This window comes from Podarcis gaigeae (assembly GCF_964106915.1).
Source record: "Podarcis gaigeae genome assembly, chromosome: 9".
Lineage (NCBI taxonomy): Eukaryota > Metazoa > Chordata > Lepidosauria > Squamata > Lacertidae > Podarcis > Podarcis gaigeae.
Window position 1 is genome coordinate 17,572,820 of NC_139685.1, and position 72,089 is coordinate 17,644,908.

At 42.7% G+C, this 72,089-nt stretch overlaps 1 long non-coding RNA gene across 1 annotated transcript; it reads right to left on the reverse strand.

The window, feature by feature from the left end:
• Nucleotides 1–39,039: 39,039 nt before the first annotated feature.
• Nucleotides 39,040–47,433, reverse strand: LOC310852179. Its single transcript, XR_014568012.1, has 3 exons — nucleotides 47,253–47,433; nucleotides 40,603–40,679; nucleotides 39,040–39,336 (listed from the first exon to the last, which is right to left on the reverse strand). It is a non-coding gene; the product is annotated as an uncharacterized lncRNA (long non-coding RNA).
• Between the last annotated feature and the right edge of the window lie 24,656 nt (nucleotides 47,434–72,089).

Here is a 72,089-nt window from a genome sequence, read left to right on the forward strand (position 1 = left end):
GTACAAAGGAGATGGCTGGTTACCCGTATTTTTTGCTCTATAACACGCACCTGACCATAACACGCACGTAGTTTTTAGAGGAGGAAAACAAGGGAAAAAATATTCTAAACGAAACAGTGGATGTATGATTTTTGTGGTTCATGCTGTGGCCACAGACATGTGATCTGACAGTGAGTTTGTAGTAACGCAATGCACAAATCCTGAGGATCCATGTGGATCCATGCTTTGTAACTGCTGCCCCAGGCAACAGTGGGTGCCTGATTTTTTTGGTGCAAGATGTAGCCATGGACATGCTATGTGATCTGATGGTGAATTTGGGGTGACCCAGTGCAAAAATCCTGAGGATCCATGTGGATCCGTGCTTTGTAACCACGTTTTAAGTGGGGGGAAGGAAAAGCACTCAAGGAACAAGGAGCACGTGTGGGGTGTGTGGAGAAGGATGCTGCTAATAATGCAGAAGAGGGGTATAAGGGGAGAAGGCTCCTCTCCTCTCCCACTTTGCACCTTTAAAGAAGCAGGCTCTCTGTCCCTCTCTCCTCCCCACTCAGCGGCTCTTCTCCCGCTTTGCTGTTTCAAAGTGAGCCACGGAGGAGGGAAGGAAAGGGAACCATGGATCCTCTGCTCACGACTGCAGCAGATCCCCCCCCCCCCGCCACCCGTAGGCATTCCCTCCATAACACGCACAGACATTTCCCCTTACTTTCTAGGAGGAAAAAAGTGAGTGTTATGGTGCAAAAAATACGGTAATTCCTGGATGGAAACGAGATGTGTCAGTAACAAAACTGTACTCCCTCCCCTCCCTCCATGTGATGTTTTCCTCATTGCTGCCGGGGGGGGGGGGGAGTGGTATCCATTTTTGCAGACACATTGTGTCTCTGAGTTCCTCTGAATCACCAAATTGGTCCCAAAGCTTTTGGAAATGCCCAGTTCAGCTTGAGCTCCTTTGGGGGGGGGGGCATCCATTTCTATTTGGACCTACCTCAAATCCACTAGTGTGGCTTTATTCAGTTAAGGATTAACCCAAACCAAATGTACATCCCTAGTTCCAGCACGTCTCTGCTTGAAATCTACAGAGGATACAGGTTTTGTTATCTTCTGGATCTCAACTGTATCGGATGTTTGGTTGAGAACTTTGGACTAGATAAGAAACACTCCACGCTGTGTGCAAGAACATGACCTGCGGGAAATCACAAGTATCATCTAAAGTGAAAATTCATGGCAACTCTGAGGATTTCTGTTCAGGAGAAACTTCAGGTTAATTCACAGAAATCAAAGAGTTCTCCATTTCTTTTTTGTTTTCAAGTTGTTACTGTAGGACAATTTTAACTTAAACCAGATTTTGAGAGCACAGTCCTGTTCCTGTTTACGTAGATGTCAGTTGCATTCAATTCAATGTAAGCCTGATTAGAATTGCAGCCTAAATAAATGCAGAGCTGTCATATTTGAATATTGGCAGAGTTTCATCTTAAACTCTGAATATGAGGAGATGCAGGAAAGTCATGAAAATAAGGATCCATGGGTATCTGGATAATATAGTCTTTAGGATAATTAAGAGTACATTGGGAACGTTTAAATGGATAAAGATATTAAAACATTACATCAAACAAGATGCTATTTTATTACCTTCATCTCTATGAAGCTATATTTAAACATGATGCTCATTTTGTATTTTCAAAACAGCATGCACACTAGATTAAAATGAGCTTGTAACAGTAATGTTTTGTTTCAGTGCTGTACAGGGATGCCAAGAGGATTTCCTGGTTCCAGTATGAGCTCCCAAAATGCATGCATGTGTGGTGATCACACTGGGTCCCTGGACGTTTCACTGTCTATTGATCCCTGTGCCACCACTTTATTTCTCGCTGCCACCACCCAGGCCCTACCTGGGACAATACTGTCCAGTCAGGGTTAAATTGGAACATAAACTTGTTTATTTATTGCAGTTTAACAAGCGTGTGGTTTCATAAATGGTATCGGTCAATTACAATCATGGGGTACCCATCCAGACCTATAACTTCCGCTACTTGCTCTCACTCACTAAATAATAATAATCAAATGTTAAATGTTAAAAACAACCACCTCTCAGATATTTACTTGTCTTCCTAGCCCCTAACTGTTCCTGACTCAGCTTATTTCGCTACACTAACTCAACCTACCCACAAACTCTATCCCAATTCACACCCACTCAAACCAACCACCAAACAAACTCCTCCCTTTGCCCCTCCCAGAGCTGGTTTTATAGTCCCTCTGACTCCACCCCCTGGGTTCTGATTGGGTAACCTGTTTAACTATTTCACATCCAGCACTCATATGTTAACGTCACAGCATGCACACACAATTTACTGGCTAGTTCTGCTGTTTATGTTCATATGTTAAATTAGCTTAGCTTACCTCACAGGGCTATTGCAAAGATAAAATGAAGGAGGGTAATGTACACTTCCTTGAGCTACTGGGATGTATCATAGAGTGGTAGAATTGTAGAAGGGATCACGAGGGTCATCTGATCCAAGCCCCTGCAATGCAGAAATCTTTTTACCCAAGGTGGGGCATGAACGCATGACCCAGAGATTAAGAGTCTCATGTTCTACCAACTGAGCTATTACACTCCTCTCCCCCATATTAGGGACGCAGGTGGCGCTGTGGGTTAAACCACAGAGCCTAGGACTTGCCGATCAGAAGATCAGTGGTTCGAATCCTTGCAATGGGGTGAGCTCCCATTGCCCGGTCCCTGCTCCTGCCAACCTAGCAGTTCGAAAGCACGTCAAAGTGCAAGCAGATAAATAGGTACCACTCCGGCAGGAAGGTAAATGGCGTTTCCGTGCACTGCTCTGGTTCACCAGAAGCAGCTTAGTCATGCTGGCCACATGACCCGGAAGCTGTACACTGACCCCCTTGGCCAATAAAGTGAGATGAGCACCACAACCCCAGAGTCGGTCACGACTGGACCTAATGGTCAGGGGTCCCTTTACCTTTTACCCCCATTTTACCTTTGCAACAGTAGAGTGTGTGAAAGTGTGTGCATGGTTCTGTGTGCAGGGTGTTCAGTTCACTCTGTAGTACTGGAACCAAGGGATCCTATACAATGTTATAAGTTTGGGCCTGCCAGAATTCCCTAAATTCCTGGATCCAGTAAGTGTTAGACTTTAACCATATTTTGTATTTGCCATTTGGGGAGGGAATTATTTAACATCTATCCACACTTATTGTGTAGGAGTATTTGCAGAAAACATATTCCAATGAATACCTGATCTTAGATGAGCCAACCACAGGACAGAAACATGGGTGGGGTAGAAATAACATATTATTATTATTATTATTATTATTATTATTATTATTATTATTATTTTGGTGAAAAGGAAGGGTATGGAGATTCCAAGGACTTTTGGGAAATAAAACAGAACTGTAAAAAAAAAAAACACTAAATGGGAGGAGAAAACAGAAGCTCTTATGATCCCAGGGATTCCTGTTGCCTTATGCCCAAACAAGTCACTTAGCAACCACTGTTCTGACTTCACTCATTGGATAAAACAGTGGTACATGGCAGCAGCCTGGCTGGTTCATTCCACAGAAATTTCTTAGAAGAATACCTGCACATGTTGCTTCACACCTACCATTCTTGGAGGGCTGTTCCTCTGTATATTTCTGAAGATAAAAAAAGCACCCTGCACATGACTACAACTCCAGTCAGATCAAGCAGCGCAATGAATCTTTTTAGTTAATTCAAATCAGCACATTTTCTGGTTCATTTTGAAATCTCTGATATCTACATATGACCTTTCCATTTTTATTAATACTTTATTGGAATTTTGCATTGCGGCCAGTGGAAGATAAAGTTAATTTACACAGATGTGACAGAAAGTTAGGCAAGCAGCAGTAAACTCCAGTCTATTCACTGAATCTTCATGTAACTTTTACTTGACCTACCAATTTCGTTTTTTAAAGCTGTGTACATTTTGTGTCTCTATTAAAAAGTTACACACACAAACACACACACACAAATGAAATCACTTTATTTCTGTACTTTTAAATTGTTTTTAATATTGTGTTGTGTTTTAATTATTGTAGCCTGCCATGGGACCTTAATGTGAAGGGTGAGTAATAAAGTATTATTATTGAATGCCATCTTCATCATCTGCATTTTATTGTTCAGAAAATCTCAGAGCAGTGTATCAATGAAACACAAGATAATAAAATATGGCAAAAGCATCAAAATTGCAGCATATAAATCTTTTATAAACTGCCTCCAATGTGATACTTTTTCAGATGCACTGTCGGTGAAAAAAGAGTGGCCTCCATTTTTTTTTAAAAAAAAGAGATGGTTGATGTTGGCCAACACTCCTGAAGTGATAGTGTCCTTGATGAACATATTGGGTTGTCTCCAACTCAGAGTAGATCCATGAATAACAATGGACCTAAGTTAGTCATGCCCATTACTTTCAATAGTTCTACTCTGAGAGACTAAAATTGGACACAACCCCCCTTGGTCATGTGTAGGTAGGAAAGCATGGATGGAAGAAAGATGCAAAAAGCATGCATGCTGAAATCTGGTAATTAGTTTGTTGCTGTTTTCAAAAAATGTCATAAATAACTAGAAATTTTGCAAGAGCAGTATCCTAGCCAAAGTGAGTCCATAGAATAATAAAGTTACACAATGAGGGAGATCTGCTGATCCCTAGAAACCACTTGCAGTATTCGCATAGAGGCCAACCTTGCATGTATAAAAATGGTAAAGGATTCCTGGATGGTTAAGTCCAGTCAAAGGCGACTATGGGGTTGCGGTGCTCGTCTCGCTTTCAGGCTGAGGGAGCTGGCGTTGGTCCACAGACAGCTTTCCGGGTCATGTGGCCAGCATGACTAAACCACTTCTGGCACAACGGGACACCATAACAGAAACACAGGCGATGCTGTGGTCTAAACCACTCCCGCAGGCAAGGCCTCTTTCCACCAGCCTTGCCCCACCCTCCGGCCCTAGGAGTCCTTATAAGGGAGCTGCTCCTGGAGGAAGAACTGTGAGGGGAGAGACTCCATCAGGCAAGGCCTCTTTCCACCTGCCTTGCCCCACCCTCTAGTCTCTGCTTCTCAATTTGTATTGTATTATTTTATGTATTGTGGCTTGCCGTTGTTTTATTGATTATAGTTTAGAAATTATTTATTATAACTGTTGAGTGGATTTCTGTTTAACTTTTGTATGTTATTATTATTTAATACTATTCTAATGATGGTTGAATGATACTTTTTGGATATAGGTTACTTATTTTAAAGTTATGTTTTATTATCACATTTTTGTATTGCATTAGATTGTTATAAGATGTATATTTTTTGTTGTTTCAGCTTGTAAACTGCCTTGAGTAGTGTAAGATAGAAAGATGGTATACAAATTAAAAATGATGAATGATGATCATCAGCCTCTTGGGCTTGCTGATCAGAAGGTCAACAGTTCAAATCCATGCGATGAGATGAGCTCCCGTTGCTCTGTCCCAGCTCCTGCCAACCTAGTAGTTCAAAAGCACGCCAGTGCAAGGAGATAAACAGGTACCACTGTGGCGGGAAGCTAAATGGTGTTTCTGTGCAGTCTGGTTTCCCACTTTGAGGAGCACAGAGTAGAGGCTGAATTCAATACAGTGGTTTCATTTTTCAGAGTTGTTTTAAAGCACACAGTTTGAGAATTGTGGCTTGAGAGACTGGGGAAATATTGACACCATTACTTTCCCACAATACAGTTGTGCCTTTTTTTTAGGTACCAGAGCAGATTGGGTTTGCTGCTGTCATTAACGTGAATGAGAAAAGACAAGGCATCATTTATGTGAAGCCACTCAGGGAATAGGCATGAGTCATTAAAATTTTCAGAAATGGTGAGTGTGTTTTTTTCTCTCCCTCCCAATAAAGCAATAACTCTAAACTAATTACAGCAATCTAAGCAGTCCTCTACTCCAATGATATTAACATTCATTGATCCTTTGCATTTAATCTTTATTTGTCTAAATGCAAAATGACATTTATTGCACAAAAATAACAGTAAATTGTGCAAGCCTGGATCTCTGGATAATTAAAGGAGTCAGATGAGATTGGCAGGATATTGAGAGAAAGGATGTCCAGTATGGTGTTGTTGAGCTAGAGGACATCTTGATGAATAACCTTCAGAAGTGCACAGAATTTCTTTTACCTTCTGGGCTGTTCTGTTGTATTTGGCTGAATTTTAAGGCTTGGGGAGAGAATAATATAAGTAATAAAAAGAGCTCTACTGAGTCAGACTAAAGGCAGACTAATCCAGTAGCCTGTTTTCTATGGTAGCCAACCCAGTTTCTCTGGCAGAAACTCTAGAAGCAGGATACAGTTGTCACTGAGCAACTGGTATTCAATATGCCTTCATGGCTTTGAAGTATTCCTTTATATAAAGTTTATATGCCAAAATGACTTCTAAGTGGTTTACAACTATAAAATCAATGCATAATTAAAATGCACAATAATAAATCCATTGCGACATTTAAACATTTTCAGTTAAAAATACAACAAACAATTTAAAAGCATAACAATTAAAACAGTTAAGAAACAGTTAACAAAATTAACTATCTTGTTGAATAGTGTAAAGAGTTCTTTGGGGCTGACAAGGTCAAAAGTCTTTGTCAGATCTACAAAGTCAATGTACAAGGGGCATCCCTAGATTTTACTTATCCCAAATTTCTTGAGAGACTTTGGAAGAGGCAAATGTTTTAAGGGGGTATCATGTGCAGAAAGGCTGAGGGAGTAGCATCATTGTCCAATGATATTCATTGTTGTGTCATCATGTCCACTGAGGTGATTGAAATTTAAGGTAACGTATGCTGGTATATGAGTCAAAAAGCCACAGTTTCAGGTACTGCCATGTGGAAACAAAATCGGAGAGGATTACAGGGGAACCTCGGTTGCCGAACACTTCAGAAGCTGAACAATTTGGAACCCAAGTGCTGATAACCTGGAAGTGAATGCTTCCATTTTTGAACGCGCCTCAGAAGTCTCGCTAAAGGAATTTTCTGACCAGCAATTGCACCTTGGTTGTCGAACGTTTCGGAAGTTGAACAGACTTCCGGAACAGATTACGTTTGACAACCGAGGTTCCGCTGTATTAGCATTATAATCAGGAAAATGAATACAATATTCCCCAAGACTGAATGCACACTAACTGAAGGGTCTTTAAGGCTCTTTGCCAACCACATCCCTTCCTCAGCAGTTGCAAACTATTCACTCTCAAACAGGTTTTCTCCATGCCTGGCATAAGGAAAACAGAGTGACTCCACCAATAATTCCTGCTGGATTGTGTAAGGTTGAGTATAGCAATAATTCAACAAAACAGTAATGCCAGCATCATCTAATGTCCAGCCAGCAAGAAGCACTTACCATAGCCCAAAGTTACAAAGCCAACATAAAAAACAACAACCCTAGAATTTAAACTGCTGTTTTTGATGATTGTTTAAGCATATCCAAAAGGAAGGCATGGGTGAGTGGAGGGAGTGTGGGGGACATGCTCAACAAAACAAATTAGACAAATCTGCTGGAGCTTCACTGCCTTAGGGAGACACAAAACATCGCACAATGCATGGAGCAAAAACAGCACGGAAATCAAACTCATGGCAAACGCAAGCAGCGAGGCACAGAACAGGAAAGCTAACCCCCCAAAAGGATGTGCTGGTCAGGAATGACAAAAGAGAAGAGAAAATGTTGCCCTCAAGCTATGAGCATGCTGCCAGAAGTCATCAGACTTAATCTGCAATAGAGTGGGCTACTGTGAAAAGTAGGGCCAAGCAATGTGGGGGTGTGGTGGGGCAGGGGGGTGTCTATGCTGCCTCTGAAACACTCCTAGGTTGGGATGCTTCAGGAATTGCAAATTATGATAGGAACTGGCCTGATTTGCTGTTCTGCCCCAGATTAATATGTAGCATCACTAAGGCCAGCTCTACCATTAGGCAGAGGGACATGGGTGGCACTGTGGGTTAAACCACAGAGCCTAGGACTTACTGATCAGAAGGTCGGCGGTTCGAATCCCTACGATGATGTGAGCTCCCATTGCTCGGTCCCTGCTCCTGCCAACATAGCAGTTCGAAAGCATGCCAGTGCAAGTAGATAAATAGGTACCGCTCTGGCGGGAAGGTAACCGGCATTTTCGTGTGCTGCTCTGGTTCTCCAGAAGTGACTTAGTCATGCTGGCCACATGACCCGGAACTGTATGCCAGCACCCTCGGCCAATAAAGTGAGATGAGCACCGCAACCCCAGAGTCAGCCACAACTGGACCTAATGGTCAGGGGTCCATTTACCTTTAACATTAGGCAGAATGAGGCAACCACCTTAGACAGCATGGTTGAAGGACAGAGCTGTATTTGCTACACAGCCTCTTTTTCATACAGGAGCTGCTTGAAGGAGGCATACAAGGTGTCATCCAGCTGTCTTAGGGACTCCACTCTAAATTTGTGTAGGGTTTACAGTGGTACCTCAGGTTACATACGCTTCAGGTTACAGACTCTGCTAACCCAGAAGTAGTACTTCAGGTTAAGAACTTTGTTTCAGGATGAGAACAGAAATTGCGCTCCGGGGGCGCGGCAGCAGCAGGAGGCCCCATTAGCTAAAGTGGTGCTTCAGGTTAAGAACAGTTTCAGGTTAAGAACAGACCTCTGGAACAAATTAGGTACGTAACCAGAGGTACCACTGTACTGCTTATTCTTTTCTACTCCTGAAGGTATCTCATAAGGCTACGGAGAATAAAATAATAAAAAGTAGTCATAAAACCAAACAGAAGCCCGGACATTACCTAAAAATACCTACTGGAATAAGAGTTGCTTATACATATCTGGTGGACCTGTGAAAATATAAAAAGCTTCTGGGATATAGTATATGATGAACTTTAAAAAAATGTTTAATTATAAGTTTCTGAAAAATACAGAAGCTTTCCTATTGGGAATAACAGACACAGGTATAGCAAAGGAAGATCGGAAAACATTCCTTTATGCCACAGGCGCGGTGAGGACCTTAATTGCCAGAAATGTGAAAAAAGAATTTGTGCCAGCAAAAAGGGGATGCCAGGATAAATTATTATATTATACTGAACTGACCAGTTTAACAGAGGCAATTAGGGGACAACCCAGTCAAGAATTTCAAAAAGAATAGGGAAAATGCAGAGAATACTTTACCAAACAGTGCCCCAAAATATATACCTGGACAAATATATACCTGGACTTGTTTTGATTAATTTCTACAGGACACTTTGCAGTTTTTAAAAGTCCTAACTAGGAAAAAATATATACAAGAAGTAAATAAGGAGGCCATTTACAGGATGAAGGAAGTCTTCTGTTTTGATGTTTGTTTTCTTCATGTAAGGGAATAGGAGTTTAATTTTGATAATTAAATTATCAATAGTGGTGGGTTTGTTTGTATGTATGAGTTGTTGTGGACTATGTTGTAAATAAATTATTATTATTATTATTTAAAGAGTTGCTTTGTCAGGCACTTGAAGTTCAGCAAGGAGAGTGCTGAAACTAAATTCTCCAAGATCCCTAGTTGGGTTCAGCAACTCCTGGTGGATCACAAGTTTCCCATTCTTGATATAAAGCAAAGAAAAAGGATAACAACAACAATAATTTATTTATTATTTATAACCCGCCCATCTGGCTGGGTTTCCCTAGCCACTCTGGGCGGCTCCCAACACAATTAAAAGCAGACAAAAATCAAACATTAAAAACTTCCCTAAACTGCACTGCCTTCAGAAACGTCTAAAAGTCAGATAGTTGTTTATTTCCTTGGCATCTGATGGGAGGGCATTCCACAGGACAGGCACCACTACCAAGAAGGCCCTCTGCCTGGTTCCCTGTAACCTCACTCCTTGCAATGAGGTAACTGCCAGAAGGCCCTCAAAGTTGGACCTCAGCGTCCAGGCTAAACAATGGGGGTGGAGACGCTCCTTCTGGTATATGGGGCCAAAGCCATTTAATTCAGAACAAACACTTTGAATTGTGATCGGAAACGCACTGGGAGCCAATGTAGGTCTTTCAGGACTGGTGTTATATGGTCTCGGGGCTGCTCCCAGTCACCAGTCTGGCTGCCTCATTCTGGATTAGTTGTAGTTTCCTGGTCACCTTCAAAGGTAGCCCCATGTAGAGTGCACCCTCTTCACTTAGTGTGCATGCTGTGTAGAAGAAGAAGAGTTTGGATTTGATATCCCGCTTTATCACTACCCGAAGGAGTCTCAAAGCGGCTAACATTGTCCTTTCCCTCCCCCCCCCCCACAACAAACACTCTGTGAAATGAATGGGGCTGAGAGACTTCAGAGAAGTGTTACTAGCCCAAGGTCACCCAGCAGCTGCATGTGGAGGAGCGGAGACGTGAACCCGGTTCACCAGATTACGAGACTATAGCTCTTAACCACTACACTACACTGGCTCTCTTAAATTCCCTAAGCATGGGAATTTAAGTGCGTGAGTTTGTTGAGCTCAGCCCAAACCACTATTTCACATGTTTCATAGAAGACTGCTGAGGGGATGTATGTTTGTGATTTGTCCCATACTTGCCCCCCACCCCCATTCAGTGGAACTGAGGGAGGCAAGATAGGGTGTGGCAGAGCAACCTGGCAATGTGGCAGGAACAACTGTGAGAGGTAATCTTGATGCTTGTTTTTCACCCATTCCCAAACTCCCCTGAGCTCCTGTCCAGACACCAAGAATTTTTAAAATCTCCCTGTTCCTTTCTTCCCCCATCATCATTCCACCTGCTTTCAACTTCAGGTGCTAGTCATCTGCCACAAAGTTTCATCAAATTTCAATTTTCTACCCATGTCGGTCTTTCCCGGAAAATGCAAAGTCTGCCCTGGTGGTTCCACTTAATTTATTTCTAAACCTGCTTAAATTAAACGTGACTGGGGACTTTATCCGTTCCTGCATATATGAAGTTGTCAGAGAGATCATAAACACACAGGCTCATTTGAGATATGATGAAGTACAAACAGTCAGGAAGGCATCCAGCTATATGACAGAAAGAGGTCCAGGAAAACTCCAGCTGTTTATGCAAATAGTGATACTGAGAGGCTGGCATCCTATCAAGGACCCAGGGATCAGTGGCATATTTGTATACTGTCGTCAGCATGTAATGGATGTTTACTGCTTCAAAGAGAGAGAGAAATGTGTGCTGTTCTGTAATAATTTACAGGGTTCAGAATACAGGGATGTTCAATAGTGCCTAAACTAGGATTATATAATTGAACTTGCCTGGAACTACTTGCAGTTTTCACTCGCCAGTGTTCGCTTCAAAGAAAGAATTTTATTTGTTCTTTTCAAACAGAGTTGCCACCAGCTTTCTCCTAAAGTGAGATTTGAGGTGAAATTGGTAGACCCTATTTAGGCAAAACAGTTCTAGAATTTCAAGGGGAAACAAAGGAAGTTCACTGACATTAACAAAACATTTCCAGTAAGGTAAAAGGTAAAGGACCCCTGGACAGTTAAGTCCAATCAAAGGCGACTATGGGGTTGCAACACTCATCTCACTTTCAGGCCGAGGGTACTGGTATTTGTCCACAGACAGCTTTCTGGGTCATGTGGCCAGCATGACTAAACCGCTTCTGGCACAACAGAACATCATGACAGAAACCAGAGTGCACAGAAATGCCATTTCCCTTCCCGCCACAGTGGTACCTATTTATCTACTTGCACTGGCGTGCTTTCGAACTGCTAGGTTGGCAGGAGCTGGGACAGAGCAATGGGAGCTCACTCTATCATGGGGATTCGAACCACCAACCTTCTGATCAGCAAACCCAAGAGGCTCAGAGGTTTAGACTACAGTGCCACCAATGTTTTACCTTTATTTCCAGTAGGTCTGCCTGCCTGCCTGCCTGTCTGTCTGTCTCTCTCTCTCATTCTCTCTCTCTCTCTCTCTCTCTCTCACACACACACACACACACACACATACTCCCCTGAAATTGAGGCATATTTTGGTGGGTCCTGTTCAGGCAAATACTTCTGCAATAAATCAAAGGGTAGTTATAGCAATTTTAATTTTAAATACAGTGGTACCTTGGTTTACAACCATAATCCGTTCCGGAGGTCCATTTGTAAACCAAAACACATTGTAACCCAAGGCGCACTTTCGCCAATGAGGCCTCCCAAAAAAATTTGCTCGTAATAAAAAACAATGTTGTAATAATTAAAAAAAAGGTTACAAACACACACTTCTGGGTTTGACGTGTTTGTAATCCAAAACGTATGCGAACCAAGAGATCTGCAAACCAAGGTATCACTTTATAGCAATATTTCAGGAGCTGTGAGTTGGACTCATCTAAGCGATTGCTGCATTTCACCAAAAGTGAAGGTTTTTTATCAGGTGGCACATGTGTAGGGGTTTCACATGTCTCTTCTGTTCACTTCTGGTCCAGAATTAGGAAACGGCACCACTAAGCTGAATTGCCCCCACCTGCCTGCCTTCTTCCATACATTCAGTTCAAGGCTGCCAGATTCCTCTTACTTAGTCTCAGTTTTACCTTTGTAAAGGTAAAGGTGAAGGAAGGTACCCCTGCCCGTACGGGCCAGTCTTGACAGACTCTGGGGTTGTGCGCCCATCTCACTCAAGAGGCCAGGGGCCAGCGCTGTCCGAAGACACTTCCGGGTCACGTGGCCAGCGTGACATCGCTGCTCTGGCGAGCCAGAGCCGCACACGGAAACGCCGTTTACCTTCCCGCTGGTAAGCGGTCCCTATTTATCTACTTGCACCCGGAGGTGCTTTCGAACTGCTAGGTTGGCAGGCGCTGGGACCGAGCAGCGGGAGCGCACCCCGCCGCAGGGATTCGAACCGCCGACCTTTCGATCGGCAAGTCCTAGGCGCTGAGGCTTTAACCCACAGCACCACCTGCGTCCCTCTTTACCTTTGTAGAACTCATCAAAAAAGATGGGGACTAAACTGGAATAAATTGCCTCTGCCTCTCATTGACTATGGTCCCACTGACCTTTGAGCTCCATGCTGTCTGTTCTACCACTACCATGGACTGCACAAATCCTCTTTAGCTTTGATTTCATACATTTTTTTTTCATATCTTGGGCTGTGTTTTCACAGCCTGAGCTGCTGCTGGTGCCTTCTTTGCCTGGTTCATCCTAGATGGGGCATTACTCCTTCTGCCACTCGAAAACCAATCACATAGCCATATAACTGGAAGAATACACCTCAAAGTTGTAAAAGCCAATGCTCTTCAGTGGGCAAAGTGGTGGCTGCGGACCTGGGTGACCTTGATTCAAATTGCAAGTCAGTGGTGGCCTTCATCATGATATAATCTCTCACATTAACTTCTTTGGCAGGGAGTGAGAGCTATCCCATACAGATGTGCAGCTGCTGATCAATATAGCATACTCATAATATATATATATATATATATATATATATATATATATATATATATATATATATGAATTTGAATTATGTATGCTTTAGAATCATCACTCATTTGAGGGCCTCTTCTTGAGTATTGGTGGAGGGGAATGAACACTATCATTGCCATTCATTTCAGCTTTGAAATGCCCAACAAGACAATGACAATAATCCACCAACAGCTTACAAATCAATATGGCTACATATTGATCCAAAACACCCACCCACCCCACTCACAGACAAAAACAAAGATCACCACAGCCAATCACAAACAAACAACCACACTCTAGGCCAACCCCAACCTCTCTCACCACCAAAGGAACACAAGTGAACAGCACAAGCAACGCTGACACCAAACCCTACATACATTAAGCATAATAGATACATCGCCACCCAACCCCAACGCCACCCATCTTCCCCCCCTCCACCCCTTTTTTTACCCTCCCCCTAATGTCTCAACAAATGAAACGGATTTGTAAAAATGTTGCATGGAAAAAGTACGAGAGACATTACACAAACTTCTGTAAAACAAGAAAGATTTTAATAAAAAAACCCAAAAATTTAAATTTAAATGTGGTCACCAGGATCTTCTAATAAAGTCTCCATCCCCGCCCCCCCCCCGTTGAGCTGTGTGCAGTATTATAGTGTTGTGACCAGTGCACATATTTTGTGGCTGTATACCAATTTGATAACCACTGTTCTTGAGCGTCTGAGCAGCTTATCAAAGATTGTAATTTTCCAGTCCTCCTTTTCCTTGTAGAATACTGCAAGCCAGTTAATTTATAAGGTTTGTGCATGAGAGAGGCTAGTGTATGTGGGTGCCTGAACACAGTGAGAATTTTAAGCAAACAGGCTCATTCACTCTTAGAGGTGGACATTAACAAAGCAGCGTTTTTCTAATGCAGAAATCTATAGGCAAGGTAAATCAGAATCTGCATTAAGTAGACTTCTAATCCTGTAAACAAAATGTAAATTAGAGCGGAATTACAATATTTAATTGCAATTTCATTTATGATCATGGAATTATGGTTGTAAAAATATTTTACCCCTAACTTAAACAAAGTGTCACATTCTCTTTATTGAGGCTCACAAACTGTATAACAAGATGACACATTATTATGATCTTTCCTAAGCACCAATAAATATGTACTTAGTAATCAGATTTGTATTTAACAAGTACTTGCTACCCTATTAAATCCAAATTAAACACCGAGTGCATGCAAAGAAAGAAAATGTAAAAGTTCCTAGTGATTGTCAAAAAGTTAGTTTCCCAGAATTAACTTTTTCTTTCTTTCTTGGACTGTTTGTTACACTACATATAACCTCACTCAGCTGTTTAGCATAATATAGAAAGAAGTAGATAAAAACCCAGTGCCTCTTCCCAGTACTCCATTACTGTTGTTGCTTATTACAAAATTGTTGCTTATTAGTATAGGATTACACCATTCACCATAGGTTCCCAGGGCAGGTTACAGCAAGATACAATTCAGTTTTTAAAACAGTTCAAATGAATTCCAGTCACAGAAACAGGGTAGGTCCCCCCCCCAAAAAAAGCAAGTGCCAAAGTCCAGCATAAAAAGGTGTGCCTTTGTCATCGAAAAGCAAACTACATAATGAAATAGCCCAGGGGTCAGCAACCTGCGGCTCCGGAGCCGCATGCGGCTCTTTAACGCCTTTGCCGCGGCTCCGGGGTGGAGGCGAGGGGAGGAGGCGCATTTTCCTTTGTTCCCGTGCAGTCGCTGTCATCTGTGAGGCGGCGGCGGAGAGCAGAAGGCAGCGCCACTCTCCTCGCGAGTTGGGCGCAGGGCAGCGGCAGCAGGAAGGCTCCCCAAGGGCCGAGCGGCACGCGCCCGCCTTCCCCGTGAGCCATTGTTTTTAGTGCGCCTCCTTTCACTCATTGTTGCCCCGCACGGTGAAGCGACCCCGGGTTGGGAGCCGCCAGGATCTCTGGAGCGAGTCCTCTTTCGGGGGTTGTGGGGGCTCCCAGCAGCAGCAGCTCCCGGCGGGAGCTCCTGCAGGGTGCGCAAGGCTTGCAGACACTCGCCCGAAGCACGGGGAGCCCTCCGGAGGGCTCCCCGTGCTTCGGGCAACAGGCTGCCGCCCCAAGCCTCGCGCGCCCGACGGGAGCTCCTGCCGGGCGCGCAAGGCATGCAGACACTCGCCCGAAGCACGGGGAGCCCTCTGGAGGGCTCCCTGTGCTTCGGGCGGCAGGCTGCCGCCCCAAGCCTCGCGCGCCCGACGGGAGCTCCTGCCAGGCGCGCAAGGCTTGCAGACACTCGCCCGAAGCACGGGGAACCCTCCGGAGGGCTCCGCGTGCTTCGGGTGGCAGGCTGCCGCCCCAAGCCTCGCGCGCCCGACGGGAGCTCCTGCCGGGCGCGCAAGGCTTGCGGACACTCGCTGGGGCTGCAGGCTGCTGCCCGCAAGCCTTGTGAGCCTGTGGGAACTCCCGCCGGGCTTGCAAGGCTTGCGGATAGCTTCCTGAAGCCTGGAGAGCGAGAGGGGTCGGTGCGCACCGATGCCTCTCGCTCTCCAGGCTTCAGCGAAAGCCTGCATTCGCACCATAGGACGCACACAGATTTCCCCTTCATTTTTGGAGGGGAAAAGTGCGTCCTATGGAGCGAAAAATACGGTATATAGCATGTCTTTGTTGCTGGCTGATTTGCTGCTATTGCTTTGCAATTTGCAGCTACTGTTTTGAAGGGGAGTGAAGAACACACACTCAAAAAAAGGTAACTTGTTAATATAACGTTTATTTCTATGAGGAGGAGTAATTCTGAGGGGTCAAACAAAAAATAATTAAAAAGTGTCAAAAAAGTTATTTTTATAATGACGAGGATAACATTGGGCTAAGAAACAATGTATGCAGTGTTATATTTGTTTTAAATGTCGCAATGGTTTTGCGGCTCCCAGTTGTTGTTTTTTCTTCGGAAACGGGTCCAAGTGGCTCTTTTTGTCTTAAAGGTTGCAGACCCCTGAAATAGCCCAATGCCCACACTATATCGAAGGGGTCCACAGCTTAGGGGCTGCCACAAAGAATGCCCTCTTCCAAGCTGCTACTTTCTGAATTTCTGAGGACCCCAGAACTACCAAGAGGACTCCCTCTGCTGATCTTAAGACCCAAGTTGGTCTTTAGAGATGGAGGTAGTCTTTCAGATATCTGGGGCTGAAGTCATTTAGAGCTTTAAGTACTAGTGGTCCCTTACCTTTCCCGCCCCGACCTGGCCACAGTGATCCATGCGACGGTCAACTCCAGGCTTGACTACTGTAATTCGCTCTATGCAGGGCTGCCCTTGAAGCTGTCCCAGAAACTCCAGCGGGTGCAGAATGCTGCAGCGAGGCTCCTCACGGGGTCTCTGCCATGGGAGCATATTCACCCAGTGCTTTTCCAGCTGCATTGGCTACCGGTGGAGTACAGGGTCAGATTTAAGGTGCTGGTTTTGACCTTTAAAGCCCTTCACAGCCTAGAACCCTCATACCTACGGGACCACCTCTCCCGGTATGCCCCACAGAGGACCTTAAGGTCCATAAATAGCAACACCCTAGTGGTCCTGGGCCCTAAGGAAGTTAGATTAGCTTCATCCAGAGCCAGGGCTTTTTCAACACTGGCTCCAGTCTGGTGGAACGCTCTGCCTCATGAGACCAGGGCCCTGCAGGATCTGATTTCTTTCCGCAGGGCCTGTAAGACAGAGTTGTTCCACCTGGCCTTTGGCTTGGAGCCAATTTGATTCCCTCCCCCTATTTCTTTTTTCTTTTTCCTTTCTCCTCCTGTGATGAGGCTGCATTTTAATATTTTAATGTTTCAATATTTTAATGTTGTATTTTAATCTTGTTTTTAAGTTGTATTCATTCAACTTGTTTTTATTATTGCTTGTTAGCCGCCCTGAGCCCGGCCTTGGCTGGGGAGGGCGGGGTATAAATAAATATTATTATTATTAGTGTGAACACCTTGAATTGGGCCATGAAACAAACTGTCAGCTGTGAATGAGACAACAAAGAACCTAAACAATTATTTGAAGTCAGAGAAGCAAGAGACAATGGAAAGGATTAGTGTCTGGGCCGAAAAGTATTTCTAGTTCAAAGTGGGTGAAGTGTTATCAAAGTCTTTCAGGGTCAAAGTACAAAATGTTTTCCATTTTCTCCAAAGTGTGATATTATCCTCTGAACAGCTACAGTGTTTATACCTTTCCTGCTTCGAAAAATACATGGGCGCCACATATATAGTTCCCTGAAAACAACTGTGTATGAGTTGCAGCAAATAACAAATATAATAATAATAATAATAATAATAATAATAATAATAATAATAATTTATACCCTGCCCATCTGGCTGGGTTTCCCCAGCTACTCTGGGTGGCTTTCAACACAATAGTAAAATACAGTATTGCATCAAACATTAAAAGCTTCCCTAAACACCTTGTATGTTACTTTCATTTGCTCTCAGTGGTGAAAACGAGCTGAGGTCAGACAGCTTGTTATGGTGTCTGTTTTGAGGCACAGCAGCTTGCCATTATAAAGCAAGGAGTTAGTTTTCCACGTATTAACGAAGATCTAGAATACCATTCTGAACATTCACATTCACAGAACATTCAATCCTGGTTCACCCATGCACACTGGTCACCAAATGACTGTGCCATCAAACCATGGCATCAGAGCCACCTCGTAGGTGCTTTGGGGGCTTCGGCCCCCACAATAAAATATTTGGGGGGACAGGCCCCCACAAAGTTGATGGGTATTCACAGTCAAATGTTGTGGGTGCACTGCGTCATGTAATCGATTTATGTGGGGCGGGGCTTCCTTAAGCCTCCACAATATTTTATTCAAGTTGGTGCCCCTGTACCATGGCACTTTTGAATATGTTGTCCTAAACAAAAATCTACCACGTCATCTTTCTTCAGGTGTACTGCTCTTCAGTGGATACACATTAATAAAGTGATGAGAATTCCAAATGCCCAGTTTATTGAGCATTCATCCTGACTTTTTTGCAGGGAGATTTGGCAATGTTAGCTATTTAATATGCATACAGTCATCCTACAGGGCTCAAACCAAGTCACAGCAGCGTCCCAACCCTGTATCTGTTTTCAAATGGATACACTTCAGGGTAGTAAAGAATCAATGTGCAATGAGCTTTTATACTTAGAATGAAACCGGCTTCTCAATAAGTACTTTTTACGAGCAAAAAAACATGCAAGAGATCTGGATTGTGCGACGACTGTGTACACAAAACAAGTGCTCAGTTACCATTGATTTTAGAATAAAATGTTGTGTGTACACAGTCCATGACTAAATTGACTCCATCAGATTGGTATTTTCTGTTTTGGGTATCATTTTGCTCTGATATTAGTGACTTTTTCTAAAAGCTTCACCAAAGAAATTCCAAGATTTTCTGTTTTTTGGAGAGAATCCTGAACCACATCTCCGAAATGCAGGCTGTGCTATATATGTCTTGTTTACTTGTGTAAATGAAATCTCTACTTACTAAAAATGACAATCTCCTGAATGCTAATTGTCATTTTGTGAATAAGTGTTATGTTTCGTGTTGCACGCAGAAGAAGAAAAAAATGGCACTTCAGCTCGCTATTGTTATGTTCATGTAGGTTGCCAAGATGATCATGAGGCGCAATAAGGCATTCTTTTTATCATCCAAAGAACAAGGACGGGAATGAGATGACTGCTTTTCTGTGTCAGTTAAAATCATTCATGCAGTTTTGGCCTTGTACGCGATCAAAATAAAGCTTGTAACAGACGTTTTATCTTTTTAAAGGCATATAACAGTCCTTACTTTTCAGCTTTTTGTTTCTTCCTCATTAAAAACCCTGAAAGCATAATTATGCTTAACACATTTTACCTGTGACATATTTATGAAAGACAACATCAACAAAGTATAGGCACAGCATGGATTCTGGCAGGATTGAGGCAGGAATGGGGAGCCTGTGGCTCTCCAAATTTTGCTAGACTACAACTCCCATCATCCCTGACAATCAGCCCTGTTGACTGGGGCTTATGGTAAGTTGGAGCCCAGAAACACCTGGACTTCACAGGTTACTCATTAGTGGATTAAAGAGTGCAATCCATCAAAATTTATGGATTCTTCAGTCTCATTAAAATCAGTTACTGTCAAGGAGGGGAAAGAAATTCAGTCTAGGTATCATTGAAAGCTGGCTCTATCAAATGAGGACTTTCCCAAACAATATACAAACTGAAGCACAGCTATCCTTCAAAATTCACACTTTGTGAAATTCTGTGATGCAGTTCATCAGCTAAGCAATCTTTACGAAAGTGCATATATGAGATGAAGGGTGCATAAAAATGAATATACTGATGAAAATACCACACAGAATTGTCTTATATTAATGGAAATTGCTTGCAGAAATGTGCCCATTTGTTAAAACTCCGTATACAAATGTGCCCACTGGGAGAAATTCACTCTAAAATTATGGTGAATTTCATAAGGATTTTAAAAAATCACGAATTGCTGCAAAATGTGGAGAAGTGAATTTAAGATGGGGAAAATGACAAACCGAGAAAATCGAAATTGACACATCCTTCCTCCATATTTGGCCAGTACAATTCTAACAATCTAATCACCTCAATGAAGACTTTTGTTTTAAAGTCCCCTCCCTTCCAGTCAAATTAGACAATGAAAATAATACATTCTCAAAACAAATAAGCATCTTTCTAGAGGGTAAATCCTTGTTTTGTTACTGCTGCTTATTTCCGGAACGATATTTTCTCGAGCAAACCGGAGCAGGATGGCTTTTGTGCCTGCCAAAAATTTCTCAGGAAGCAGAGCATGTTTCAGAGATGCGCATTCTTGAGTGAGGGGACTGAGGAAACTGTCTGCTTCAGTGCCATCCACAGCAGCAGGAGATGACAACAGTGGCTGTAGCAGTGGCATGAAGCCGGTTTTTCAATTTAGAAATGAAACTGAGCATATGGAGTACTAATTAGGCTTTTCCTCATTTGACCAGAATAGACCCAACTGGGCAGCATCAGTAGAGATACTGTACAGGCAGAAAAATGCAAGGTGCCATTTAGGAAAGACCTTTTTAAAAAGCATACTAGCAACATGAATTCCCCTCTAAATCAGGCGTGCACAACTTACAAGCAACCGTGCCAAACTCACCCTTGCATGATGATCTACCAATGTCCCAGCTTCATTGGCTGCATGGAATTTCAACATCTATGCCAAGAGGTCATGGAAGGCCCTGATACATGCATTGGGTTTGACGGGACATGTCAGACCACCCAGTCCAAATGGCCCTTATTCTTCAGCTTCAAAGCAGGGATGGGAAACATTTTTATCCTATGGGGCCCCGTTTCCATCTGAGCAACGTTCCAGAGGCCATAGGCCAATGTTCTGCAAAAACAGGCAGAGCAGCAAATGTGGATGTTGCAAGCAATTTTCAACCTCTCTATTCTCCACCCTCACAAACAAAAGGTATTATCAGGGTTCAAGGACACACTCCAACCATGCAAAAAGACACAAGGAGGGTATAAAGAAGTGTGGAATGCAGCCTGGGAAAATGAGATATAGATAGAGAGACTTGGGGCCACAATTGGCACACAGGCCTGAAGTTTTCTAGTCCTGCTTTCAAATGAAGTTGCTCACTATGATGCCCCCCCCCCCGCCACCACCTTTTAAAGATTAAGGTGAAGGACCCCTGACAGTTAAGTCCAGTTGCAAACGACTCTGAGGTTGCAGCGCTCATCTTGCTTTACAGGCCGAGGGAGCCGGTGTTTGTCCGCAGACAGTTTTTCCAGGTCATGTGGCCAGCAAGACTAAGCCACTTCTGGTGAAACCAGAGCAGCGCACGGAAATGCTGTTTACCTTCCTGCTGGAGCAGTACCTATTTATCTACTTACATTTTTGGTGTGCTTTCGAAATGCTAAGTTGGCAGGAGCTGGGACCAAGCAACAGGAGCTCACCCCGTCGCGGTGAGAGAGGCTTGGGGCCACAATTGGCCCACAGACCTGAAGTTTTCTAGTTCTGCTTTCAAACGAAGTTGCTCACTGTGATGTCTGCCCCCTTACCTTGTACCCAGCCCTCAATCTACAGCAGTAAATCTCTTAATTTATCTCCAAAGATATGCAAACTGAGAAAGTAGGCTGGTATTTACAGTGCCTCATTCTGGCGTATTCTATTTCTTCATGATCAATCATTCCACAATAGGATGATTGCACTAAAGTAAGCAGCAAGTGGCCCGTGGACGACATTCATCTCATGAAACACTAAATCTTGTCATTTCCCCCTTTTCAATTCATCCTCCTCCTGATTCTCTTTCAGAAACGCTGGTTCAAGTATTTCTCATTCTGATTATTTCATACAGTTCCAGCTGGTATTCTCCTTGGCAGGTTAGTTTTGAATGTGCAGGGTTGATGATCATCATCATTATCTTGAGACAGCTAAGAAGTTCTGTATTTATCTTTATTTTGGGAAGTTGTTTATTTGCTAGGCAGTTGGACACATCTTAAGTTACCACAATCAACTTTTGTATGGTGGTTCCTGAGAGCAATAAGTCAATTTTCATCTATGTTTGTATACCATTGGACACTATTTTGAATCTAGGGGGTGGAATGACCTTTTCAAAACTGCTCTGATTTTAACAGCTGATTTCACAACTGCACTGATTTTTTGGGCTCCTTGAGTTCCTGAACAATGCCGGGTATGAGGCTATTAATTATAATGCCAGGGATGGCCAATATTTGTCCTCCAGTCCAAGCCACTGTGAACAGCAGAATGGTGGAGGGACTGCATCTAACTGTCAGGAACGTCCCCCCCCCCCCCAGAGCGCAGGAGAAGAGCTAGACTTGGAAATCGAACTAAATGAACGAGGGCCAGACTTTGAAGGAGAGAGCTAGCTGTCAGAGTCGAGAAAGGGCAGTTCAACCCTCTGTTAGCTCTCAAGATGAAGAAGAATTGGAAGACAGCCAGAGTGTTGCTAGGCAATCAGCAGATAAGCAAAGGTCTGGGTCTGGGTCGAGTAGCACTGGGGAGGGGGCAGGCCAGCTTCATAGTCCTCAGGCTAGGCGTCTGGATAAGATCAGATGGCAACAGAAGGGCAAGAGAGGAAAGGTGGGTTTGGCATCCTTCCTGCTGTGGGAGGGGCGAAATTTCAGACTGACCGACTATTGTAAATGTGAGCAGGCGAGAAGTCGTATGTACATAAAACTGCCGGAGAGTTATTCTTATCGGGGCTTGATTGTCTGCCAGACATCATTAGACCAACTGAGACAGCAGTAGTGACAATACGTTAAAGACCCCTTCCCTTGTGTCATGTCCCAACCTGACTCCACCCACCCATGCCAACTATTTGTTAAAACGAGTGGGGAATCTGTGGCTTCCTATACGTTGCAATAGTACAAATCCCATCATCTCTGACTCTTGGCCTACTGTGGATAGGAATTGAAGTCCAACAGCACCTGGAGAGACACAGGCACTGTATAATGCAAATATCACATCTAGGATGGCCCTTAGCATCACTCTGTTCTCTAGACAGTGAGTCAGAAAAATGCATTTTATGGTATACATATGTCGTTCTGACAAGAAGGATGTAAAATTAAACAATGAACCGAGAAATGCAATCCAGGAATGCTTCAACCTTCACTGAATTTTGTCTTTGGTCCTGGCCACTGCTGGCATGTGGCTTCCTATGAACTACCCTTGAAATAATGTGACCCTCAACAGAACAAAATGTTCCCCAATTCCTGGAATTAAAGTGCAGAGTAAGGTAAAGGACCCCTGGATGGTTAAGTCCAGTGAAAGGCGACTATGGGGTTGCGACGCTCATCTTGCCTCTCAGGCCAATGGCGTTCGCCCATATACATCTTTCCGGGTCATGTGGCCAGCATGACTAAACCGCTTCTAGCACAATGGGACACTGTGACGGAAACCAGAGTGCACAGAAACACCATTTGCCTTCCCTCCACAGTTGTACTTATTTATCCACTTGCACTGGTGTGCTTTCGAACTGCTAGGTCGGCAGGAGCTGGGACAGAGCATCGGGAACTCACCCCATCGCAGGGATTTGAACCACCGACCTTCTGATTAGCAAGCCCAAGAGGGTCCGTTGTTTAGACCACAGCACCACATGTGCCCCAAAGTGTAGAGTACAGTAAGCCCTCAATTTATGAACATTTAACTTGTGTGCATTCAGCTTTACATGCTTGGCAAAAAGAATTAAGGGGGGGCAGAAGGGGGGGAGACAATACCACCTGCCATTGCACCCAGTTTGTTTTGACTACACATGATTTTGGCTTTAGGCACTATCCCCTGGAACATATCCCCCATGTAAGTTGTAGGTTTACATCTGGTTGGCACCAGATTGGATAATGCTACTCTACTCTTACAGCATGAAATAATTCTCCATTCTTTTTGAGAGAAACTATGGACTACATTTTGATCCTACCTTGATCAATAGAATTCTCCCCAGATTTTGGGGGGTCTTTACTGATGTTCTGGAGTTTCCTGGTAGGGATGTTGAAGGGGCCATCACGGTTCTATTCCAGAGCACCATCATGGACATGCAGATTTGCTGTCTCCCTTGAAAGAGTGGAATGATTTGAGCATATAAGCAGGCAGAAAGTTACTTTTTCTCCCTTAATTGCAAGAATTTTATCTGAACCAAAGCCCAAAGTCTTTCATAAAGTCTGAGAAAATGACACAGGAGTATCACGTTATTAAATCAATCCTTGCATCAATTTCTCTTTAGTGCACAGTGTCACTTTTTATTCTGACAGCTTGTTGTTTCAGATCCTGGCTGGAATCGAGTGAAAAATGTAGTGATAAAAGGGAAAGCTGGAAATGATATATAGCCCTTTACTTAAGTTCTGCTTTGTGCTTTAATTAGGAATCTTACTAAGGCCTACACTTTGAAAGGCCATATTTTATTTCATGTTTTCACAAATTCGTTCTGCATAAACTGTTGGATTGTGAGGTTTGGATGGAAAGATACTTCGTAGCATCTTTTTAAACACATCAGACAATGTCTGGTGTTTAACTTTCAGACTTCTGCCAAACTTTGCTGTGTAAATGGAAAACATTTGATGCTGCTATATTGAAATAAATCAGGATAGTACTACTTACTTTTATAATTATCCCATAGAATCAGACATTCTTGTATTTCTTTCACATTGCATGACCATTCGGAGAAAAAACAGCCCAGGTGGATCTCTCAGGATTTGGAAGGACAAGATTTGTGGACAACAAGGATCTACCCAATCATTAAAACTTCAAGCTACATTAAGCTTTCTCAACCTCACTTCTAGATCAATTAATGGCCACACACAAACACAACCCTACCACGTGATTTTCTTCTTCTGATTTAGGTGCCCTTGCATTTCAGTCTAAATGGAGCTGACTTCACTAAGATATTCAGGCTTCAAACTAGTGCCAATGAGGGGTGTTCAGGTGTCAAGTGTTCCTTGTTTAGTTGGTCTTTAATAGTAAGGTAAAGGGACCCCCGGCCATTAGGTCCAGTCATGGCCGGCTCTGGGGTTGTGGTGCTCATCTCGCTTTATTGGCTGAGGGAGCCGGCGTACAGCTTCCGAGTCATGTGGCCAGCATGACTAAGTCACTTCTGGCAAACCAGAGCAGCTCATGGAAACACCGTTTACCTTCCCGCCGGAGCGGTACCTATTTATCTACTTGCACTTGACGTGCTTTCAAACTGCTAAGTTGGCAGGAGAAGGGACCGAGCAACGGGAGCTCACATCATCGCAGGGATTCGAACCGCCGACCTTCTGATCGGTAAGTCCTAGGCGCTGTGGTTTAATCCACAGCACCACCCGCGTCCTGGTCTTTAATAGTAGTTGGCTTCTATTGATGGAAGGCTCAGCAATTGCAACTAGGGTTTCAGCAAACTCAGAAGAAAAATGGAAACAGGAATAGAATTTGCTTATCTGCCCCATGTCCAAATCCTGGAAGAATGTGGTATATAACTTAAATACGGTACTTGAAATATATTGAAGACAGAGAAATCAACATTTTATCCCTTTTCCAAAAACCATATAGGAATATCAGTGATGCATTCACCTAACAGCATTCATTATTTTTATTTTTTAATGATTGATTCAACCAAATTGTGCTTGTGGGAACCAGTGGTCTCCCTATGTTACATTCATACCTTCCCCAAATCTTCTTGGGACAACCCTTAAACAGAGCAGAGGGAGGAAATGAGTGGCCGTTCTGTCTGGCAAGCAGTTACCTTCACACAATGTTTAATTCCACCCATAATAGCTTTATCTTAATAGTTTGTAACAAGCTATTAGGAGAAAAACAGCCAGCGCGCAAGAAAGAAGTGCACGTTTGAAAATAAAATTTAAAAAGCTTGCCTTCTTTCTTCATCCTGTCTTTCCCCCCTTAAAGAGTATAAAACTTTGAAATGTTCCCATTGCATGCAGTCTATGCTCTATTTGTGGTTTGATATGTGAATGACAGGGATGGAAACAATATAAACAAACTCTGGATAAAGGCTCAGTCAGTGAAAGTTTTGAGTTCCGTGAAGATGCAGTGGTCCATGAACAGAAACACCTCCCCCCCTTCACTGCTGATCATATGGCTGAATTTTTAAACTGTAGGCAAGGATCTAAGTTCACCTTTAAGGACATTCTGCAAGTTAAAAACTAGCAAAGGAAGTGAGAAAGCCTTTTCACCCTGAAGTCTTAGTTCCATAAACCCCTTCTTGTCAGGCTGCAGTGCATTATGAAGACTTTATTTCAGTACTCTGTTGCTGATTGTGCTTCTGCTGCGGACTGCTTTTGGGGGGTATTCTGGGAATTTATGAATATCTAATTATTATTTTTGCAATATTCTCATGAACCAAGTGAGGGTCACTAAGAAGTAGCTTCTAGAGAGCGTGTTCTCACTAGCAGAGAGCACGTGTTGCGGTTGGGGAACAGGCCGCCATCATGACTAGGCAAAATTTGGTGAGAACCCAAACCTGTAAAGGGTTAATTGGGTTGCTGGGGATTTTTGAGTGTTGCCAATTCGGAGGAGGGGTCAGAGTCTATAAATAGTGGAGATAGACGAGAGGACGTCCTCTTGGCCGTTTTGCATCGGATCACCCGCCCCCCCTCCCTTTTTATAGGGTGGTTCTTGGGTTCTTTGACCTTGCTATGCCTGTCATGGGGTCGTTCGCCTTTGAGCGGGGGCCTGGTAGGAATTTTGCCATTTGGCTGATTGGCTGTTGCCATTTGGTTTTTGCCTACTGCGTAGCAAATCGTCACAACTTGTAAGGTTGGCGGTTAGGCATTGGTTAAATTGGTGCTTGGGGGGGGGTAAGGTGCCTATCCCTCCAAATGATGCGAATGGGAATTCCGTTAAAGGAATCCAGGGGCTTGCCATTCTTTCGTCCTTGTCCGTGGTGCCGGGCTTGGACCGTCCAAGCCCCACCGGAACATGAGGGTGAGAAGTGTTGGACTGATTCCCGGCCTCATTTCTCTCCCAATACTTGTTTCCCACGCTGGCTTCCGAGGCGCCCGGAAGTGCCAGCTCTGTCCTTGGGGGGCAAGGACAGATAGTCATAACCAATGCCTAAGCAACCACTCACATTTTCTGTATTTCAATAAAGTTGTGGCCAAAAATATGCCAAAAACCTTAAACAAAAATTAACGTGTGATGTGTGAATTTTTGGAGGGTGGCACTGTGGAACTCAACACGCAACTGCATTTTAACCCACAACAATTAGCACTTCCTGCTTTTAAAAGCAGAGGTTCAGGCCAAAGTCTATTTTCCAGAACCTGAAGAGCAAGTTGAAGTACAAATGTATAAGTGTATGAAACTAAAGGTTCCTATTATGGATCTGCCTGTGTCTGAGAAATATGGGTTGTTTTTTTGTTTTGTTTTGTTTTGTTTTTTGAGAGGATAGCAATAATCTTATTTAAACGTATGGTAAAAAGTATAATTGCATTTATCGGGAATTGCGACATCTCTCCACATGAGGCCTTTAAACCCAAACAAGAATATCAAAAAGCATTTGGCACCCTTCTTTTTAAACTCAGAATATAGATGCACACCTATTTTATGACCAGATTTGGGGCTTTCAGAAAGCACACTTTGCTCCAGAGCCGAAATGAGAAACTACTGTCCCTTTTATCTAGCAAGGTTCTTGAAACATCTGACCCAATCTATGCCTTCTACACTGTTAAATGTCTTTTCAATTCACCATTCAAGTAACAATCAGGAACTTTGAGTGAGCTCCTGGCTGTTCTTTTGCTGGAGCAAGACATGCCCTCCATGGCCCATCAACTTATTGGTGGTAAGAATGTCCCTAACTCCGGGTTGGGAGAGCAGTTTCCACTGAAACCACTTTTAAAATGGAGGGGAGGAATCTCCATTTTAGCAGTGGTTTCCCCCTCCCAGTGCTGCTCCTTTAGAAGAAGAAGAAGAAGAAGAAGAAGAAGAAGAAGAAGAAGAAGAAGAAGAAGAAGAGTTTGGATTTGATATCCCGCCTTTCACTCCCTTTAAGGAGTCTCAAAGTGGCTAACATTCTCCTTTCCCTTCCTCCCCCACAACAAACACTCTGTGAGGTGAGTGGGGCTGAGATACTTCAAAGAAGTGTGATTGGCCCAAGGTCACCCAGCAGCTGCATGTGGAGGAGCGGAGACGCGAACCCGGTTCCCCAGATTACGAGACTACCGCTCTTAACTACTACACCACACTGGTTCTCCAGTCAGTCAAACTTTCTCCAAAAACTGTTTAGAAAGTTTAAAGGGGCTTTCAAACAGGCCAGTGCTGTGCTTTAAAACAGAGTGATCCCCTCCCCGCAAAATCTATACAGACCTCCCAGGCAGCAACTCCCCTGAAGCCCAAACAGTCCATAGCATGGACAGCTGGGTTGGTGTGCCAAATGCAGCTGAGGAGGAACAGATGGCAAAGATGTTTATACCAACCTTACCCCTTCTGATTGGCTGTGTGTACAGTGGCACCTCGGGTTAAGTACTTAATTCGTTCTGGAGGTCCGTTCTTAACCTGAAACTGTTCTTAACCTGAAGCACCACTTTAGCTAATGGGGCCTCCTGCTGCTGCCGTGCCACCGGAGTTCTTAACTCGAGGTACTATTTCTGGGTTAGCAGAGTCTGTAACCTGAAGCGTATGTAACCCGAGGTACCACTGTACAGCTGAGTGGAAGGGAAGGTAGCCCTTCTAGGAGAAGGGAAATTCTGACCCTAAATCTCTGCTGCCTTGTGGCTCTACACATTCATGAGAAAGGCTTTGGGAGTGAACCCTGAGGGAAACTCCATGCCCGCCAACTTGTGGGACATCTCTGGGAGAAGAAAGGGCTATGGAGTAAACCCTACCCAAATCCATAGTGGAGTCCCTAGGATGGTTGGATGGTGTCATGAATTAACCAGCTCCCAGGGAAGGATTACTGCCAACTGAAGAAAGCAGCCAGGAGCAGAGAGGGTTAACTGCCATGCAGGATGAGCATTGGCTGGTGCCAACTCTCCCACCCCTTGGAATGCCGGCTAATAAGGGAATGGCAGAGAGCAAGCTGGAACGTGGGCAAAGCTCACTGGAAACACAAACAGGTGGAAAAGCATTAAGAGATAGCCTCTCAGACAATGGGGTAGAGGAGGGAGCTGACCCACTCAGTCTGAGGTCTCAACGAATGGGAGGGCTGCAAGATAGGAAGCAAAACAAAAGATGTATGAAGTGAAAGTTCAGTTGCTGCTGGTCACACCGGAAGCATTCCTCAGAAGGGTCATCTTGATCGATGACGGTGGAGGCTATCTTAAAGCCATCTGGAGCTCTCTGTTTGTTTTGACAAAAAAAGCATCCTTTTTAATTAACAATGCTCACTGTGTTATCAAGCCGGGAACTGAACTCCTGACAGATGGCACCTTATATGCCTCCTCCAAGCTGGTGCCAAATGTATTGCTTTGCTTTCCTTCTGACAGCATCAGTGGGGCCAAGATGGGCTATGTGTCTGGGCAACCCAGGACCTCCATACACACTCCCTAGGCTTGCACCTTGTAGGGGCACTGCTGATACAGCAGAAACAATGAAGGAGGGAGCAGTTACAAGTTATGGGTCCCTGTAGCCACAGCACATGCTGTGATTCTCCAGTGGTTTGAGTTCAGTCCTGGTGGCACACTCCATTGTCTCTCAAGATTGACGGATGCCAACACCACCACATTGGGGCACCTGTGTGCCCCTTCCACATGACTTCATTCTAGCTTTTTGTGGGAGGGGGCAGACCTGCTCTCCACTAATGGCAAGGTTTGACATTCTCTAAGTAAGCTGCTCAGATTGTGAAGGAGGAATGATAATATAGATGGAACTGATTGTTCCCTCTAGGCTCATTTGTTCGCTCCCCAAGTTTTCCCGATGACGATATGTTGAAATCTCTATTGAAAATGCAAAAACAGACAAGCAAGCTACCATTGTAATATTGGACCTTTCCATTTTAGAGATAAGATATCATGTACACAAGTCTGCTTTTTTATATAATGAAAGAATGACAGGGCAAAATCTCACTAGGATTAGTCGGAGAACATCCTTCCCACCGAGACGGAAGACATTTAATCATTCCTTCACTGTTCTGGGCAGCTGCACACTGACCCCTGAGACATCACCTGCTCCTGGTCTGTCAGCCGCAGTACCTTGTATTGAGGAGAGAGGAGATACTTCTCATGCAAGCTTTACAAAGAAGAACTGCCACTAGCTGTGACAACATCCCTAATTAGATGTTGAAATACTATTGTGAGGATTTGTCACTAGTGATTATTCATCTCTATAATGCTTCCCTCCAACAGAGCTGTGTTCCGGCTATTTAGGAAATGGCTGATGTCATTACTAGTCCCTTAGGGGCTTATCCTAGTACTCTAAAGGACAGCTGTTCAATTCTGGGGTGAAACACAGTTGCCAACACTAGAAATAGTACAAGTGGGGCAAGCTGATCTTATTGCAAGAGGGAACAAAGGGTGACTGCAGACAGGAGATGACCTGCATAAGCCCACTGCCAGTGCAGAAGAGACCATGAAAGGCATCACACAGAGATCAAAGAACCAGATTTGTAAACTCTTCTTCTGGTAAAACATGCAAGGCTTTTGAGGGAAGCCTCAGATGTGTGACTGCATAGTGTCTAAAAGTCCATGGAGGGATGCCTCCACATCTCTAGATAGTCCCTAAATTTTGCCAAAGTAAAATTCTTGGTGAATTTGGCGATTCCTTCTCAGGAGAAATGCCCAAGGGATGCCATAGTTACCAAAATGTTCCAGAGGTTTCACATTTCCCAGTACTGGAGACTAAGTAAATAATAATAAACAAAGTGTGTGTGTGGGGGGGGGGAGATATACTGAGAAGAAAATGGAGGAAGATTAGTCTAAAACTGACCCAGCATAAGTAGAGCAACCATTTGTGAGTTTTCCAAAAGAGAATCTTATCGAAACCACACTATTCATTACTTTTGATCTGTTTTTAGTCTGTGGCACACATCCACTTACTAACACCTTACTTGCACATCAAATAAAACATGGCTTACCATGAAGTAGCAGCATCACTTTATCACTTCCTTTGTGTTTTGCCATCCCCCCCCCCCTTTATTGGCTTTGGTTTATTGTGTCATGTGAGCTGGCCCTTGGTGAACCAAGAAAACCCATTGGTTTAGCATTGTGGTTTGACTGGAGAGAAGCAAACCATGAGTATTAGATTCCATACCATAGTAAGCTAAGACTTATGACTTGTACTTGACTCAAGGAAGAGTGGAGTGAGACAGGTGTGAGTCAGTAGTGCACTTGTATATTTTTCATTCACATTAAGCTATTGTTAATTACTTTCCATGATAGGAAAACATCAGTATGTGTTGATTTTCCCCAGCTCATTAAAAAATAGTTAGGTTGCACACAGACAGTGCTTCATTCCATCTTCCTGATGTTTGCTCACCAGTTAATTTTTGCTTGCAATGTGATCTTTCGCACAATGTAAAGCCTTCTTCAAATACAGTGGAATCTAGCTAGAGTTTAGTGCTCATTTCCATGTTACTTATTTCCAGAAAGAAAGAAGAAGAAAAATCAGGCCAACCAGGAGCTGATGACACAAGTTCTCTGGTCTGGGCTCCCTCGTTTCTCCTTTCCCTCAGGTCCATTCATGGTCTGGAAATGGCTGCCCCATCAGTTCCGCCTTCCCTCGGAGCACACAGATCTTTTTTTTAAACCAAGGAAAGGTTGGGGAGGAGCTGCCACAACATCTCTCTCTGGTCATTGATGGTTCTGTCAGGAGCCTAGGGGTTCTGAAACAAAAGAAGGCTTCCAAGTGCATTGAACCAAATGCACTTAAGAAGCTTCCCATAGGATCTTAGCACTCAACACAGGTGCTGGATTGCGCAGTGGTGGTGATTTTGTGGGTGGTGTCCATACATCTGCTCCCCACAATGGCCAAAGAACACAGGAACAGCACTATACTAAAATTCCTACCTTATTCATACTTATATGCACAAAGTTTGAAGAACTGCATTAATGGAAACTTAAAGTTAGATGATTTTCCTACATATTCTATCTGCCAAACTAAATTAACTTTAGCTTAACTTATATGCGTGCCCTGTAGAAATTCATTCCAATTTAAAGCAGTAGTTGTTGGCATTTCTAAAAAGGATTTCATCTCTTCCTAATAGCCTAGACACTCTTCGATACACAGCACACATTATCATTTTTGTGCATTGAGCAAATTGATAAACATGGAATAGTAACCTGAAGATTTGTAATAGGGGGTCTAACTTACCAGAAATAAAGTAATGGTTCATTCAGGAGGCAACTCAGCTGAGAAATTACAGATAAATTATTACTGACCAGAATAGCTAATTGTCACAGAGTGAAAACATCTTCCTTGTGGGTTAGCTTACATGAAGGGATGAACAAATCAATCTATTTTCAGTCCATGTCACTTTCAAATGTGTTTACATCACATCGTCACATTAATTTGCACCCAGTCCCCCCCCCGTGTATTCTCTCAAAATACACATTTTTAAACTGTTTCTTTTTTTCAATTTAATTTTTCACCTCAAAACATGCTTTTAAAAAACATAGTTTTTCGACATTTTTGCCAGCTAGGGGCTGTGTCACAACATTTGCAGGAATGCAAAATTCAGTGGACAGCGCCTTTCTGATCTGCACATTAGTTCAGGAGCTGGTGACAAGGTCAGTTCATATTGGAATCTTCAAATCCTCAGATATCCCTGTTCACACGGCCATTACTCAAACACAAGGAGATTTTCATGCATGATAGGATTGGATGCCATCTGTTTTTTTGGAACAGGTTAGCTCATGGGTCTGCAAACTAAGGCCCGGGGGCTGGATCCAGCCCAATCGCCTTTTCAATCCGGCCTGTGGACAGTCTGGGAATCAGCATGTTTTTACATGAGCAGAATGTGTCCTTTTATTTAAAATGCATCTCTGGGTTATTTGTGGGGCCTGCCTGGTGTTTTTATATGAATAGAATGTGTGCTTTTATTAAAATATAGTCCATTCCCCCCACAAGGTCTGAGGGACAGTGGACTGGCCCCCTGCTGAAAAAGTTTGCTGACCCCTGAGTTAGCTACTTACCTTGGATATTGATTAGTAGGTGACACAAGTCTTTTGCTGATGAATTATTAGACAATACAATTATTTCATCTAACTTTGACAGTGATCAAAATAATCTATTTCTACATTTATCTAACTCAGCTGCAAACTCCATAAGGATTGTGCGGTGAAATATAACACTATTATCACTGAAATCAGTTTTTATTGGGCATTATTTTTGCAGTGCAAAAAATTCAAGAAGGAGCCCGTGAGTGGACTACGAACTCCTGTGGATTAGACAACATCCTTTGACACAATAAATTGTGAAGGTCTGTGGCATACCATGCTGTCCATATATGATTGCTATGCTTGCTTGTTTTTATGATGGCGAAGGTAATGAAGTGTGTTGATCCCAATCCAACCAAAAAAAGTTGGGGTAACAACGATACTGTGCAAATTTGTCTTAAGGACCCATTCCGCTGTGTCACAGTTATCAGCCATATTTCTATTTCAGGGTTTTAACAAATATGTATGCTTCAGATTTATGATCAATTGGAGACAGGCTATCAGAACAGTTTTTGAGAGAGGTCCAGTGCCAGATCTACGTATAAGCTAATCAAGCTATAGTTTAAGGCCCCACTCTCTTGGGGCCCCCCCAAAAAAATTAAAGAAAAAAATCTGGATGTACATTTCCAAAATATAAGATAAACATATAAAATAAAACTTACATGCAGCAACAGTGTTTTGTATTGTGTAGGCTCCTATGATGTAAGTAATGGGCCCCGCCTGCTAGCCTGCTCCTTAAAATATCACTGGTTTGCTCATTTCTATATATAGGGTTCCTACATTCTGCTATTTATAATTATTAGTAGTTTACATCATATATTTACACCTATTATTATTATTTCATGTTATAGCAAGTTTCGAGAGACTAGATTATGAATCTTTGTAAATTGTGTTTCTAAAGGAACTTTTGTTATTGCCAATGTGTTTGCATTGTTAAGTTTGTTATGAATAAAAAATCATTTTAAGTCAGAGCTTAATAATTATTTCACTATTAATATACTGGTACCTCTTCTTAATTGTATTTCACTTTTAATATACATCTTCTTAATTGTATTTCTGTTCAACAATTACTTTGATAAAATACATATTTTGTTATGTGCAAATGTCTTTAGATACCTATTAGGTCCATAAATTACCATTTACTGTAGCATGTATTCAACACAAAAAACAGTGACAATTTGTTGTTGACAAAGGACAGCTGGACATATAAAGGGCCCCATTACCTGCAGGAGCTTAGGGCCTCATCAAACCTAAATCTGGCCCTGGAGAGGTCATAAAAATCTAAGAAGAGTTTTGCTGGATCAAAACAAAGACCTACCTAGCCCAACATGATGTCCTCATGGGGAACAAACCCAGAACACAGATTATAATGAGCACCTCCCACTCACAATTCCAGCAACTGGTATCCAGAGGCATATTGGTTGTGATATTGGAATCATCAGGACCTGTGTAGTCACTGATAACCTCCCCCTCAATGGATTTTTCTAATCCCCCTTTAAAGCTGTCTAGGTTGGTAGCCTGTGTCCTCATTGATCACACATTTGAGGATATTTAGCAAAAATGTGGGCCGCTTTGCTTTTGCTGCCATATTTCCCACATTTATGCAGAAAACAGAACTTTTGCAGACACAAAAAGACGGAAACTTTGCACTAGCCAACACAAGGTCATCAGCATAGCGTTCAGCTCTCTATTGAATCCAGAAATTCTGTCACCAAAGTCACACTCTAGCAGTATTGTGTGGGATTATGCAGTGTCTGACAATGGTGGGTTTTGTGTTTGGTAGGCTCGCCTGCAGGTTTATCTTATCACTGAGGGGGGGGGGGGAATCTACTCTATCACTGTCCTTGCCTCACTTCTTTATAGCTGTCCATGCTTTATCAATGCCATCTATAATGAGCTGGGATGTTTCCATTTTAACCATTTGCATTTTAAACTGGGAGTAGAGAACTTCCTTTTGAAAGATGCCAATTTTATCAAAATCCTTACTGGGGAACATCTGCACTGGCACGTGGAGGCCTTCTGTAAACCTGTGGTTGTAATATATGTGTTACAAGGAAATACAAATATCCAGGAGAGGAAACATTGTTAAGGTTAGCACTGTGAACTCTGATGCTTATGCTAATGTACAGTAGATGCATTTGCATGCAAACATGTGTGCCAGTCTGAGACTGGGTTTATATCTCATATAAGTAAGGACCTTAGCTGATGGCTGCTGTACAAATATCAATCACTGTGGGGAGAGACTGACCATCCAACATAAAAATATATGGTTATGATGTTATATCAAGGGTGGAGAACACATGGCCATCTAAATGTAGTTGGACTTGAACTCTCATCAACACCAGCCAGCATGGTGGAATAATGAGAATTTTAGTCCAGCAAAACCCAAAGGGGGGTGGGGGTTCCACAGGTTCCTCACACCAATATATATGGCACTTTTAGTGCACATGATACTTTACAAAATGACTTAGGGAAACGACATAGCCAAAGGTACTTATTATCTACAGTTAAAGCAGGGAAACAGGAAGATGCCATGGGTTACAAGGGATGAAAAACTGAATATCTGCCAATGTAGTGATGTGGCTGGGGATGAGACCAATCTGTTAACATTACAAGTACATAAAATGCTATGTTTGAATGCATTGTATTTGGATTGCTGTAAAGAGAAGTTAACCTTAAGCAAGAGGTTTCACTCTGAGTGAAAGCGGAAAGCTGGTGTGTTTCCATTTTAGTGAGTCCCTGATGACACATCACAAGAAACCCAAGCTGCAGCCCTCACAGCAGGAGATGAAACCTGAGAAGTCAGAGGTGCCTAGTAGCAGGAGTTGTAGCAGAGGATAACTGCAATGATGTACGAGCTTAGGGTCTCTCTCTGGGATCAGAGAGAGGAAATCAACCATCAAACATAAAAATATATGGTTATGATTATATATCAAGGATGGAGAACATATGACCATATCCAAATGTAGTTCAACTCCAACTCTCAATGCAACTCCCTGCAATGATGAACGAGCTTAGGATCTCTCTCTGGGACCAGAGAGAGGAAAGTTTTCAAAACTGCATAAGGCAGTCAAAGGACTGAACCACACTACTTGTTTGCAATATGTTACTCTGTTATTTTGTTCATGTTATGTAACTAGTATTTAAGACTGTTCTGCAGTAAAACTTTGAAACTCATTCTTGGTGGGGAAAGTGCATATAGATCTACACAAGGTCCAGATTATTGATTCCACTGAACAGCTCTAACAAAATTCATTTGTTATAGCAGTGGCACCACTTCCCTGTGGTGGAGGCCTGCTACAAATGAAATAAATATGTTGATCATTTAGTCTTAGAACTGCTTTACAAGTGTAGCAGAATGAGGTAGTGGACTAAACTAGCCAGACTGAAAACAGGGTTCACATATTATTATTATTTTAAAAGAAAATGTTCCACCATGTAACAATATTCTGACAATTAAAAAGAAGCACATCAGGGGAAAAGTTGTAGTACGTCATTTTCCCTTCTGTGGTTGCTTCAACTTGCAGGCAGATCGGATACTTGTTTTTACAGCAGGGATCATTTTAAAATGTGGCAAGACCCCACCTAGTCTGAACGATCACAGTCCATTCTCCCACCTCATTCTACTGCAAGTGTATACTAGTCTCAAATCAGAAAGGCAAGTCATAAATCAATAGGCCCAATAAGGCTGTGGTGCCATGGAAGGCTTCGTGTTCAAATAAGCTCTCCAAAGACTTAGGCAAAAACAAACAAAAAACAGAATCAGGACCAAATGCCAAAACTTCACAGACAACTGAGGCAACATAATCTTTCATAAACCTGCTGTATTGTTCCCAAAACAGCCAAACTCCCATAATCAGAATCCATTCATTTGTGAAGAATGGTTCTGAGGCTTTCCATCTGTACTAATGTTTGTTATTGGGCTATTTTGCAGAAATAAAAAAAGACTAAAAAACTAATAATAATCAAGCTCTTTCTTTTCAGTAATGCTTGAAAACAAACGAACCAAGGCAACATGGTGCATACATGTGCTCACGACAATCTATCAATTTTGAAATGTCACTTCACTTAGAAAGGAACCAGAGAACAGGGCAACTAATGACAGCTACCACAAAAGTATAATCCTCTAATGGACAATTGGCAAATTTTTCTCGGTGCCTGTACTTTGGTAGCATGCTATTTATTTCCCAAGCAGGTTAGGAGGTGAGAAACATGGTGATTAGAATTCAATATAAAAATACTCTTAAATAAAGTTGGAAGGAGTGCTTGACTCAGGGCTACAGTGAATACTTTCATAGCTTCCAAATAGCTTGGATCAAGGTATTGTGCGTTTTGTTAACTTCTTTTTCCCCTTTGTATAATACAGTCCCTTGGAACCAAACAACCATCACACTTTTGTTTGTGAGATAACAACAGGGGTGTTCACGTGATACGTTCAGTGAGTGTACACAGATACAACAACTGTGCACTCTTTCACACAAACCTTTATAGATGTGTAGCTTGTACCTGTGTTCAGGGTAATATGGGCCCAGTTCATGGTACTCACATTCAAAGCTCTGAACTGACTTAGGCCCTAAGTATCTCAAAGACTCCCTCTTTCCTGACAGACCCCCTCAGGTATTAACATAAGCAGAGGAGGCCCTCTTGGTAGTTTCACCTCCCTCAGAAGATATGTGGTAGTAGCAATGCCCCGTGGAGGGCATTATCTGAGGCAGCCCCATAACCTGTGGAATGCTCTCCCTACAAAGCTGTACAGTCATACCTCATGTTGTGTCCACTTCAGGTTACGTCTTTTCAAGTTGCGTCCCACAGCAACCCGGAAGTACCAGAACAGGTTACTTCCAGGTTCGCTGTTCATGCATGCGCAGAAGCGTTAAATCGTGCCCTGTGCGTGTGCAGACGTGGCACTTCTGGATGTGAATGCTTTGAGTTGCAGACATGCCTCCAGGATGGATTACGTCTGCAACTCGAGGTTCTACTGTATCTGACTTCTTCACTGTACAACCTTTGGTCAATGCTGAAGACACATCTCTTTACCTTTGCTTTTGACAACTGAGATATGTGATTTCAGGGGCCCACCTTATTCTTGTGAATGTAATATGTTCTGTTTTTAATTCTAAATTTTAAACAGTTGTAGTTCACTCAAGGACCTTCTGGAGAAGGGCAGGCAATGCATTTAATGACAAGAACAACAACAATAATATTAATGTGTGAACAAGACAAATGCAGCCCTGTGCATACTCCCTTGAGAGGAAGCACATGGAACACAATGGGAATAATTTTTCACAAGCAGGACTTGAACCCTTTTCTCTCTTGAAACAGCCCTGAATAAAATCACTGACTCGAAAGTGTTATGTTCAGTGAGAAGAAATTTCCAGAGCCGGAACCTTTGTTACAATCCACTCAATAGCCACGGTAGTAGTAGAAGTAGTAGAAGTAAGGTAGTAGTAGAAGTGGGTTTTTTTTGGGGGGAAGGCACTATTTTTTACCAACACCACAGAGCCTAGGACTTGCCGATCAGAAGCTGATGCTGATCGAATCCCCGTGATGGGGTGAGCTCTCCTTGCTCTGTCCCAGCTTCTGCCAACCTAGCAGTTCGAAAGCACGCCTAAAGTGCAAGCAGATGAATAGGTACCACTCCGGCGGGAAGGTAAAGGGCGTTTCTGTGCGCTGCTCTGGTTTGCCAGAAGTGGCTTAGTCATGCTGGCCACATGACCCGGAAGCTGTACGCCGGCTCCCTCGACCAATAAAGCGAGATGAGCGCCGCAACCCCAGAGTCGGTCACGACTGGACCTAACGGTCAGGGGTTCCTTTACCTTTACCTATTTCAATAAAAATATTCATGGAGGCTTAAGACTGCAACTGCCATATGGGGTCCACTCAAATGAAGTACCCGGGAGCAGACTCCAGGGAAAGAAACACTTGACAGCCACATCTTTCTCAATGGGGGGGGGCAACATGCAATGGGGGGGGAGATAAGGCTGAAATCTTCAGCACATTTTCATAATAAGAATAATTCTTATTAAGCTCATTGGAACTTGCTGTTGAATAAATATGCATAGAGCTGAGTTGTTTATATGTTTCTTAGGGTAAATGGGTTTTGAAGACTCAGTGCTATATATTAAAAAATCTTCCCAAAGTTATGTCCCATATATGAAAGTGCAAAAAGTCGGAACCACGTCTACCTATCTGAGGAGGAAGTTGTTGCCCAATTACTATTCCATTTCTACTGTCTTAACAGTCAGTGAGATGTTAGAATGCCTGTGACATAGCAGGCAGAATCTCACCTGCTAAAGAAAGAACCTGTTGAAGATTGCCAGAGGCGGTGTTGATGAATGACGGAAACTCAGATTGACAACCACTATAGCAAATATTAATCTGCAATGTAAATGACACACCTGCACCTTAGATAAGAGAAACAAAAGAGGTATAATTGATGTAGCTCATTAATTATATTATTAAATATAGGACATTTTAGTAGAGCTATGAACAATGGCTGATGCCGAATTTGGAGTGTAGAGGGAAGTAGCTATGTCACTAGCACAGATTCCTGAAAAGCATAAAACAAATCGGGGGTTTTCTAAAGGGGAAGTTTTTCTAACCACATCCACAGACATGCTATACACTGTGGTCACTGTAGAAGGTGGAGTGGCAGGCAGATTGTGACATCAGCTTGAAGCTAGAGCAGTGATTGGACCCAGATCAGGCCTGACACCATCATCTGAGAGAGCCAGTGTGGTGTAGTGGTTAAGAGTGGTGGACTCGTAATCTGGGGGACCGGGTTTGCATCTCTGCTCCTCCACATGCAGCTGATGGGTGACCTTGGGCTAGTCACACTTCTTTGAAGTCTCTCAGCCCCACTCACCTCACAGAGTGTTTGTTGTGGGGGAGGAAGGGAAAGGAGAATGTTAGCCACTTTGAGACTCCTTAAAGGGAGTGAAAGGCGGGATATCAAATCTAAACTCTTCTTCTTCTTCTTCATCTGATGGCAGCAGGACTGACTCACATTACAATAGACTCCAGGCCAACTCAGCCCTGTTCCCAGAAAGCCCTGGTTTGGAGTTGGCAGGAGGAGATCTGTCCTGGCATAACTCAGCAGGTGCTGGCTAGTGAAAGATTGGCAGTTTCGAGTTCCTTCACCAAATCCACCCCCCCACCCATAGCCTGGTGAAAAGCAGATATGGATTGCTCTGTAAAATATGTATTGCACCTGAATACCACACTTAAGGCAGCTTTCCTGGATCAGTTTTCATTGCAAACAGTTGGTTGGTTGGTTTTAAATCCCAATACTTTCACAGTAGCTGGGACAGGGAACCATGCCAGTAGCAAAAACCAAGAGATTTCTTGGGATGTTCTCCCAACTCTTTTTGATTTTCACAAACCAAAAACAGACACTTAAACCCGCACCATTGGAGCATGTAAAAATCAGTTGGTTTTCTTTAAGGTGTGTTTTCTTTTTTCTTTTGGTCCAAGGTGCTTTTTGTGTATAGAAAGTCGGAACTTGAATGATGACACTGTCTTCTGCACTGATGTTTCATCTCCTCCTATCCCAGTATATTAACAACTAATTAAATTGTGAAAATATGAAGGTAAATGGTACCTTTCTGTCGGATATCATGAAGAAAGACATTGAACTCGAATCTGAAAAGCCCACAGTATTGCAGGCTCACCTCCATGTCATGATAAATGTATCTCTATGCAAGATCAGCCATCCAGTCCTTTATTGGAACACGCACAAGCTCTGTTTCTGGAAGATACAGATAAAATTTCAAGGGCAGACACCACACTAAAAAACAACAGCTTTGCATTGCTATATCCCACTTCATGGCAAATGCTGGAATTTTACCTCTTTACCAGATGCACAACAAGAGCCATAGCAAAAAACGGGTATACTTCTGATGGTGTATGACACAGCAGACTAACAGGTCTGATGTTATTTTACAGTGGTAAATACAGTATTATTATAATAACATACATATTTATAAAATAACACTGTAAGCACCTAATGCTTGTTAGGTATACCTTTGCATTTCTTCGTCAGATCACTGGAAGGCGCATGCAGGTTTAATTCTTACTGGGGGAAATGCTGCCCATGCATATTTGCTTGCATAAAAGGCCTCGAGGTTTTCTTGTATCGTAAAGTTTAGGTCCGATTTGGTTCATTTATTATTATTCATTAAACGTCCACATCGCTTCTCATAAAGAAAGCCCCAAATTGATTTGCAGCCAAAGTGAAAAGCACAATAAAAGATTGTCCAAACTGCGGGAGGCAGCGGGAGACAGGAGTGCTTGGCGTGCTCTAGTTCATGGGGTCACAAAGAGTCGGAGACGACTAAACCACTAAACAACAACAATGCAACAAAGTTTGTTCCATTATCTGCATACTATCAAAAGTTATAGCCAAATAACCAGAAAAGGGAAGCACAACTTGCTTAGGTTTATATGCAGTAGTTTTCCTTCATTTGAATGTAGCCAATGAGCATGAGTGTTTAGAGAGCCAAAGACTCTCCTCCCTGAAAGAGAGGGGAGTGGTTGTGGGCGGGAGCCTGAACACCGCTCCTAGCAGGGGGCGTTGCCCCCTGCCTCCAGCTCACCTGGCTGGCACTCACGCCCCTCCGGTGGCCGTCCAACCAGGTGCCATGGGGGGGGGGGCGTGTCCAGCAGCCTTTATGCTGCAGTGCCAGCCTTTCCCCGGCCTCATTTCTCTTTGTCGTCCTGTGCGAGTCACCCACCCTCCACTCCCTTTGAGTTAGGGCTTAGGTCATTGGCCTTGCTATGGACCTTAGGTTGGTTGCCCCGGTTGCCCGGGGGGCCTGGTAGGAGTTTTTCCATTTGGCATTAGGCCTTTTGGTTTTTTCGCCTACCTCGTAGCAATTGTCACAACTTTTTGGTGGTATTGGTGGGTAGGTTAGGCATTGGAATAATGTGTTGTGGTGTGTCGAAGCGCTAGGTGTGGCCATCGCCTATGCCTTCAATCTCTAGGGGTATTCCGCTAAAGGAATCTGGCGGTCGTGTATTCCGTCCGAAGCCTGCTTGGCGGGAGGCCATGGCACGACCCTCGGTGACATCAGGGGTGAGCCTATAGTTGGATTAGCATCAACAGGTGATGAACCCCTGGTGAATAAACCCACTTGTTTCGTGATCCAATGCCTAAGCCAATACCTTTTCATTGCTGTAATCAATAAAGTTGTGGCCTTTTCTAGCCCATTAACCTTATATCGCGTGTCCCTGTGTCTTCATTTTACTTTGCGGGGGTCGGGTCCTCGAACCACAATCAGGTGTTATGAGCCATCAAACCTCAGAAATACTTTCCCCAAAAGTTTTCCATCTTGTCATCTTGTATAAGCCCACTACTCAGTATAGGGCCTGCAATTTGTGATGCCACCACAGCAACCATGGACAATAGCCATCCAGCCCCCCCCCAAATATATCCAGTGAAAGAACCCACCATTCCCAATGCACTCTGTGCTACTGTTGAACAGTTTTTCTCCTAATACTTAGCTGAAATCTGCTCCCCCGGCAACTTTCCAAACAATGGTTCTAGTCTTGCCCTCTGGAGTAACAGAGAATAAGTCTGTTTCATCATCTTCATGACAGCCCTTCATGAAAACTGCTCTTATGTCACACCCCACTCTTCTCTTCTCCAACAAAGCGAACAACATTCCTCCAACCATTCATCACATAACTTGGCTTCTACATATTTCACTGTTATGGAGACTTCCTCCTGTACTTCCTCAAGTTGTTTTTCGTTCACAACTGAATGTAGTTTGGTCTTTAGGCCAAAAGGTGATACATGAATATACCATAACACAATGCAATGCCACATCATATAACCAGCCCTTCCCATATGTCAAGTCTGTTCCTCATATTGGAGTTTACTTGGCCAATTATATGCATGGGACTTCTGCAGTAATGTTGTTTGTCTTACTTGGGAACTGAATTTTGCTAGCATAAATTGAATTGTGAAATTGGGCTTGCTTTTGGGAGGCCTGGGTTAAAAATTCCCACATCTGCCTTGGATTCATTTTGTGGTCTTGAGAAAGTTATTTGAACAACTCAGTACTGCATCCCATGAGTGATACCCTACAGAGTCATCAATCTATAAGAAATGATCAACAGATTGTGCCTGAAGGTTTGCAAGCAGTGCAGGAGTCCCCTCACCCCCCAGAAAAATATTTGACTTCACAGTCTGGTGATTGGTATGGTTACTCCTCATGATGAAGTCAGTAGAATTCGGTACGTTCTCCTTTTATATTGACTCCTTTAAAGAACAACTTGAGAACATCTGCAGAAATGAAAAGTTGGAGAAACATTTTTCGAGTTGTTTTATTTTAGTTGTAGTGTAGGAACAAGGAGGTGCAGCTGACACGCGGCTTGTAGGAAAAGCTTTACGACTGAGCTGAAACCAGAAGGAGTTTTGAGCACCAGCAATTTTGGCAAGCCTTAACCACCAGTGCAAAGGGAATATACTTCCAAAATGCTGAAATGAGTAGGTGCCCTAAGCTGACAATAAAATGCAGTCTGTTTTTAATGAGTTGTTTTTGTGTGTGTTTTAGAATGTTGTTTTTAACTTTTTTTTCCAGAAGTTTTAATTATACTGTTCTATATGTGTGCAAGATCTAAATTTAAGAAATAATATAAACAATATAACCTGGGTACAATTAAATTAAGTTCTATTTAATTGTACTCAGGTGATATTATTTATATTATTTCAACTTTGGTATGTACAATGAAAGTGAAATAGGAGCAGGCAGCAAGTGGGGGGGGGGCTCCATTTTAATTTGCCATTAGTCCTAGAAAACACACACAAACATTCTTCTTTGCGTGTTAAGATCCCAAGACCTCCCCCATAATAAAGACACAATTGACACAGGATTTAGTTTAAGGTTACTGGCATAATTTTGGCCACAACTTTATTGATTACAGATCAACTGCAGTATTCCCTATGTGTCCAGGAAATTCAGGGCGTATGGCAACCCTAGCATAGAATTGTAGGGTTGGAATTGAACCCGGTGATCATCTAGTCCAGCCCCATACAATGCAGGAATAAGCAACTGTCCCATATGGGGATTGAACCTGCAACTTTGGCATTATCAGCACCATGCTCTAACCAACTGAGCTATCAATGCAATCCAGGCAAACTTAACCCCCTTGGCTTGAACATTTTGCAAAAATAAGGATTAAAAACCAACTAGAGCTCTTGCTACAAGGATGGCTGAATATTAGAGCACATGATCACAACTGCCATGTGACAGTGAAGACCGCAAAGAAGGCATACATTGTGGCCTCCATTGAAACCTGACATACAACCCACCGGGATTCTTCAAGGTGGTATTGAAGATTGTTTCCCTTAAAGATGGTGATATTGGACTGAAAGTTCAGCATTGATGGTGCCTATGTTTCAAGGCTGGACTCTATTATGACAGGTTTATCAAGTTTTAAAAGGACCGGACCATAGTCTAAGCCCTGCCATATGAGACTAAAATGTAGTGTGCATGTTTATGATGTAAGTCCCATTGAAATATAAACACCTGCTTGAGCCCTGCACATGCTTTCAAGATCAGGAGAAAATACACAAATTGCAATGAGATATAGTCTAGAAAATATAGCCTCGTGAAGACTCCACCCCACTGGAAGCTTCAACAGTAGGTAATATAATCCTCAAGAGACAGAAGTTGGCAGGCTGAAATCCTATGCACAGTTGGTGGAGAGAGTACCGGTAAGTTTGACTGAATATAGTGGGACTTACTTGGTCCTGCAAAGGATTGCACTAAATATCCACCAACCGTTTCCCCTTTTAACTGATCAACTCCCCAGATAAAGAGTGAGTACAATGGAGCAATTAACAAAAGGCCTCCATTCATTTGTTTTTGGCAATGTCACAATAAAACCTCTGGGGTGTCTAAAATATTAAAAACTCTGGAACAGGGCACGTCACTGTTGCATTATTTTCTGTGAAAGAATGAATTGGTTTTATTCCTCCCCCCCCCCCCGCCTTGTTATCTCAGCTGGAATATATGCACTTGACATATGGACATTTTGGATGCAAAAATAAAGAAGCAGTAAAGCTTCAATCACATGGTAATTTTGGAAGTAGCCCAGGAGCTAAAGTGCCTTCTTAATAAGGCAAAATCGCTTTGGTTGCCCAAGCATAAATTTGCCTTGTCTATCCAAGTTTCAATAAACATTTGGCATAATTTTCTGACATGGAAAGAAAGGCTGGTTAATGGAGTTCTTGCCTTCCCCTCCTGCTCCCCCAGGGAGAAGCCAGCTGAAGTGGCCAACTACGAACAATGAATAGGTTGGTAGGGAAGAAGTAGTAAAGGCATATCGCCTTTATTATATTTGAAAGCCAAAATTATTAATTGAGGAAACACACAAAGCGTCTGCAGCTGCATGTAGCTCAAAAAGGTTTTTCGCACAGTGGGACTTTTTTAGTTTAAGGAAGATTTGCAGGATAGGTATGGAAAACAAAACAAAAACACAGCTTCCCCTGTGAGTTAGGGTACAGTTGATGCAATACAGGTTGGAAGAAGAAGAAAATCCAGGAGAGGAAAAGCTGAGAAGCAATGAGGGGAAATGAACAGCAGAATTGTGGTGAGTAAAACATCGGGGGGGGGGGGACTGCTAAGAGTAAAGTTGTAAGGGGGGGGAATTAGAGTGGAAAGCAAAAGTTTAAAGGGAAAAGACAAGAAAGTATTCGTTTCTTTCACAAATATATTTTGTTCTATGGAAAGTAATTTGAACAGCAGGAAGAATTGAGACAATAGATGGTTACAGTGGGAAACAGCATGGGCTTTCATGGACCACAGTTGATTTATGCATCTTTCAGGCCAATCGCACAACCAGTACTAGTTTGGGTCTCTGTCCCACCTGCATTGCTGGCAGTTGCTTTCTTCGTCATCATGGGTAGAAGTCAAAAGTTCATGGCTGGCTAATGGGAAATGACTAGCTCAGTGGTATAGCATATGCTTTGTATGCAGAACGTCCCAGGTACACTCACAAACAATTCCAGGTAGGCCTAAAGGAGACCCAGCTATTGACAGTTGTTGTAGGTGTTACTAGGGTCTCACAAGGTAGAGAACATTAAAATAAAATAAAATTGTCCAGTAGCACCTTAGAGACCAACTAAGTTTGTTCTGGGTATAAGCTTTCATGTGCATGCACACTTCTTCAGTTACACGAATACATGCCCACGGAAGCTTATACCAGAACAAACTTAGTTGGTCTCTAAGGTGCTACCGGACAATTTTTATTTATTTATTTATTTATTTAGACTGCATCAGACTAACACGGCTACCTACCTGAAGGTAGAGAACAGCTTCCTGTGGTCATCTCTGAAACCACACTATGTGGTTGCTGTAACATCAGGGCTCAATGTCGGTGTGACTTGGCCAAATCATATCCTCCAAGTGTCCCAATTTTCCAGGGACAGTCCCAGAATTATGAAAGCCATCCAGCTTCTGATTTGATCCTGGAATGGCTCTATTTCACCTGCCAGAACTGTCAGTAGGGAAGAAGTAGTAAAGGCATATCGCCTTTATTATATTTGAAAGCCAAAATTGATCTTGTGCTTGTCCTGAGCGACGGCGGTGGCAGCAGTGGCAACTTTGAAGGAGCAGCCTGTTGCCTCTTCATGGCCACCACTGCTGGTCTCCTCTCTCGGGCAGCTTGTGGTGGCTGCTGGAGAGCGGGTGAGGAGGAGGAGAGGCTGCCGCCCCTGAGGCACAACCCTGCATGACACAGCAGCTCTGAGGGGCAGGCATAGGGCAGGGCCACCCAGGCTGGGAAGAAAGATGAAACAGAGCAGAGAGCAAGGTCTTGCTTTTTTATATACAGTGGATGCTCAGGTTGCGAACATGATCCAAGCGGGGAGCACATTCGCAACCTGCAGCACCGCGTGTGCACACACGCAGGTCGCGATTCTGCACTTCTGTGCATGCGCACGTACTGAAACCCAGAAGTAACCAGTTCTGGTATTTCTGGGTTCGGGTTCGCAACCTGAATTTGTACAACCCAAAGTGTCTGTAACCCGAGGTATGACTGTATTTAAAAAATGCTTTGTGTGTCTGTGTCTAATCTTGCCCCTTTCTAAATTTATTTGTTGGTGTGTGTTTTTCTTTTTGTCAAACGACCAAAGAATAAAATAAAATCAAATCAGGATTAAGGGGTTTTCTCAGGACGGTGGAACAGCAGCCTGAAGGGGGAGAAGGGAGAGTGACTCCACCTGCCGCTGATCATCCTTCATGGACACAGAGGAGAAGGTGCTGAGCTTCCAGCAGCAGTCAATGGTAACAATGCTTTTAGTTCCAGGTCTTACCTTACTGCTTCCTGCTCATCTTGACCCTTGACCCCCATGATCATCAGATTCCCTGACTCCCGGAGCACCTGAAGACACGGATTGTGGTTTGCCTGCCCCTAGGACTGGACCTGGCTTTGGATGCTGACTCTGCCTCAAGGCAAGTACACCTCAGAGACTCTTCTGGTTGGCTGGCTTCCCACTCCACTGAGCTCTGCACATGGTTGCTCAGCAATGAGATTATGACAGAGAGTGTGTGTGCTGTGTCCCATTGGTGTGATAGAAAATGCTCTGCTGTGGGTGGGGAATGGGGGTCAAGGAGTGTCCGTTTATGCAGACAAGGATTAAATGTAAGGTATTGGTTGTGCTTAGAATAGATTTATGAAAGATTTAGAAAACTTATTGATTAGAATATTTGTGTGAGATTGTATGGGGGAAATATGGAATAACACATACAATCTTGCTTAAAATGTATATAGGAAGTGCAGTGTAAGCAATGGAAGTTAATCAATGAAATTTTATTATTTTATTATTTTCATATTGAGATATTTATAGAATAAACTTGGAAGAAATTCTACCAACTTCTTCTTTTCTCTTTATTTTGTCTTCTTTCTTCTTTTTTCCTCTTTTGTTCCCTTTTTCATATATATGTGCTTATTTGAAATATATTTGCAATATTTTGCTTATATTTTATAACAATTATGTTAAATAATTATTATTATTTTTTTAAAAAAAGGAGTGTCAGTTGGCAGGCGGGAATGAGAAATGTTGCTGTTTTCATCTGAGGAATGTTAAAGGGGATTAATCACATAGTATAGCCCCCCATCATTTTTTCCCCAACATTGACTTTTTCTTGTAGTGTGGTTTGAATGTGTATGTGTTTAGCTGAACTTCCTAACTTTCCTGGACTTGGGATTAGTGAGATCAGAACAAATTTAGGGGAATGTGGGGGGACAGGCAAGGGAAGTTCCATTGAGCAACCAAAAAATTCCTTGCAGTTGTAGAAATACTTTGGTGGATGCTGCCCATACAGAACAAAATGGTTTTCTGGATCAGTTCCACACTGCTAATCCGCTCATGATGCTGAGAGCATATAACTGAAAATTCAGTCCTTAGCTGTATCTGAAGGAATCTAGCTGGCTGTATGTAAATGAATTTGCATATGCTTTAACGTTTCTTTGTGGCTGTGCTGCATTTGGATCTCTGCTATAATTCATAGGCTTTTCTGCTTCTGATGTTTCTTACACTCTGACCTTGGTGGCTCCTGTCAGATTTGGTTCCTTGTCTAGCTCTTGTCTTCCTGGTTTGCCTTTACTTGCAATGGCATGTGGCGATGTGTGGTAGCTTTGCATGTTTGCTGTGAGCTGAAGGGGCCTGGCGTTGAGCTGTTGCAAAGGGAGCAGGATGTCAACCCCCTGCCATGGCTGTCAACATTGCTTGGCTTCAGCACCATCATACCCCGTTTTTATCTTATCATCTACACGCTGATTTCCCTTTGACCCTCACTGCCCATCTCACATGGTAAAAAAAAAATTAGTTGTTGAAGTGGACATTGAACATGCTTTTATTTTGTATCTAAGCGCGGATTCTGACATCTTCAGTTCACATCACCTAAGCACCCACTTCTTGCCCATAGAATGAAAATAGGCAAGTCTGAGGAGACACAGGCTTTTAAAAAGAGCAACGTTCAGTGGTACCCAGTACGTTGGCTCCGAGTACATTTCCGAGCACAATTCAAAGTGTTGGTGTTGACCTTTAATGCCCTAAATGGCCTCGGCCCAGTATACCTGAAGGAGTGTCTCCAACCCCATCGTTCTGCCCGGACGCTGAGGTCCAGCGCCGAGGGCCTTCGGGTGGTTCCCTCGTTGTGAGAAGCAAAGCTACAGGGAACCAGGCAGAGGGCCTTCTCGGTAGTGGCGCTCGCCCTGTGGAACGCCCTCCCATCAGATGTCAAGGAAATAAACAACTACCTGACATTCAGAAGACATCTTAAGGCAGCCCTGTTCAGGGAAGTTTTTAATGTGTGACATTTTAGTGTATTTTTGGTCTCTGTGGAAGCCGCCCAGAGTGGCTGGGGAAACCCAGCCAGATGGGTGGGGTACAAATAAATTATTATTATTATTATTATTATTATTATTATTATTATTATTATTATTATTATACCCAGGGGGGATTCTATAAAGTTCTGCTTTACCCAGCCTGCCTGGATCATCTATACTGGGTGGCAGGCATTATAAAGACCTTGGAATACTAGAGGTCATGGCTGATGGACTGAGCGTGGTTGGCTAGAAACTGAATAGAAAAGAAACCCCTACAAAACTGAGACTGCCTGAGCAGCACCAATAAATGCCAGCAAGGTGGTGCAGGTGAGGTTGTGTCACTGAACTGGCTTTCCAACCCTGTGCTCGCTGGTCAATGTGAGGGAGGTACAAGGCAGCAGTGAGCTCGGTGCAGCACAGGAGCAGCAACAGAGCCAATCAGATGCTCCCTCCAAGGCTCTTTCCCACTCAGTAACTGGCAGTGATGTGAAGCATTGGAAAGCAGATCAGCAGCACAGCGCCATCTGCACCGCACCATTGGCGGGCAGCAAAAAGGAAGCCTAGGTGCTAGAAACATAGCTTATTGCAGCATAGATGTGTTTCATCTTTCTTCTTCTGAGGCCACTGCAAATGTACAACTAGGTGAGGAACGATAAATGTGGAGTAGATTAAGATATAATCATATCAACAATAAAAATTACCAGGTTTATTTTGTAAAGTTTACTACGCTAACACACACACACGTCTAACGAACAGAATTCAAAACAGATTCCTGAAAAAAAGAGACAACAGTTCATCTATGTACCTCAAAAGCATATTCTTTCAAACTGGAAATAGGATTGAAAGTAAGATTCAAAATATAATCTGAAGACCTCTATAAAAATAAATGCATAAATATTATAATAACCAAGCTGCAAACAAACATAAGGAGGTGGAATAACCATTTATAGAAACTTTTCTCCCATTTGAGGTATTCTCATAAATTGGCCAGTTCTAAAGATGTTGGATACTATCTAACTTAATTATTGAATAGACCTAAAGTATTTCGATTTCAATAGGCCTGAGTAGTTCTGAGTTTGGTTTAGTTGGCTATTATCCCATTATCTGTTCAAAGACATTTGCAACTTAGATGGTATTTTTCAGATTCCTGTAGAAGTGGAGAGAACAAAGTAGCCAACATCTTAGGTTTGCTCCTGAATACATGAATTCATCTGGTATTTTCCATTCTGCTGAAATTGGTTTATTTTGTTTATTCTTTGCTGATGCAGAAATGTACATATTTTAATGTATTTTTATATAGCCCACAACAGACACACATAGCTCGGCCATCAACAGATATTTGCAAATCAGTTAAGTTCTCTCTTAGCTAATGGTCCATCATAAAGCCATTTATGGCTGCAAACCTGACTATTTCTACTCAGAAGCAATCCCCATTGAATTCAGTGGGTCTTTCTGCTAGGTAAGTGGAGTTAGGATTGCAGCTACATTTGTTACCTTGATTTTACAGTTCAGTATACACTTGTCATTTCTCATTTCCCACACTCGGGTATCAAGGAGAGATAGTTTAGTAAAAAGTCAAGAAAACTTCAGGGGGATAAAAGGAAAATTAATAATTATAAAATGAGAATTTAAGGTGGTCCAAAATGGGCATTCCCCAAGCTGGTGGGAAGAGATACACTCCACAGGTAACAAAAGAGATCCTTTGTTTCCACATGGAAAGAACAATAATGTGTGATGCATTCCACAAGTTTTAAAAATTCACAAAAAGAAGCAGCATGAAGGTGAAATCTTAACCCTACAGGTCAGAGATTAAGCCTCACTGAATTCAGTGGCATTTACTTCTGAATACAAATGGTTAGGATTGCAGGTTTAATGTATCTTAAGTGCCTTTGGCAACAAAGAACACTTCCAAACAGAGAAAAGGTATCTGTATACAGATGGCGACCATTTTAGGCATGTCCAGTTGATGTGCCATCTTTGACATACAGGTCCTTTTGGACCTGGAAGAGGCCAGAACAGGGATGGAAGAGGGGGTGGAATGAGATGAAATGGGGAGAGGCACACTTATACGTGCTCCGCTAAAGCAGATAGGCCCTGAGAATGGAACCCCCACATAAATGAACATGTAAAGCAATTTATGTTTCTATTGACATATAATGTGTGCATGTTAAAAAACATTTGTTGTAGAGAATTAAGAATAGCTTTCAATGCAGGAGTCTGTGCTGCAGTGAAGGTTGAAAAGGCATACAGTAGACAATTTGCTTCATGGTTTGTTTTCAGTTGAGTGCTCTGACATCCCTACTATAACAGCCATCAGTTTATGTAGAACCAGTCAGCTAGCCAGAAATATGGGGTTGGTTAAACAATCACTTGCACCAGGAGTTCTCAAACTTTCTTCTCTTGAGCCACACTTTCAGAATAAAAATAGTGTTTGTGCCACACCATTTTTTAATTAACAAGAAATACATTGGAAGACAATACATTGGAAGACAAAGTGAAACAACTCCTAGCAGTGCTTGATTTATAACTTAGAACACAACTGCTTTATAATATGATCATGAGATATCCAGAAAGTATAAAACAATGCAGCTATACATGAAGATGAATCATTCCTGAAATATAATATTGATTGTCCTTGAATCTTCCCACCATAGTTCTATTCTCTCTTGCCACACCTGTATGGCACACCAAACACTTTGAGAGCTGCTGACTTACAAAGTTGAGTAACAGCTTATGTGGATTTAACTTGCAGGACCACAGCTGGGAGAGTGTATGGAGGTGCTTAGAGAGTCTGTAGCAGCCTTGGGAGACGGCAGTAAGTGCCACCCTGTGCTTTTTGCAGGTTTAAAAGGCTCGTTTTGAGTATATACAACTTCGGCTTCTTGCACTATCTCTGGAACATAACCCCCACGTAAGTTGGGAGGTAGCTGTAGTCCATAACCCATGGTAAGGGGGTATCCCACTGCCTTCGTACATTGCACCTCTTTCCACTTTGCAAGACTTGGTGCATTGCACAGAAGAGGTTTCTGAGCAGGAATAGTGCTTTGACAGGCTTAAATTATCATGCTCAGAACTAGACCAATCAATAAGACCACAACAAATGTTTATCCCTTCGGAAAAGAACCCAGAGTATAATGACACAGGGAGTGGTTCAGTCAACGTGTGTCTGTCATTCCTGTCTGCTCATATCTCAAGTCCCATTGGAAGCCAGACACTCAACAGCGGATCCTTCTATCATGATTTCCCCTCAAACAACCCGAAGCCTTTTAGAAAATTGGATTTGTCAACATTATTGAGTTGTGTGACCAAGCATGGCACAAATTAAGATGAAAGATGATAAACTTAAGTTTATCAAGTCCTATGGGAGGAGGAGGGTGGACCAGTGACATCTAGATTCATGACTAAGATCTCTGCATCTGAACTTGGAAGACAACAGGTGTGCAGAGCTGTTATTCATGACAAGCTTTTAGATACTAAGGGCTATTTATTGTGTTTGTTACATGCTACTATTCCAGTTTGCATGTTCCAGTGGAGGAGGAATAGAGTGCACTGTACATGCTTGATGCAGGTGAATTTTGAGGAGGGTTTTTATATATATATTTGCCCCCATCTGAATACCTCAGGCCCTCCAGGTTTCTCTGTCTGGACATTGGAACACATCGCAGGCCATGTCCCTCATAGGAATGCTTTTGCCTGACTGGAATGTTCCCTTGAATTCTGCTAATAACTCTTACTTACATAAATGGAGACTGGAGAGGAATGTCATGGTGTGTGTGGAAAATAACCTACTGTGCAAAGGCAAAAATTAAACTGAGTTCTGCTGCCTGCTTTGGCCATGTGGATTTTGAAAGGTTTTGCATGTCCACGCTGCAGCAGCTCCTCTTCCTCCTCCTCTCCACAGCCAGCCTCCATGTCCAAGCCCCACTTCCGGAAGAGGATGCCTCAATCTCTGGTTGTGTAGGCCAGAGCTGTATACCTGAAGGAATGTCTCCATCCCCATCATTCTGTCCAGACACTAAGGTCCAGCTCCAAGGGCCTTCTGGCAGTTCCCTCACTGTGAGAATTGAGATTGCAGGGAAGCAGACCTTCATGGTAGTGGCACCCTGTGAAACACCCTCCCATCTGGAAATAAACAGCTACCTGACTTTTAGAAGACACCTAAAGGCAGCCCTATCTAGGGAAGGTTTTTAAAGTTTCATGCTTTTAATATTCTGTTGGGAGCTGTCTAGAGTGGCTGAGGAAACCCAGCCACATGGGCAGGGTATAAAAATATTTATTTATTTATTTATTGGATAAATAAATTTGCCTGCCAGCTTTTCTCGTTAACTTTGTGGGTGCCCGCCCCCCACAATTATATTATTGTGGGAGCCCAAGCACCCACGGACCCCTGTGGTTGTTTCCTATGCTCCTGGGCAAGACAACAACTTGAAATGGATAAAAACTAGGAAGACAGAGTTCTTAACTATTTTCACATTGTTTGCTTCCTCCTGCAACCCTCCTCACCAATGAATTCTTCAGCATTGTGAACACCGGTCTAGAAAAGAAGCTTAGGGAAAAGAGGTTTAGGAAGTGGAGTTACAGCAGCGGAAAGAGAAGGATTGAGCACTTATCTCCTGCTGGCTGCCTCTTCACTGCCAATTGCTCTCCTACCATGCCACAGCTGAATGTGTAGCTCTGATCTGGCTCATGCTACATCGTTTCTGCAATTCTGCAAGGGGCCCAACATAACATGTGAATGAATACTAGCTTTTGGTTTTCTCTGCCTAAAAGAAGAATCAATTACACAAAATGCTGGCAAATGCAAGCTTTGCAACCTTGCCATCTCCCTAAAGGCAGCTATTATCCTGATCATTTCCAGGGAATATTCTAACATAACAGCACGTTGGATTGAATATGAGTAGAATTTTAAATAATGGCTTATTTGCTTTTGGTACACAGAAAAAGAATGCTATGATGCTTCCACATACCACAAAATTTCCAGTCTGTTTGTTCTTCATCTTGCTGCCTTAATAACATTCTGTCGCTCAGACGTGAGCACAATTATTTTGGAAAGCTCTTTGTGTTGTCAGTTTCACTTTTTGCTAGCCAGCGAATAAATGCTTATCTATACTGCATTGCACTGTTTGTGAAGCTTTCTGACACTGATTGGCTGAGAGCTAAATACTAGCCATGTCAACAAAATCTGTAATGACCTGAATGAGAATGCGAATTTGTCCAGCCCATGAGTCTCACCTCCGTCATGAAGATCACTTCGTTTTCCTGCAAAATGCTTGCTCACCTTTGTTTACAACCCAAACTGGGGTGCTCTAGAAACTGAATGCCACTAAGCTTTGCACACCCAGAGTGAAGTGTGCAGAGGTGGGTTCCCACGGGGCAAAACACAGTGACAACAGCAAGAACCTTTATTTCCATACAGAACTGGACGACAGGGGCAAAGCAATTGCTTATATACATTTCTGAAGGCCTGGGCCACTCCCACTCCCAACGTGATTGGCTGTCTAAACTTCCAAGCTGCGAATTGTGACTCAGAGTTTAAGGGCCAATGGCAGAGGCCCAAATCCTGAAATGTTCTGTGATTGGATATCATGTATCGAATGAGAACACAGGGGCTCAGAATCCTTAGTCCAGACTCAAGCTCAGGCAAACACAAACCACTGAATACATAACATGGAGTGCATGGTCAATTGCAAGTAGCTCTTGCACATAGATTTTTTTTTTAAAAAAATAACCTGATCTCCATAATATGGCCCAGGTTTTCTTTCAATGAAGGTAGTGCATTGCTGCTCATCTTGTTATCTGAGTGTAGCCTTATTTGAGTTCACTGATTGGGTCTGCGTTGCTCCAGGACAGGAGGAAGGAAGTCAAATGACACCAAAGTTGGTTCAAAGAAAGAGTTTATTCTGCTCTCCGGATAGCAGAAGGCACTTGCGTGATCAAGTCCAAAGCAAGTCCAAAGAAATGAGAAGTTTCATGCAGCATATATATCCTCCAGGAACCCTCTCCCCCTTCCCCAGCCATGTCAGCTTGTACACGCAGGTTGACATCACAGATGTTCCTGCTCCGGCACTCTTAACCATAAAAGGGATTTCCTTCCTGCACTCCGGACCATAAAAGGATCTTCCTCTTCCTACTCTTATCTTGGAGGAAGAGGTCATCATCTCTGAGAACACTTTCTGGAGTTGTTCCCAGACTTGGGCCTGTGCATCTTTTGTGGTCGGCACATAAGGCACGAACGTATCTTCTCTGTTCTGCTGGTGCAGTCAGGGTCATCCCTGCTGTCACAAACTGATAAAGGAGAAGGCTCTGAGCACAGCCAGGTTTTTGTTTATACATTGTCTCAGAGCTCAAGTTAATGGATTTTAGTGAAGGAAAAATAGGGATTTTGGTGCAGTTTCAAACTGCCTGCACAGTCAGTTTTGGGTTTGGGAAACCCATTCCTTCAGGAGAACCACAGATAAGCTTCCAAAGAACCAGAGTTCTGTTGAGCACCAATTGAAAACCACTGCTTTAAGTTAGCTGTGATGGCAACTGAGCTCAGCAATCAACCCTATTGAATGACTTTAAGCGCATTCATTTCCATTTTGGTCAGTGGGGCTGAACAGTCCATGTACATTTGCCTTACCTGGGATGCTGAATGGCCTCACCGGTGCACATAATGTTTTCTTCTTCTTGCTTTGCGTTTTAACTCTTGGCAGAAGCACTTGGTCTTTGATTAAGGAATAAAGAGAAGGTAGGTGGCAGGTACATTGGCAAAGAGCTGAGCCACTCCACGATATTGCTGCTGTGCTAAAGGTAATTCATCTGTTTTAATTTGGTCTCTCTCTTTTTGCTCGGAATTTAATTCTTTTGCTGAATGTGGCAATACTGAAAGGTCAGTGGATTTATCTATAATGGAACCTTAAGGGGATTTGGCATCCCTTTTATCTTAGCAATTCCCCCTTCTAAAAGAAATGACAGGTGGTAATTTTCGAGTATACGTATGACATTTCAGTGACCTGTAGCAAACAAGGTCAATAGGCAAGTCTGAAATCATAGGAAAATGCTGCAAAGTCGGCAACGACACAAAATTCTGTCAAATGGGATTTTATGGGGACTCTTATAATAACTGGACATCAGACCTTTAAAAAAAAAATCAATGGAGCTCTTTCAAAGACTATTCGCTGAGAGCTGATCTTATGCCAGATTTGTTCTGTGGGAAGTAAAGGTGTGATCAGGACTTTTTTTTCAGCCAGAATTCTCCAGAACTCAGTTCCAGCACCTCTCAGGTGGGAGGCGCTGACATTCTAAAAGAATGAGGGAGGTGTTCATGGTGAGCTCTGGCACCTCTTTGTCTAGAAAAAATAGGACTGGGTGTGAGCCAGTCAAACTAGACCACCATAGGACATTCTTTTGCCTGAGGTGAAGTACCAAATAGTTTCCTTCCTTCTCTCTCTCTCTCTCTCTCTCTCTCTCTCTCTCTCTTACACACACACACTTCAAGGTAAATTACAAAATTCTTACTCAGGCAAAATATCTAAGAAATTTCAAGGAAACGAAGTTTCAGGAAACCAAATATCAAAGTGAATCGAAAGATCTCAAGATGGTTTACAAAATATTAAATGAACAAGCTAATAAAATATAGTTAAAAGTATAAAACCTACCATAAAACAAGTAATAATAATAACAATAATAATTTATTTATGCCCAGCCCATCTGGCTGGGCTTCCCCAGCCACTCTGGACAGCTTCCCACAAAATATTAAAAATACCATAAAACATCAGATATTGGAAACTTCCCTAAACAGGACTGCCTGCAGATATCTTCTAAAAGTCAGATAGTTGCTTATTTCCTCAACATCTGATGGGAGGGCTTTCCACAGTGGGCGCCACTACCAAGAAGGCCCTCTGCGTGGTTCCCTGTAACCTCACTTCTCGCAGTGAGGGAACCGTCAGAAGGCCCTCGGAGCTGGACTTCAGTGTCCGGGCTGAATGATGGGGGTGGGGATGCTCCTTCAGGTATACTGGGCCGAGGCTGTTCAGGGCTTCAAAGGGCAACACCAACACTTTGAATTGTGCTCAGAAACTTACTGGCAGCCAATGTAGGTCTTTCAGGACCGGTGTTATATGGTCTTGGTGGTCACCAGTCTAGCTGCAGTAATTCATAGCAACCTTAGAACCCTGGACAATTGTGGATTAATGTCAACCCAAGGTCTGGCTGAATGAAGGGTGTCAGGGGTGAGGTTTGTGATGCTGAGCCTGTTAACAAAAGTTAACAGACACAAAGCTAGCTGCTGACTTAGTGGAACACTGCCTTCCTCTAACTTATGAATTCAAAGTCACTGCAGTTATTCTTCCTACAAAAATTATTCTCCAACAAATGCTACCTTATATATGTCTTTTTTAAAATCATGCATTTCCCCCCCCCCTCCATAAATGCTGAAGACAGTAGACTGAAAACTTCATGCCTTAATAAGCGTGTGATCACATTTGTACTTTGCAATCAAAGCTTCAGAATAATAAGCAGCATAGCAGAGAGAAATAGAGGGAATGTGGTGAAAATCTGTGCCATGTATGCACACTGTGCTGAGGAAACAAACTTCTGCCACACTGAGGATTTTTTCCCCCCTCATATGCAGCAAGAGATTCCCTCTAGCTAGGAAAACATTTGTGCAGTTGTCTTTGAAATTGAATCACTCCAGGGAAATAAAATGGTATAAATTAAATTATTGGGAAGAGGAGATGGATAGACTCAGTTCAATTCAGTGATACTTTAGTAGCATGCCAAGCTAAACAAGCACAAAATATAAGAAAAGGGCCATCCCTCTCAGATTCGATCAGGGGTAGGTATAACTCACTAGGTTGAGATCGAACACTGTGATTTGAGACAGTTGCCTTTGGGATTAGTCAAATCAGTACTTTACAGTTCAAGAAACTTCAGCGCTTCAGTCCAGCCTCATAAAGTCCATCCATCTCCTCTCAAAAAGATAGAGGACAGTGTTTACTGACTTAAAATTGGTTTTTCACTTCAAAAATAATTGATCAGCTCTGCTCAGCAAATAAAAAACGTATCATAGGGTCGGGTGGGGAGGAAAGAGAAAAATGATTTATTTATTTTTTTGCTCCATAGAAAAGTGCTCCTGATCTATCGAGTGAGATTGGAGACAGGTGAACTCATTCATCCAAGCTAGCCTCTGATTAACTCGGGAGCAGTCCAAAGTTGGGATCTGGTTAACCCAGAAGATCTTGGGTTATTTCTCTGAGCCAATTTGAAGGTAATCAGAAAAAATATGATGTGCATGGCATGTCCCTGCAGAGTATTTCTACACCCAAACAAACTAAAAGAGCCAAAGACATTGGCAGAGGAGGGACCCTGAAGGAGACTAGGTTTGATAGTGGAAGAGGGGGGTTGATCCTGAGCAGAAAATGCCCTCCTTTTATTACCTATGAAAGGATCTGCACTCAGAGAATGAGTTTGTTGTTGATAGATAGATTATGAACAAAAGAACTTAAAGAGATCCAGATTACAGACTTATAACCACATCATTTAATGTTAATACTTTCTTCTATTTAAAACAGTAAGTTGTCCTCAGCAGGACTGAGGCTATAGACGACCCCCCGGAACAGCCTCACATACATCTATTTGAAAGACATTGCCAGACAGATTTTGCATTGTGCCCTGCATTCAGTCAGCAAAAATAGAAGGAAGGGCTGAAGTCTGTGAGTCTAACACAATGTCTCAAGCCAGTTACGTTATGAGTGAAAGATAAGGACCTGCAAGCTGAAAGCCTTTGCTCAGGGTCAATTCCTTATCTGTGCTCACCAGCTGCAGTTTCCACTGAATTCTGCAAGCATTGTTGTTTGCTCAGAAAGTATGTTGACAGAATGAGTATTCTGCCCTTAAATGTTCCCTGTTTGAGCTATCTAACTGAAGGTTTGTCTAGTCAAAGCATGAGTAAGGATTATATGATTCAATCTGCCATATTCTCTGTATCAGTAGTGGGTCAACTTGCAGGATCTAGTTGTTTATCAAATTAACAGCCCACCCTTCCTCCCACAGGAGCCATGGGCAGCAAAGTATCGGAAATGAAAATACAATTAACAATAAAATAAAATAACACATTGAAAACATTTTTAAACCTGTTAAAAACATCTATGAGCAATGAAACACAATAAAACATGTATCCAGTCATGTGTCTGCATAGGCCTGCTGAAATGGAAATATTTTTTGCAGGCATCTTAAAACAACACAATGGTTTGTTGTTGTTGTTGCTTAGTCGTGTCCAATTCTTCATGACCCCATGGACCAGAGCCACAAGGCACTCCTGTCTTCCACTGCCTCCCGCAGTTTCATCAAACTCATGTTCATAGCTTCAAGAACACTGTCCAACCATCTTGTCCTCTGTCATCCCCTTCTCCTTGTGCCCTCCATCTTTCCCAACATCAGGGTCTTTTCCAGAGAGTCTTCTCTTCTCATGAGGTGGCCAAAGTATTGGAGCCTCAGCTTCAGGATCTGTCCTTCCAGTGAGCACTCCTTCAGAATGGATAGGTTTGATCTTCTTGCAGTCCATGGGACTCTCAAGAGTCTCCTCCAGCACCATAATTTAAAAACGTTAATTCTTTGGTGATCAGCCTTTTTTATGGTCCAGCTCACTTCCATACATCACTACTGGGAAAACCATAGTTTTAACTATATGGACCTTTGTCAGCAAGGTGGTGTCTCTGCTTTTTAAAATGCTGCCTAGGTTTGTCATTGCTTTTCTCCCAAGAAGCAAGTGTCTTTTAACACAATGGTGTTTGCTGCTTATTCTCAATATGCAGAGACCTCTGAATTGCATTGCATGGGACTTGTAGTAGGGTAAGTTCTGCTGATCAAAGTGATTGATCATGTATCGGGTAAAGTGATCTCTTAAGTGCACTATTCCCAAGCCATTTAAGACTTTTTAGATTATTGTTACTTTGTTGTTGTTTTGTTGTGTGGCTTCTATGTAACACCTGTAAGGTATAAAATCTAATAAATCATTTTTTTAAAAAAAAAGAAATACATTGAACTGCGCCTGGTGAAGATCTTTAAACACAGATGTAAGATGCTGACAGACTGTTCCTCCTGCTAAGCAACTGCTGAATCATTCTGCACTAACAAAATGAACTGGAGTTTCCAGACCAAACACAAGGCAACCCTGCACTGCTGCAATGTACTCTATGGGACATGGGTGGCACTGTAGTGTAAACCACAGAACCTCTTGGGCTTGCTGATTCTAAGGTCAGCAGTTCAAGTCCCCATGATGGGGTGAGCTCCTGTTGCTTTGTCCCAGCTCCTGCCAACCTAGCAGTTCAAAAGAATACCAGTGCAAGTAGATTAATAGGTACCACTGCGGAAGGAAGGTAAACGGTGTTTCTGCACATTTGGCATTTGTCATGGTGTTCCATGCGCCAGGAGTGGTTTGTTCATGTTGGTGACATGACACAGAAAAGCTGTTTACAGACAAACGCCGGCTCCCTCAGCCTGAAAGCAGAGATGAGTGTCGCACCCCATAGGCTGGATCAAATGTCACTTTGGGTTTTCTGCATATTCACATTTGCTACAATTGAACATCTGAAATGGGCCGATTTGTGGCATTGGCATCATGGCAATATTCTCCTCCCATCCACTGGGTTTGTTTTGCTTCACATCCAGCCTAATGAAAGGTTTTATAGAATTCAAACAATTGCTAACTATTTTGTGACATTTTACTTAATCCTAATAAAGGCATTTCCCTACTATGGATTTTTAACTCCCCCTCCCGTGGATCAACAGGATTATATATGCCTTTTCTTAGACATAACTAGGGCTGAAATTCTCTCTAGCCTTAACTGAGAGGAAGTCCAGTTCAATGGGGCTTGCTTGTTAATATTTAGGATTATGCTGTTAGCATATAGAGTTTGCATGCAGCAGCAGTTAACTTCAGTTAAATGAATCCTTGCTTGGAGCACACCTTCAGTTGAAAGGTATTCAGCACCAAGTTTGGTATAAAATAAGAAAGCTTGTGTTTATTAAAGGAGCAAGGTCTATAGTCCTAGATAACTATTTAGTTGGAGAAGACGCCATGTTTTTAGAAAGCAGACCCAAGATGACCTCTCTCCCTGAGGTCCAGAAAAAGAATGTGAGGAGGAGCAGGAATTTGGATGCAACCTAAGATTGAATACTCCAAACACAAAAAGCTAGAGAAATCAGCACAGAGATAAAGTTACAGTGATAGTCTAGGAAACTGGAGGTCTTAACCTATGTAATCCCCTCTCCCCCAATCTGAGTTGCCCTCAAACTTCCAACAGGTGCTGTATGTGTTCCTCTTATGGTACAGTAGTTGCAGTAGCAGCAAAGTTTTATTGTGCAACTATAACTTATAACACCTTATTCTTATGATGTGATGACTTGGGGGGGGGGAAGAGTACATCACCAATTTAATTTTGAAACCTCCTAGATTAATTTTTCCTTTAATATACAGGATCTGGATCATGTACAGCAATATGAAACAGCCTCTAAGACCTAATGGGAGCTCATAAAGCTAGAATTAAGCAGCTGTTTCCAATAACTGCATGTTCAAAAGAACTGAACTCCGCCCAATAATAAATTAATCAATTCATTATTAGTTGTCGGTAAGCCTTGATTATTGCACCAGAGTAAGGAATAATTCACAGCTGGGAAGCTGGGACTGCTTTGTGTGCTGCAAATAAAACGTTCATGCCTTGAGTATATAAAACCCACAAGTTAATATAGCGATCGCACTACTTTTTTTAGCTTAGTGCAATACATTAGGGTTAAGTGCGGAAAGTGGTGGCTTTACAAGCTGAGAAGTGGTGTTCGGAGGTTATCATCAAACCATTAAACATGTTTAATGTAAGTAGATATTTAAAATGGCTGAATGAAATGTGAGAGAATGTCTTCGCTGTAGGCTTCCAACAGTGTGAGAAAGCAAAAATAACTTCAACAAAGGCATAAAGAAAAGTAAACAACCTCAGACTATCATGGGAACCGTTCAGAAGGCGATCTAGATAATAAGTGGTTCTGGATATCCGCATTTAGGCTGATGAGAATTCAGAGACATTTTGCTGCTTGAGGGGAATACAATAATTGAAATGGCAGTACCACATGGGTTACTTAAAAAAATTATTATAATGAACCATGCTGACAATTTGAATAATAATACTTATAATCTTTATAGCTCTTTAGAATGTTCAAACGAAGTTCTTCATATGCTGCATCAACTTGTTGTAATTCATATTTTTTCCATCTATAAGACGCCCCCTATTTTTGGAGACTCAGATTTTAAAAAATGGGGGGAGAGGGCCCAGAGTATAAGACGCCCCCTAATTTTTGACATTACTTTTTAGGGGAAAAACCTAGTCTTATACACGGAAAAATACGGTAACAATCCTTTCATACATCATCCCTGTTGCGTTCGCAAAGTAAAGGAAGGATTGAACTCTGATTAATAAGAATACACACAGAGACTTGAACCAGCAAGACTCTGGGAAGGGTGCATATAATCGTGTCTCTCTGTGCTTGTCCCGTGTGCAGCCCCCAGCCCAGGCTGTTTTATTCACAAAAGAACTTTTTACAGAGTGTTCGTAAGAACCAATCAGATTTCTTCTGAGCATTTCCACAAACCCACGTGGGGAGAAAGTTAAACTACTAAAACTAATTAAGCACAAATATTTCTGGGGTAAACAAAGAACAGAACTACAAAGAAGAGCATCTGGCAACCCCGGAGGTAATAAACAAGCAATACAGATGATAAGAAGGATGGCAAGGAGGACAATGGCCATTATCCCCTTAATGTGAGATCTGTTTCCTGGCCCTAAGATTAACATCCTAAGATTCAAAGAAACTTGCCCACTATCTTTATGGCCCAGGATGCCTGCCTGCCTGTCAAAGTGTGTACGTGACTCGTGAAGAAGAGGGGAATGGGCAGTAGAGGCAAAAGGGCACGAATGTAGAATCTTATGGGATTTAATCAGAAATTATCGTCAATATATCAAACCCAGTCAACACAATGCTTTCATCATGGACACGATGGCTTGATGTATATTTTATAATTCCTCATGGTAATCCCATCTGACCCCTACAATCCCCATCTTGGAAATGGAGATACTAAGGCTGAAATTTGGGGCCAGCCCTATGAATAATTGCTTGTTCATGGTGGAGGCAACATTTCATAAGCTCTCCATAACAGGAACCTATCTTATAGTTTGTAGTACTCTGTAATTAGTCATGGCATTATTATTATTATTATTAGTAGTAGTAGTAGTAGTAGTAGTAGTAGTAGTAATAGCAGCAGCAGCTGACTTCATCAGATCTTTAATTAATTTCCAAAATCTAGTTCAAGTGGGCCACCTCCCCCCCTATCTATGGGTAGGGCTGGCCCCAGACTGTTTGCTTTACATAGTCCCATTGGTTACAACCTCTTCACTAATAAAATTCCAGCATTCAAGGTATTTACATAACCAGCCTGGATAGACGCATTTAAATTTGCCATATAAGTCCCAGATTAAAAATATGGCAAGTAATAAAATATGATGAACCAGTCTCTATTAAATTGCATCGACTTGAACTATAATAGTAATAAAAAAAACCCCACCACAGTAATTTACCTATTGCTTTCCTGAGAGTTAATGAGTATTCTGGGTATGAAATTCACCAACAACATTTTAGAACAGCTTGAAAGAGCATATTTTATGTGATAAGCCAAATGTAAGTCAGAAAACTCAGTGATTTTAATTTAAAATTCTCTGCCTCATTTCCATAAATGTTAATTTTTCACCCATAAATCTCATTTTAACTGTTCATAAGGCTAGTAGTGAACACTGTCCATAAATAATTGTATATTCTGTATGTGAGAGTAATTTTCTTTAATTGAAGGAGATGTCACCCTTATTTGAGTGAGATGACTGTCTGCTTTAGTGAAGCACATTTTAGGCTGCAGTCCTGTACACACTTATCTGGGGCTAAGCCCCATTGAACTGTATGGGTCCTACTTCTTAGGAAACATGTATAGGTATACACTGTAAATTTCTTAACAGGGCCTGAACCACTCTACACAAACTGCAGACACTTTAAGTGTCCCTATTTTGCAGGGACAGCCTTGGATTTACAGAAGCTGTCCTGGTTTCTGAATTGATCCCAGAATGTCCCACTTTTCCTTAGGACGTCCCTATTTTCATTGGAGAAATGTTGGAGGGTACGGAGTTATGTGACCCCTGAGCCAAGAAGATAAGTAACTATACAACCTTTAGATGACATCTGGAGGCAGTATAGAGAAGCTTTTTAATGTTTAATTTCTATTTTGTTTCTATATATTGTGGAAGCTGCCCAGATTGGTGAAGCAACCAAGTCAGATGGACAGAATATAAATAGTAAAAGCATTACAGTGGTACTTCCAGTTGTGGACGGGATCTGTTCCGGAGCTCCGGTCGGATCCTGAGGTTTCCGCAACTGGAGGGACCGCTTCTGCGCATGTGCGCGCTGCGAAACCCAGAAAAATTCTTCCAGGTTTGCCGTGTTTGCATCATGAAGGCTACGCAGCTGGAGGTGTGATTATCTAGAAGTACCACTGTATTAGTAATATTATTATGGAATAGGATGTCCCTATTTTCATTGGAGAAATGTTGGAGGGTATGAAACAGCAGCTAAGAAAATTTTGCAAACTCTTACCTCCTGGCCCTAAAACATACACACACACACACACACACACACAAATTGGATCCCCTCTTTTGAGGGTCCCTATTGCGTGTGGGCCCAAGGCGCTTCCCACACACACTATCCATAGGAGGGGTGGGGGTTGAGCCCAAGCCATGTGGTGGCCCCACAGTCACGCCACGGCCTGTTGGCCAATTGGGGTCAGTGGCATGATCAGGGGGGCCTCTTTAAAGGTGGTGTCACATCACTGGGGCTTTACCTGCCTTCACGCCGCCGAACACCCACCCCCCGCCTTAGTGGTTTAGGTGTGGTTAGGTGTCTACTTTGGCCTTGCTCTGGAATTCGGTTTTGGAATGGGGCCAGGTAGGAATTTTTTCCACTTGGCAGATTGGCACTGGCCATTTGGTTTTCTTTCTTTTTTAAAAAAAAGAATATTTATTAAGGTTTTTAATAATAATACAATCAAGGTAAAAATAAAATAAAAAATAAAAAAATAATAACAAAAATACAAAAGTAAAAATAATTAAAAAAAAGAAACTTGCAAATTTTACATTTCTCATTTTCCTTTAACATGTTTCCCGGACCTCCTCATACCTCCCTTTTTTGTATTCCAATTCAAATTGTTAGTTCAGCAAATCCTTGCCATTAAGTTTTAACCTGTTTCTGAGCCTGTTTCTCATATTCCCTTAAAGCATTACAGCTGGAAACCACTTAATTTCTATCCAACATCATTCTAACATTCATTAATTTTAAAATATTTCTGTAAATAGTCTTTAAATTTCTTCCATTCTTCTTCCGCCGACTCTTCTCCCTGGTCTCGGATTCTGCCAGTCATTTCTGCCAATCCCATATAGTCCATCACCTTCACCTGCCATTCTTCCAGAGTGGGTAAATCTTGTGTCTTCCAATACTTTGCAATAAGTATTCTTGCTGCTGTTGTAGCATACATAAAGAAAGTTCTATCCTTCTTTGACACCAATTGGCCGACCATGCCCAGGAGAAAGGCCAGTTTCTTGGTTTTCGCCTACCTCTTAGCAATCGTCACAACTTTGTAAGGTTTGGTGGTTAGGCATTGGTTTAGTGAGCTGGGGGGGTGCAGCCATCACCTGCCCCTCCAAAAACAAAGGAATCCGTGGGTCTGGATCTTGTCAGAAGTCCGCTTGAGGGGCCATGGCAGAACCCAATGGGAACCCCAGGGTAAGGTTCAGTTGGTCGCCGTCAGCGGAGCTCCCTCTTTTGTGGTTTATCCTTCCAGACTCCCTGCAAGGCGGGCAGGAGTCAGATATAGTTTCGCCAATGCCTAAGCCAATACCACTCACAATTCTGTAATCAATAAAGTTGTGGCCTTTTTTGCCCATTAACCTTTAAACTAAAATTCTGTGTCAATGTGTCTTTATTTTATTGGGGGGGGGGAGATGACGGGGCCTTGATGCGCAAACAAACACCCTACATATAGGCATGTCAAGACAAAAGTTATTTGTGGGAACTTTGTACAGAACATGGCTGCTCAATGGCTGCATTCAGATATGGGGTTTATTGTGCTTGTTTTACTTTTTATAATGCCAGCAACCAATTACTAATGTTCCTTTTACGCTGCGGTTCTTGTTCCATTATAGAGCTGGGGCTTTTTGATTGAAACACTACAATGCACTAAATTTTAAATGGTAGGAGAGAACCGTAACCTGGAGTACTGCCTGAAATCTCATCACATGCAATTACAATGCAAAACTCCCACAATTTTCTAAGGGCTCATCCAAACTTCCCTTTCTGTTGCGTTTCTAGACACAGATCCGGGCTTTAAAAATAATATTGGAGAGATTTTTTTGTTTTGTCTGGTGCTTTCCCCAGAAAAATTCACATTTTACCACTGAATCAAAGAAATGGAAGTTGGGTTTTCTGTGGGTTGCCATTTGCTCCAATTCAGTAGTATAACACAAATTTTCCCGGGGAAAGTGCAGGGGCAAAAAACAGCTCAGAAAAGGAGAAAATGTGGCACAGAGGGAAGTCTTGATGAGTCCCAAGTTAACAGATTAATGTGCTTATATACCACTTATTTTGTTACAAATGATCTCAAAGCAGTTTACATTAAAAAAAATACCAATCGCAGGACACAAATAAGATAACAGTAAATCATCAGCAACATCGGTAATAAAAACACACAATATATAAACCATAATATTTCAGCAATCTCACTAATAAAACTACAGAATCGTTGCTATAAAACAAAACAAACTCAAGGCTATTTGTTGTTGGCCAATAGCTGCAGGAATGAGGACATTGCTGAAAATAATACTGCTTGGCTTGATAAATGCCATTCTGAAAAGTGCAGATATGATCTAGGGAAAATCAGGACCTTCCTAGAACTATTTCTCAGTGTTGCAATGAGTAAGTAGTTATTTCATAGCATTATAAAACACACTGTGTTGTTCTGTGCATGACAAAGGAGGTGTGATTAACTCTGTGCCTTCAGCAATTTGCAGCATAGTTCAGACAATTATGGAATAAAAGAGTAACACAGGATCTTTAGCCAACATGTATTTTGAAATATATTCGAACATTGCAGATTTCCCCCACTGGCTAGTTTCTATAGTCTTTGCAACCCCCAACCTCTAAAACAACAAAACAAACATCAAAGTTACAAAATGAAAGCTATATTTATGAAAGAAAGAAAGAAAGAAAGAAAGAAAGAAAGAAAGAAAGAAAGAAAGAAAAGACTTTGTTTGCAATTAGGTATCATCCTGAAATTCAGGTTTGTAAGAAGAGAGACTGCTATCCTGACTTTCAAATATCAAATCAGTATAAGTTACGTTATAAAGAGTAAGGGTAACATATCAAAAAAGAACTATAGTACATCCAGTTAAGTAAATTGGTATGATAACAGGCATAGAGGATTTCTTTCTTTCTTTGGTGATCAGTCATTGCCGAGTAAGATTGTCTTCCATAAACATGGTTTTAACAATGAGTCCGTAAGTGACTGTGGAGGCCAATTCTGGATCCACACGTCCTTCCACAGTGGGGACATTGGTTTCTAGGCGGGAGTTGATCACGATGTAGATTTGCCAAGCGTGCCTTCCTCTTAGCACGTTTCTCCCTTGCATCCTGAGTTCGAGTGTCTTCAAAGCCCATGACACCTTTGGTAAAGGCTGATCTCCAACTGGAGCGCTCACAGGCCAGTGTTTCCCAGTTGTCAGTGTTTATACTACATTTTTAAAGATTTGCCTTGAGACAGTATTTAAACCTCTTTTGTTGACCACCAGCATTACACTTTCCATTTTTAAGTTCGGAATAGAGTAGTTGCTTTAGAAGATGATCATCAGGCATCCGCACAACATGACCAGTCCAACGAAGTTGATGTTGAAGAATCATTGCTTCAACACTGGTGATCTTTACTTCTTCTAGTACACTGATATTAGTTCACCTGTTTTCCCAAGTGATGTGTACAATTTTTCGGAGACACCGTTGATGGAATCTTTCGAGGAGTTGGAGATGGCGTTTATAAGTGGTCCATGTTTCACAAGCATATAATAAGGTTGGTAGTACAATAGCTTTGTAAACAAGCATTTTTGTTTCCCTGCGAATGTCCCGGTCCTCAAACACTCTGCACTTCAATCGGGAGAAAGCTCAATCAGGAGAAAGCCACACTCACAGAGCTCAAGCGATGCTGGATTTCAGCATCAGTGTTGGCCCTCGTGGAAAGATATTTGCCTAGGTAGGAGAAGTGATCGACATTTTCCAACATTACACCATTGAGTTGGATTTGTGGTGCTGCAGAGGGGTTATTTTGTACTTGCTGGTGCAGCACTTTGGTTTTTTGGATGTTGAGTGATAGGCCAAGCTTTTTGTAAGTTTCTGCAAAGATATTTAGGGTGGTTTGGAGGTTATCCTCTGAGCGTGTGCACACTACGTTGTCATCAGCATACTGAAGCTCTATGATGGAAGTTACACGCGAGTGGGGGCTTAGAGGACACATCAGTAAGGAAGCTAGACAGAAGCTTTTTTTTTTTTTTTTTTTTGTCTCTCTTAAACAAATACACAGCAGACACAGGAAGTGCCTGACTTTGCCCAGATCTTATTAAGCCCGGTGCCCAGTGCCATACAACTACACAATCTACACAAACAGTTTCCTTTTCAGGCTGGGAAGAAGGGATGCATCACTGAATTAACACTCCTCCATGAAACAAAGATTTTCAGCACAAACCAAAATGTCATACCAGGGAGAAGACTGCTTTGAACTATTCTCCCTCACAAGGTGCATTTTATTAGAGTGCAACCATTTAAATTATGTGAGCCCCCCTCCTGCAGCATGAAGTGGTACAGTTCACACACAATGTCTTTACCACTTTAATCCGCTGAATGCATAAGCAGGTCACAAGAGAGATCCATGTTGCTTCATCTCATGCACAGATGTGAGGGGACCTACAAACCTCATATTTCTCCAGCTTATTTTAGAAACTGATTATATTTTCATTATGCTCCTTCCTGCATCTGAATTTGAAAACTGTCTGCTCTAGACGATTTTAATATTTATCCAAGCAGCACCCCCAAAATGATATATTTAAGATTTTAATTTCCAGCGACTGCAATGTTAAGATGCACACATCTGAATTATTTTTTCTTACCAGTAATAAGTGAGAGTGGGAAGGGGGGGGGGTCAATTTATGTCATTTTCTATCCCATTATTCTAGGTGTATCTGTTGTGCTTTGCCCTTCTACAGATTAATGGGATACACTTTCAAAGAAGCAAGAGGAGGAGTTACACGAAGGTTGCAATCATACACACTCTTCCCTGGAAGTAAGTTCCATTAAAGTAAATGGGGTTTACTTCTGAGTAGACATGCATATGCTTGGCTTGCGCACAAAGCCTCTTGTGTTGCAGGGGGAGGGAAGTAGACTGGTACAGTTCTTGCTTATTTCCAGTGCTTAATTGGATAGATTAATGAACGCGTCTTTGTTTCTCCTCACCCAGGGGGCTTACAGAACATGGAGCTGACATAGCAAATATTTTTTCAAGGATAAACAAGCTAATCCTTTGAACATCATGCCTATCCAGCTACGTTTGTCCCCTTCTGAATAACTCCTTGCAGCACAAATGCCAAGTTGCCCAAAATAATTCCTCCACTTATAGCAAACTGTGTACCTGTCAGGAAATGGATAGTTTTGTAGCTAGAAGACAAATGCTTGTATGCATCATAAGAGAACCCACTGAGATCGGTTTTGAGAGCAGTCTCTGGGGAGTTACGTGCAGGAACCCATTAGTGTGTTACCTCAAAACATTTGCGTGCTGAGGTCCCCAAGACACCCCAAACCCAATAACTCAAACTTCACACATTATTTTTGTTTAAGGTTTTTGGCATAATTTTGGCCACAACTTTATTATCAATACAAATTGTGAGTGGTTGCTTAGGCATTGGTTAGACTATCTGTCCTCCCCGCCTTGGGGACAGCCCTGACTCCGTAGTCAGTGCGGAAGAGCAAGATCAGGGTCAACTGGAGCTGCGAAACAGACCCTCAGCTAATCCCCGCATGCTCCTTGGAACTTACACGGCCCGCACCCTGCACCAAGGGTTTGGACGAAGGGGATGGTAAGTTCCAGAATTCCTTTAACGGAATACCCGTGCAGCATTGGAGGGGCAGGCCCAGCCTATCCATACCCCTCCACCAACCAATTTTAACCAATGCCTAACCGCCAACCTTACAAGTTGTGACGATTTGCTACGCAGTAGGCAAAACCCAATTGGCACACACTAATCAGCCAAGAGGTAAATTCCTACTGGGCCCCCGCACCAAGGCGAACGACCCCATGACAGGCATAGCAAGGTCAAGCGAAGCCCAACAAGGGAGGGCGGGCGGGAGATCCGATGTCCACAGCAAAAGAGAAAGAGAAAGCTGTGGACCTTGCTTAAATAGCCACTGACCCCACCCCTAAGTTTGCAACATCAACTTTCCCCAGATAACCAGATCCTCCCATCTAAACAAGCCCTGGCTTTAACTTGCCTAGCAATCATGGGGTGCCTTGTATAGCCCCATCCGCAACCCGTGCTCTCCTTTTAGTGAGAACACGCTTTGCGTGCTGAGGTCCCCAAGACACCCCAAACCCAATAACTCAAACTTCACACATTATTTTTGTTTAAGGTTTTTGGCATAATTTTGGCCACAACTTTATTATCAATACAAATTGTGAGTGGTTGCTTAGGCATTGGTTAGACTATCTGTCCTCCCCGCCTTGGGGACAGCCCTGACTCCGTAGTCAGTGCGGAAGAGCAAGATCAGGGTCAACTGGAGCTGCGAAACAGACCCTCAGCTAATCCCCGCATGCTCCTTGGAACTTACACGGCCCGCACCCTGCACCAAGGGTTTGGACGAAGGGGATGGTAAGTTCCAGAATTCCTTTAACGGAATACCCGTGCAGCATTGGAGGGGCAGGCCCAGCCTATCCATACCCCTCCACCAACCAATTTTAACCAATGCCTAACCGCCACCCGAGCCCTTTACGCTCGCCGCCAACCACTCACAGACTAAACCACACCCTCAACTTGGACACCACTGCATCCAACCAGACATCATTCCCCAACGGGGAAAGATGCACCCCATCATCCCTGAATAATTCAGAGGCCTTGAACGAAATCAGAGGGTGAGGAATCACAAATCCGCCCAAACCAACCACCAATTTGCTTGCCGCGGAATTAATCCGCTTCCTAACTCTTTCGGTGGCCGCCGGGCAAGGGCTACCCCTCCAAATGCGGCGTTTCAGCAGCTGCGACCAAATTAGTGTGGTTGAAGGCACCAAGGCCGCCAAATCCCTCAAGTCCAGTAATATGGCAGCACGCAGCCCAAAGCAGGAAGAGGAAACCATATCATTCTCCCCCAGCTGCACCACTATCGCTGTAGGGGGGCCAGCGTGGAGGACCCGTCTGTGCATGAGAGGCAATAATTCTCTCCACTGCATCCCTCGTCTGGAAATCCAGGACACCTGCACGTGCTGCGGAAGGCCCAAGCCAGCTCCCAGACCAGATTGACGAGCTCTGACAGCGGCCCAGTGCACAATGCTGTGTCCCACTATCCAAATACGGATAGCGGCCAGACCTAGGGTTAAAACACAAAAATGTCAGTACACACACCACCATTATTTCCTCACATATACTTTGAATGCATCCGATCTCCAACGACC